General features: G+C 43.2%; 1 protein-coding gene across 2 annotated transcripts; it reads left to right on the forward strand.

Annotated features, from left to right (window-relative positions):
- Positions 1–32333: 32333 nt before the first annotated feature.
- Positions 32334–55718, forward strand: LOC147637592 (heat stress transcription factor A-1b-like). 2 transcript variants are annotated; one of them, XM_086799408.1, is made up of 3 exons: positions 32462–33089; positions 33281–33492; positions 53554–55718. In XM_086799408.1, the coding sequence occupies exons 2-3, from the start codon at positions 33337–33339 to the stop codon at positions 54592–54594; spliced, it is 1197 nt and encodes a 398-aa protein (XP_086655534.1). In that variant the 5' UTR covers positions 32462–33089; positions 33281–33336; the 3' UTR covers positions 54595–55718. The 2 variants fall into 2 exon arrangements, with proteins under 2 accessions (XP_086655533.1, XP_086655534.1); XM_086799407.1 differs by having other exon boundaries at positions 32334–33492.
- The last annotated feature ends 16371 nt before the right edge of the window (positions 55719–72089 follow it).

Below are 72089 nucleotides of genomic sequence, written 5' to 3' on the forward strand. Positions count from 1 at the left end.
CTATTAAGTTTATGCAATTTGAGAAGAAGCCTCACATGCATCTTTCTTATGCTACTGCTACACTTGAAACTATAGATCCGTAAAAGATATTATGAAAAGTAAAGAAGAAGTAATGTATGTCTATGATTTACCAAGATATAGCAAAGAATCAAAAGAGTACCTTCCAAGACTCGTCCATCTTGGGTTGATTGACACCAGGCAAAGGTTTACTTCTAGGATGACCGTTTGCATGATGCCATTGTGCTCGAGCTTGTAGAAGTTGATCGAGGAATGGCTCCTTTTGCATTGACTTTGCAACAAATAAATTTGCATCCTTGGAAATGTCACGAGAAATCTTGGACGGGCAATTTACAATTATCTTTGATCTCCTGAACCTAGATTGCTGACGCAGTTGAGGGGTCACTTTAGCCATATTTAAAGCCTGCAAGCTTTTTGCAGCACTAATGGAGTGTTGACCAAAGATAATCCAATATTTAAGTTTATGAATATCTTCTTTTGCGAGTTTATCAAGGGGTTGTTTCGTAGCACGATTACAGGGCATCAAAATTGCAAGTACCTCCTCTTGCTTTGGGTCCTCAATAAAGTCTTGGGTCAAAATACGAACCCAATCCTTATTTAACCTTCTATACACAGTTTGAAGGATCAGGATAACATTTCATCACATCAATGCTAAAGACCTCATTTAGACCAAAGGGATAATATCCATTCTTTATTTCTAATGAGATCATTGCTTTGCTGCCCTTGTTTGGAGTCTCAACCTCCATTAGCTCGTCATCGGACACATCTATCTCCTTTGAACCACTTGCTGGTTTTGTCCTTTGCCTCTTTGAAGAGATTTCTTGAACCTTTGTAGAGTACTTTGCCTTTCTCTTCTTTGTTGCAAGTGCTTGCTCCTCTTCTTGCACCTGAGAGCGTGCGATGTCTTCAGCTGCTATTGTGCTTACATCAAGGACTTTTGTTTTGTCACCCTCCTTTTTATGTTTTGAAGAAGTTGCACCAACATTTCTAGATGCTTCAAGTGCACTCTTCACTATGGCCCTACCTTTTTTCTCCACAATTTTCCTAACTTGAGTGGTGGTTGTCTTCTTTTTAGGCATGGAATTTTTTTGTGAATCCAAAGCCTTCTTTGCATGCCTCACCACTTTCACCAGGTCCTCCACATTATCCACCCTTGAGTCTTCTTGATTGGAAAAGTCAATGATCTTCAATCCTAGCTTTACAATAGAATTGTCCTTTCCTAGTATACACTAGCATCGAGAGCAAAGGCTCCAACTCAAGTTCGAGCCTTAAGGCCAGTGTACACTAGCATGGAGAACAAAGGCTCAATCTGAAGGTCAAGCCTTAATACCGGGGTGTACTAGCATGGAGAGCAAAGGCTTAAACTCAAGTTCGAGCCTTAAGGCCGGGGTACACTAGCATGGAGAACGAGAGAAAAGGCTCAAACTCAAGTTCGAGCCTTAAGGCCGGGGTACACTAGCATGGAGAACGAAGTCTCCATCTGAAGTTTGAACCTTAAGGCTGGGGTGCACTAGCATGGAGAGCAAAGGCTCAAACTTAAGTTCAAGCCTTAAGACTGGGGTACACTAGCATGGAGAACGAAGGCTCAATCTGAAGTTTGAGCCTTAAGGCCGGGGTGCACTAGCATGGAGAGCAAAGGCTCAAACTCAAGCTCGAGCCTTAAGATCGAGGTGCACTAGCATGGAGAGCAAAGGCTCAAACTCAAGTTCGAGCCTTAAGGCCGGGGTACACTGGCATGGAGAATGAAGGCTCAATCTCAAGTTTGAGCCTTAAGACCAGGGCGCACTAGCATGGAGAGAAAAGGCTCAAACTCAAGTTCGAGCCTTAAGGCCGGGGTGCACTAGCATGGAGAACGAAGGCTCAATCTGAAGTTCGAGCGTTTTAAGGCCGTCGGGGTGCACTAGCATGGAGAGCAAAGGAGCAAAGGCTTAAACTCAAGTTCGAGCCTTAAGGCCGGGGTGCACTAGCATGGAGAGCAAAGGAGCAAAGGCTCAAACTCAAGTTCGAGCCTTAAGGCTGGGGTGCACTAGCATGGAGAACAAAGACTCAATTTAGGTCAAGCGTTAACACATAAGTTCTATGTAGGGGAGGCTCGAACTTAAGGTGGAGTCTATATCCAAGTTGTGCACTCAAATATGTGACACATATACCATGTTTATATAGGGAACCCTTGTCATTTAGATTATATAATGTGCACAAAGATCAGTTTTACAGGTTCTCGACATATGTGAAGATACAAAAGAGAGCAGCAAGAAGTGCAAACAATCTACGACGAGCAACGATTGACAAATGGCACACTTAGCGTGCAATCAAGTAAGCGTTTATATTGATATAGACAATCAATTAAAGAAGGACTTACTTGTTGCGTAAAGTATTCAATTAGATGAGGGAACACACGAAACGCAGATGGGCGCACAAAAGTCTCCGATGTCGTACAGACATGACGAATGCTTGAAGTCTTCGATGGCGTGTGTGCGTGATGGTTTTGCAAGAAACAGAGGTCGGAACCAACGCAGACGTGTCGATTGTTACAAGAGGAAAAGAAACTGTTTGAAACGCAGGAGGACGTAGGGCTGAGCGAGTACTTCAGAGACAGGAAACAGAGATGATTATTGCATACGATGGCGATTACGAGCACTATACGCTCACCACACAGAATCGCGTTTGCTCACCACACAGAATCACTTTGGGTGCAGAATCGCGTTAATCGCGTTTAGGGTTTGCAGGTCCTTTGGGTTGGTTCAAACGCGAGGTCAATTTTTTACATGGAAGGGATGTGTGAGGTCGGTCATTCTTTTTTTTAACATGGAAGGGATGTGTGAGGTCGGTTATTCTTTTTTTTAACATGGATGGGAAATTTGAATTTCAAAGTCGGCAGGTAGTTGGGGAAAATTTAGAAATTTGAATTTGGGGCGCAGGTGCCGAGCAGGTAGTTGGGGAGGAAATTTGAAATTTGAATTTCAAATGAAAGTTGGAGAGGGGCGCGGCGCGCGGCACTACACGAGAGGGAGAGGAGAGGGGCGGGGCGGGGCGGGCGCTGCACGAGAGGACAAGAAGAGGGGCAGGCGCTGCTGCACAAGAGGGAGAGGAGAGGGGGGCAGGGGACTAGAGGGGGCAGGGACGGGGACGGGGACGGGGACGGGGACGGGGCGCTGCACGAGAGGGAGAGGAGAGGGGGCAGGGGCGCTGCATGAGAGAGAGAGGAGAGGGGCGGGGACGGGGGCACTGCTGCACGAGAGGAGAGGGGCGGGGCGGGCGCTGCACGAGAGGGAGAGGAAGAGGAGAGGGGGGTGGGCGTGCTGCACGAGAGGGAGAGGAGAGGGGCGGGGACAGGGGTGCTACTGCACGAGAGGGAGAGGAGAGGGGGGCGGGGGCACTGCACGAGAGGGAGAGGGGCGGGGAGGGCGCTGCACGAGAGGGAGAGGAGAGGGGGGCGGGGGCGCTGCATGAGAGGGAGAGGAGAGGGGGGCAGTCGTGCGACGAGCACGAGAGGGAGAGGGGCGCGGACGATTGGCCAAGGAGAGTCATCCCTCCTGTGCAGAAAGAAGATTTCGATTTTGATTTCGATTTCTTCCCCAAGCCCAAGCCCAGGCCCAGGTCCCAGGTCTTTTGATTATAGTTAGTTTTACTTTTGTTTATATACCCTTCTTCATCCACACCCCACTTATTCTCTTCTGGGATTATCCTAGCTTCCCATGCGTGTTTATATACCCTTCTTCATCCACACCCCACTTGTTCTCTTCTGGGATTATCCTAGCTTCCCATGCGTGTTGCCTCCTTGTCCCTCTAGAATTCCCCCCTCGCTACTTGCTTACTAACCCCATTATTTTACTAACTCCTCTTTAATCATACCACCTACCACTGGGATACTCGTCATTAAGTATTCCATGCTAGTCTACTCATTCAAGTACTCTGACTCCTCTAATGAGGATGTCCCGCTGCAAAGGGAAAATAAACACAAGAAACACAAAAAACAAAATAAAGAGTACTACTAGGCATATATAAAAAAGCAAACTCATAAGAGTCCATATGACTAGCTGGATACTTAATCACCAGTACTCCACTAACTTCTTTCCATCTTACTAACTCCCCCACCTCCTCTCATTTCCGGAGAGATAGGAGAACCAACCAAGTGTGACCTTCCCCGCATGCCTCACCAACCTCTCACTGATCATGAGGACGTGATTGACTTTAGGAAGGGGAGTATGTTAAACCACATATTAGTTAACACATTCCTATGACAACTATGTTCGCACATTTATGTAATGGGTGCCCATACTATATTGTAAATCTCGTCATTTGATGAGGGGAAACCCTAAAGATGCTCCCAAGTATTGAGCTTCAAAGGACATACAAGAGGATCTTGGTCAGTTTGCCAAACCATAGAGAAAAGCCTTATAACTATGTTTTGGGCACCCCGGGTCACTTACCCCCGAGCGGCCTAGTAGGAAAAGGCTTGGAACTATAAAAGCCAATTTCTCTTGTTTGTTAATCATTATCCCATTTATGCAATGGAAGTGGAGTGTTTTGTCTCTCCCTCTCTCTTGCAACTCTAATCCAGCATGTGTGCTGTGCTTAGAGTTAGGGTTTGGGAGTGATTGCTAATCACTTGTTCCCTCTTGCTTCCTCTCTCTCTCTCTCTCTCTCTCTTTCTCTCTCTCTCTCTCTCTCTCTCTCTCTCTCTCTCTCTCTCTCGTGATTAGGCTAACCAACACGATCCTCTTTTGCGGAGATTCCACACGATCTTTACGAGAGAGCTTGCATCACCCGTTGGATTAGAGCAACTACCTTGGTGTGACAACAAGTGTGGGAGAGGACAGCGGTGGCAAGCGGCTACAGTGGAGCTCTTGAGCCATGCTCGAGCTCGGCGGATAGGCAACTTCTTATGAGACGGTTAGGGTAGGGTTTCCTTAACAGACGTGGAGGGAAAATTGATGGTGCCATCCCATAAAAGGGTGCATGGATGGAAAGGGAAAGGTGTCACATCAATTCCACCCCACCACTCCATGGTCATAAATAACCTCATGGCCTATGCAATAGGCACTGAGAAATAATATCTTAAAATAATTGTGGAAAATCATGAAAACACGAGGCAATTATGGCCGTACCAAGGGGAGGCATACACCATGACAATGATTAGGAGAGGCACTACACTTTCTCACTCAAACGCTTGGTTTGCATGTTTCTATTATGCAAAAGTTGTGTTCCTCGCTCTCTGCTTTGTTGCACTACCTGCCCTCTCCTTTTGCTAAACTTTTTTGTGATCCTTGCCTTCTCTCACCCTACTCTAGCTATCTATTGCCTGGTAGGATGGTGGAGTTCGAGTACTTGTCATTCACCCTGTATCCTTCAAGGCAAGAGAATAGCTGGAACAGCTTTAGCATTCCAACATCATCACATTGCCCTCAGGAGAGAAGAAGGAGTTCAATCCCTTGTATGTGGTTGAGCTGTTCCACATGCCGACAGAAGGTGAAGTGGAAATCAAGCCTACATAAGAGGATGACCTCATTGTAGAATTCGGCCCACGCTAGAAGGAAAAGCCAAGGAGTACACGATAGCTGGAAGAATTGTTGATGAGGACAAGCAAAAATAGATGAGGTTTGTGGTGGAGATGATAAACCTCACTCACAAACCCTACTACATATCCAGAAAAACATTTGGCATGGTGAAAGCTATAGAAGCGTGCACAAGGGTGGCATGGGTGGAAGTGCTCTATCATAATCTCAAAGAGCAGATTGGGAAGCTCACCAAGCCAAACACAAAAACAAAAATCAGGCCGTACCTTGACACTCTTTTCAAAGGAAAGGCTCAACTAGAAACAAAGAAGGAAAAGGAGGAGGGCTCAAAGAAAAATGCCCCGGGAAAATCTGAAAGCTCAAAGCCCTCTGGAAGGACTCAAGAACCAAACACCTTGGGTCAGGGCAAGAAGAGGTTGTTTAAATTTGGGTAGAAGAAGTCCCCCACAATCGGAATTCTCGATGCCCAAATCAGCCCCAATTATGTGGAGTCAGCTAAGTTGAGATGGACTAGGTGTAGGGATCCTTGAAATATTTGCAAAGATGCATGAATGATGGGGTCAAGGAAATGACCAAGCTATAAACTATCATCAAGGAGAAGGATGCTCCAAGTGCTCAAAGCACAAAAGCACTGTAGGACCTGAAGAGCCAACAAGAGACATTGCAACAGGAAGAGCTACGCAAAAAAAGAATAGAAGCTAGCCAAGTAGACAACTTGTGAAGGCAGCTAAAGGAGCTTCAACAAGCCAACAAAGAGGTGGGGAAGGAAGTGGAAGAGATGAAAAGAAATATGGCCAAAAGGGACTAGGAAGCCCTGCAGATGCAAGATGATCCATAGAAAGGCAAATAAGCATGGAAGCACATGTCGCCCTGATTAGGGAGGAGAACTTGAGAATCATAACGGATGTCCAGAGGAGAACTTGAGAATCATAACGGATGACCAGAGGAGAGCAGACAAAGATAAAGTCGACTTGGTGAAGGAAGAGGCACGCTTGCAGTGCTAAATGCTGAGGAATATCTAGAAGTGTATGGGATGGAGGTAGAGAAGATAGAGCAATGGGAAAATGTTGTGGTGGAAGACCTTAAGAAGTGTGGGGGCATACTTGGAAAAGTTGAAATCAGTAAAATAGAAGCACCATACATGCCTATAAGAAAATAACTCCTCATTAGCCAGGAGACAAGAATCTAGATGGAGGCTCAAGATATTTGAATCCAGCTCCATCCTTTAGCCTAGAATTAGGAAAGGCTTCGGATGCCCCAACCTTGAGTGGAGCTGGACAAGAAGTAGGAGGCAGCAAAGGAGTCGATGGCGGTGGCCGCGGATCTGAAGAGCTGCAAAAGGAAAATGAGGAGGTGCGACAAGAATTGGAAGCATGAAAGAAGAAGTTTGCTATCCTAAAAGGAGAAGGAAAGAAGCTAGCAATAGAAATAGATGGAAAAGGAAAGGACATAGTGTTGTGGACTAGCTCTACATTGGACCATACCCTGGCAAATGAGCTAAAGGAACATGCATGGGTAGCCACGAAGAAACCTAAAGAGAAAGAAAATGATGAAGCAACGCTACGTGTCCTGGTAAAGGAGCTGGAAGAGCTCATAGAGGAGTATAAGGAACAACAAACGATAGATGGCAAGACCAGGCAAAACATTAATGAAGGAAGTAGATACAACTATGCCCACAAGGATAACAAGGAGCAAGGCAGGAAAAATGAGCTCAATGTGGCACACTAACAATTGCCAATGTTAACATTAAAAAAGAGAGCAAAATAGCTGGATGCCATGAGGAAGGCCCATGCCAAGGAACTACATTCCAAAAATAAAATGATTCAGGATTTCCAAGGCTGGGCCCAAATCCCATGTTTATGCATGGCTACACATGTACGTGTAGTAACCAAGATATGAAAACTACACATGTATGTGTAGTAACCAAGATATGAAAACTAAATGGTAGCTAATGCCACCTATTTTCATGCACACCCCTACTAATGCAGTAATAATGGACACTCATTGGGTGTAGTACCTCGCTCCCCAGCTCCATTACTCTTAAATCCATTACTCTTGACTGCGGAAGCACAAATGCAACTCTACTCCCACTGAATGTGATAAAACCACCAAAATCTGGTTGCCCGCTGCTTTGATTGTTTGTGTACCTGTGGGAGAGAAGAGAACTCCTTTCTTGGCTTGGCTTGTAGCTCCTTCATCACACAGGCTTAACATCCTCCACAAATTTTTGGACCTTCTCAACAAGATGCTTCGAGTTGTCGAGAACGGTTCCAATTTGGTCTGTGGTTTTGAACACTTTGTTTAAATATGAGCCTTTTGTCTTTCTGGCATCAAATCGTCCATGCCATCATTTCAGACCTTGCATACATCATTGTCATTTAGACCTGCCCAGAAAGAAAGGAGAAACACCACTTAGTGAGATGTATAATATAACGCCTGTAGTAACTCATGAGATGCATGCACAACCACATACCTAGTACCTACTCGTACTAAATGATGCACAACATCAACAGCTACACGAGCACTGGCTGAAGCGTTAGAGAGTTGGTCATGGCACGGCTTCTCTACACTCCTCAAATCAACGGCGGCTGCGAACCCCATCAACACCATGGCTTTTCTTGTGTACGAGCAAACTTCTGCACCTCGCCAGCCCAAACCCAAGCTGTTCATAAACAAGGTAATAATGGCAATACCAAATACCTGCACACTACCTCTCTATCACAAATATCCTCATAGTGCGCACTGTTGTGCACTGTTTCCTTGTGCTCTTTGCCCTCTTTTCCTCCCTCCCGCTCACTTTAAAATCAGTGTCGCTTCTTCTTTAGAAATCCTTCCCTTTCATGAGTCCCCACATCCAAAATTCTCGACGAAGGAGAAGGAATATTTCCAACCGTTCAAATTAAAAATCAAGAAAATCTTATCTCTTCAGCGGCGGCCGCTTCACGTGCGAAAGAATGCAGGAGAGTGTCTGGTCCGGAACTAGGCTCTGATGCCAATGTTACGTCACTGTGTACGCTGCCATATCTAAGGAGGGTTCCAAGCTCATGGTCACTACCTAACCATAGAGGAATGTGGATAAGTGTCCACACTGCTGGCTTATATAGTGGTGTGCCTACCCACACTAGCCCGGCCGCCCATGGTACTCCGACCCAAGCGCCTCACCTTGCACCCCGAACACACTTGCCACACGTGTGTGGACTCGATGTCCAGTCGAGCTCTACTACCACTCACGCATGCCGTGATAGGATTACCTAAAGAAGAGGCTTCATGGCAACCTGCTTCTTTGATGGAGCATCACACCAAGGGTTGTTGGATGATTTTGATTGGATGATTTTGATGAAGCAAATGGGGAGGTATAATAGTGAATAGGCTTGCTTCTTGAAAATGCATTGTTTCTAGCCCAAATGTCTATGTGGCAAGCTCAATGGTTAGAATGAGCTTTGGGAGAGGCATGTACCTTCATGGAACAAAGACAAGGGGCTGATTTGGGGGTGTCTTATGCAGAATTAGAGGAATGCAAGAGTTTCATACTCTTTAGGAAGATTCTACCTCAACATGCTACATTCGCATTTGGAATTGAGGAGATGTTATGTTCTCCATAATGTTGTACCCAACCCTTATAATTGTGTGATTCTCATCGAAGGTTTCGAGGATGAAACCATTCGGGTGGGGATGGTTTGTAATGAAGGGGAACACATTTATTGGGTAATTAGCCATGGGAACTTGGACACGTAAATAAATAATGGAGCCCAAGGCCATGTGAACACAACATGGGCCATATAAGTGAGTTAGGGGAGATGGACACTTATCTTTTATAATCATTAATACAAATCTTGAGCCCAAGCTCTTGGCTATGGTGGTACTCCCTTGTGTGGTACTCCACTTGAGTGCATTTCTAACCCCAACTCTAATCTCTCTTTGTTTCACGAATGCTCATTTTTACATAAAAACCTAAAAAACAATCTCGATATTAGAATATAAAAAGCGGTAATAGAAAATGCTCATATGTTCCTCACATTTCATAAACTCTACATTCTCTACTAGGTTTTGCCATTTCACAAACTCTACATTCTAGTTTTGCCATTGAACAAAAATATATATATAATTGCTAGCAAACCCTTGACACACTTGGACAAAACTAAGAAGAGTTATAGTTTAATTTGTTCATAAATTAATATTCACCTATACTAATTTTTCCTACATAAAGCCTTGTGTCCTTATCATAAGTGATTTTAATAATGTTTATCTCATCTATGACTTTTCTTGCTTGACAAATAAGAAGGATGACTCTCATTTTGGCATTTGAAAAAAACTACTAGATGTAATAACTTGCCTCTCTAGATTTCATTCTTCTTGAAGATTACATATCCTCTTCCATTATAGTGATTTATCTAAAATAAAGTTTTCTTGAAACGTGTCAATAAGAAAGTCTTATGTTGGTTGATGCACAAGAGGGAAGTGGCCATCAACTTTGTATCATTCACTAGTTCCTTTAGTTAGTAGCTTTTGAAAAGGAGCACTTGGGATACACAACTTGACACATCTCTTAGCTTTTTTTAGGTCTCCAAGGGCTTTTCCTTTTTGTTAAACTCTTATAACTTAGTGTGAAGTATGGATTTCTTCTTAGAATCTTGACAACTATGTTCACAAACCCTAGACCTTCTCTTGTTGACTCTAGCAATCAAACAATTAGCATATGATCTTATGAAGGTGTTGTTGCTATCAAATTTACAAATTTCTTCATGAAGGTAACCTTGAATGCAAATACATTGGAAATCTATATATCTTTATAAAGGTGTTACTATGATCTCAAAATTCCTTTATAAAGATAACATCAAGAACATTACCTTTAAGATAACCTTGAATTTCTTCATAAAGATAACCTTGAAGGCAAAGGTGGTTTAATTTCTTAATCCTAAGAAAACTACTTACACATGATTTATTTAAAATTGGTTTTTCTTTTGTGATTCAATGTAAGTGTGTGTTCCACATGCAACACTACAATAACTAGATTGCTTGCACTTGTTGATACTTACACATAGTTTATTAAAAATGTTTTTCTTGTGATTAAATGTAAGTGTGAGTTCCATGAAACACTTCAATAACTAGATTACTGGCATCTGTTGATACATGATGATGCCAATATAATAGAAAAAGAAAAGATGTAACAATAAGAGTTTTTTTGATAAAATAGTTTTATAAGAATAATAGAAAAAGAGCCAATAAATTCCAATGAATTATAAAAAAATAATTAGGAGGCTATACTTTAACAGATTGCTAGCATGCGCAATGGTCTTATCCAATACATAGTGAACTATTGCATGTGCTTGTAAATATGCAAGAGTGAGATAAGAATTATTAGTATCCAATTATGATGACCTTGTAGAAGGGCATGAGAAGGGATGCTCTTAAGATTTAAGCATTTCTACTTTGAGCTTGTGCAAGCACAAAAAGTGTTGCACTTAGAAAGAAATTAAGATTTTTGGGGATGGTTATCACAAAACTAAGCTTAGAAAGGTGTAGAAGGGCATGAGAAGGGATGCTCTTAAGCTTTAAGCATTTCCACTTTGAGCTTGTGCGAGCACAAAATGTGTTGTACTTAGAAAGAAATTAAGATTTTTGGGGATGGTTATCACAAAACTAAGCTTAGAAAGGTGTGCCCACTAGACAGTGTGCCAAATATCATGATAAACCATGCATGCCATGTTCTTTTTTGAAATGTTGAAGAGAAATTGGGACTTCAAAATATATGAGATTTATTATAAGTTGGAGTCCTTATTTTTTAACCTTGAACTGCATTCTTTTTATATCTTCTTTTTTAAAGAACTGAAGTTCGCATATACCTTCTCTTTATATCTTCTTTTTGAAAGCACTAAAGTTCACATATTTTGTCAAGATTGCTTTGGGGGATATTTGTAAGAATAAATTTGGAGATGAGTCATGCTAGAGGATCAACCTGTGATATCAAATAACTATAAAGTATTTTCACAATATCCTTATAATATATTGAATTCACTTTGATTTATTGATGAGATTTTATGGTGTTAGGTTTCTTTCCGCCATGTGTGTACACTATTGCTAGGCCAACACATACCTTAAAAAGCAATTTGAGGTATAGAAAGCACATGGAAGGTAAAAATTGCTTTACAAAGATATATTGAGGGTTCAAACTAAAAGCATAATCATTTTAATTGTGGCTATACCTTTATAAAAAGAGGTGCTCAAAGAAAGGTCCAAATTGCCTTAAAGGGACATTTCATGTACTTTAGGTAAGTTTTTTAAATTAAAATGATGACATTTGACTTTAAAAAGAAATAACATGGCCTTTTAGTTCTCTGAAGCCTCAACTTACATTGTAAAACTCTCTCTCTCTCTCTCTCTCTCTCTCTGTGTCCATCTCTCACTCTCTCTCCTTCTATCTACATGTTTGTGTTTGTGGTTTCTCTCTCTCTCTCTCTCTCTCTCTCTCTCTCTCTCTCTCTCTCTCAGTCTCTCAATTGTCAAAGAATCCTTCTAAGTATTTATTGGCTCTTGATCAAACAAAAAAATAAATTTTACTATCAATATGGGTTATGAAGGATGAGAATGTTAAAGGTTATAAGCTTCTAATGGTCTTTCCAGCCTGAATTTCACATCATTAGCCAAGCTATTTTAAGGTCTTTTTCAGGTTGTGGGGTTGAATAAAACAACAAGAAAATCTTTTCTCAGATTTCTTTAGTTTTTTTTAATAACTTTACTGTCCAAACGAGACCCATGTTTGGGTGTTGATCTCCTAATAAATTATAAGCAATTGATATTTAATAATTATGTTCTAGTTATTAAAGCATCTCTCTCTCTCTCTCTCTCTCTCTCTCTCTCTCTCTCTCTCTCTCTCTCTCTCTCTCTCTCTCTCTCTCTCAAGTTCTTCATATTCATGAAATTAAAAGAAAAATACTAAAAAAAGTGCGCAGGATTGAACTTTCGCATAAATTCATTGCCATGAAAGGGATATATATTGTGTTATTTTTTTGTGTGATTTGAGAAGTTTTCATAGTGTATATTACCTTCTATAGATCTCAATTGCTAATACATTTTTATTGTAACCATGAAAAGTGCCTTGATTTTATAGCAACTTTAGGTGATATTATGGGGTTTTCAAGATTTATTGCTTTCTTAGAAATGAATTCTCCACCCTCATTATGTTATGCTTTAGATATGGATAGTTCATGTTTGTAAGCCCCCCCCTCCCCCCGTCGCCCTATGAGGAGTAGCCATGTCTATGTAATCTTGATATTTAGCATCTTGATTTGGATATTGGAAGAGATGGTGTGGAAATTGGTGGTAGAATGATAGCTTTTGAAAGGTCCAATGTTCAAGTTAGATAGATAAAGATGGAGTGTTCATGCACTAGAATCATTGTGGTGGTAATGGATTATGATTTTTGCAAAAACCATGGAGAAAGCTTAGGCTTTGGACATACAATGAGACCAGCTAATATCTACCTAGTTTGGGCATGTTTGGCGTCCATGGTCATGGGATGGTGCCCATGTTTGTGGACACATTATGAGAGCTAATATCTACCTAGTTTGGGCATGTTTGGTGTCCATGGAAAAAGCTTAGTTTTTGTACATATTATGAGAGCTAATGTCTACTTAATTTGGGCATATTTGGTGTCCATGGTTGCGGGGTGGTGCCCATGGTTTGTGGACACATTATGAGAGCTAATATCTACCTAGTTTGGGAATGTTTGGTTTCCATGGTCATGGAAGCATTCCCCCACATAAGTAGATTGAATAGGAGTTGGCCGTCATTCCATTCTCTTTGTAGTGGTTTCCCCACATGAGCCCTACTTATGCCCAGACTACCCTTATTACTTCTGAATGTAGTATTGTGGATGGTGCCCATGGTTTGTGGCCCTAAAGGGTTTAATGTGGCATATTTTTGAGCCATGACTTTGGGGCATTTATGTCCAATATGTGGGCACCCAAATAGGGAGCTATATAAGATCCCTTTGATTCTCTTATTTCATAGCTCATCCTTTTTTTGTTACCCTAAGACCTGACACAACTAATGTAGCCACTTAGGTGAATTTTTGAACACTAGTGGAAGAATTGGAAGTGGTAGAAGATTGCTTGAAAATTGGGCTCAAGAGTGAGTCAAGAGTGGTAGAAGATTGCTTGAAAATTGGGCTCAAGAGTGAGTCAAGAGTGTATCACTGTTGGAACCAGCAAGTTGTAGCACAAATGTTTAAGATGTTTGGTTACCAAAAAATTAAAATAAGTGGGATAACAATGAAGGATATTATAAAAACATTGTATATTTGAGCTAAAATAAAGCATTAGCTTACACTTCTCTACCATGGTTATGAAATTTATAGATCTTTTCACCCCAACTACTTTGTAAAAGAAGAATTTTTTAAGATGAAAGGATGTATATATGAAACTATAGATAATTAACTTGCTTTATCTTGTGGAACTTCTTGATTACTTTGCAAAAGGAGAACAACCTTTTCATCTCATCATTGTACATTGTTTACATTTTTAAAGTGTAGCTTTGAGCATAACACAAATCACAATAGATCACATATTAAAATTCATTAGAAGGGAAGCTTTTTAACAAAGCATGATAGATCACGTATTATAATTCATTAGAAGCGAAGCTTCCCAACAAAGTGATGATAGGGTCATGGGTGAGGGGGGCACTTGGCCTTATTAACAAAATGAGATGTCTTTCATGTGTGGATGTTTTCCTTGCCAAAGAACAAGCAATGCCTTTAAAAGATTTAAGGGGAACTTGAGCTTCAAGGGAAAGTAAAGGTAGAGAGGTAGGGTCTTGTGTGACAAAGGTAATATATTTCGAGTGTATATGTCGAGGGTTTATGTTGAGGGTATATGTTAAGGGTCTATGTTGAGGGTCTTATACATGGGATAACACCCTCGTCTCTCTAAATTGAACTTTCCATTGGTTGATGTCCACACATTGTCTCGTATTAGCTATAATATCTTCATATTGTTGAAAGGTGCTATGGAACAAGGGCTAATATAAGTGGTGCCTTGAGCTTATCATGGTTAATTTTGTAACATTACTAGGGAGGGGGCATCATGGTGCCTTGTTTTACAAGCCGCCTCATATCTTTAGAGTTTTAGGCTATGTTTACACATATAGGCTATGCCCTATCACATTTGCCTTTTGACTTTGGATGGGGACCTCCCTCTTGCACATTCATGATTTTTTAAGGGATTATATGCAAGGGGGTTTACACACGCAACGAAAACAAAAAGGAGATGGAATCATAAGTTTTCAAGCTACTCCCATATTGAGTCCGACAGCCACATTCAATTTATTAGTGCCCGCAACAAGTGGCCACTAATTAATTGAATATGGCTAAGCTTAACCTTAGTACACCTTTGAGAGTAACAAAAAATCATGTAGCATTCAGTGTACATCACACACACACACACACACACACTCTCTCTCTCTCTCTCTCTCTCTCTCTCTCTCTCTCTCTCTCTCTCTCTCGCGTTGTCGTGACGTGGGCGGTGTCGCTGGGAAAGCGCGGGGCTTCTGGCTGTGAGAGTAAGTGGTTGAACTTCAAAGGACTTCACCAGCAAAAGCTAGAACCATCATAAATATAAGACTCAACCATACATGGGTGGTCAAAGCAAACGAAAGCCTCATGATCCAAGCCAAAAACTGGCATTAATATAGCTTGATTTATAAAATTCAACACATCAAGCCCCAGAATAACATCTCATAGGTATATACATCCAAGATTTACGGCCAGCATTGGATCCATAGTTCATATCAAGACAAGGCTGACATCATCATAGCATGTCATAACATATGACCTCAAAACCTATAAACCACTTGCCTCATAAAACTCTGCAGCATAGCTCTTCAAGGGATTTGGCCACATGTCCTCTTTTATTATTTCATCTATCTTGTCATGGATACCATTTACAGAATCTTTCATCTGAATATCACCGAACCATTTTAAAAAAAACTCTCCTCTGGGAAAGCCCGCTTCAAACCCAGCTGGCATGTTATCTAGTCAGACTTTACATCTTAAAAATTCTCCACATCCAAAGATTGAAAGTGCGCTTTCATCTGCTGATCTCACACTTTCATCTGCTGATCCTCTTTACTCAAGGCTCACACAGAGCCGGAGGGCTTCTCGAGCTCGTTTCAAACATCCTGCAGCTTCTGAATGGAGAGGACAAGTTTGGTGTCGAGTTGCTCGGACCCCTTATTGATAAGCGCCATCCTCCGTGCCTACTAAAGCATGCTGCCTTAAAGCCAGTAGCTAGGTTCTCCACGCAGCCGTGTTACCAGAAACCCCCCTTTACACTTCAGAATGACCAGGGACTCTTCCCGTCTGTATTCGGCGCACCCTGCAGCACCTGGTGCATCACACACACAAAAACCCACAGCCGACTCCTTCGCTTTTTTTCTTCCCGCTGTTCCCTTCAGCTGCGCATCCCCTCCTAGACCTCAGTAGCCAGGTGATCCCCTCTCTACCCAAGCTGACGTGGCTGCAGGGTTTCCCAGTCACCTTTACATTCACCTGCACCCAAGGCTATACACTCCTCTGCTGCAGCAGCTGCCTATCACCAAAACACACCCGGGGCCTCTGTATCCCGTCAGCTCCCCGTCCCTGCAGCAAGTCTCCTTATTTTCCCAGGCGGCCCGTCCCTCCTATCTGCAGCAGCTGCCGCCTCGTTTTTGCTTCTCTTGTAGCTGCCCAGCTCCTCTGCGCATCATCGCAGCGCCTCTCTCCAGAACACACACACCCTCATTCTTTTTTTGCCCCCCTGTACCAAGCCTCCCACGCCTCTGCTCCAGAGAATTCCCAAGCGGGCTTTCTTCCGCACCAGTGGCTGCTTCACGTGCATCGCCAAACCTCCAGAACTGTGCGCTGGCACTCCTTCCAATCTCCACGTAGCTGCTTTTTGGGCCACGTTTTTTTTATTTATTTATTTCTTGCATTTGTTTTAAAACCTAATGAATGGCCACCATCCCTCTTATCCTTTTGCACACCAAATGTTCAAAGCAACCTTGGCCCCTCTAATCATTAATTGCTCCCCATACCATACCTCTTCAAGACGCAGCATACAAGTGCCCGCTCATTTCTTTGGGGACGCGTACACACTGAGACGGCCATCAAGCAGCTAAAGTCACCCCTACTGACCTTACTCCAGACAGGCTTGTAACAAGCTCAACACTAAGCCATTTCACCTGTACACCTAGCGACGCCCTCAAAAGCAAAACTCTCCACACACCATACATCCCGTATGTACACAGACACTTAATCCCATGCATCTGGATTTGCATTTGATGGCCTCACATGCATGGTTTCACACCATAGACGTGCTGTGGCACGACATCCACCCCCTCTAAACCTGCACATCCTCTGGTATGTGCCACACAGGTCCTGTATCTTAGCAATCACATCTGAATGGTTCTGCTTTCCCACCTGGATCAAATACCAATCGCTTTTGGCATATGTGGCATATTCTTTGCTCATATGAAGCCCTATCCTCACTTAGATTCTCTGCATATGCATAATTATCCTCATCATTCAAAGTGGGATGTTCTTCAAAATGATTTGCTTCAAAAATTTCCTCAGGCCATGTTTGAAGCCTTTGCACCACATATTGTATGGCCACACCAAGTAACAACTGCATTAATAGCATGGAACACACACTTTGTAACATTCCATCCAAATCTACCTTGCTCGGATCCAACTCACCCACTGACAAACATTCATTCTTCTCTTCCAAAGACGGAAAAGCATCAACACATACAAAATCCAACAAGGCATCATCGAGAATAGCCTCCAGATCTGAATCAATCTCATCACAATCATTTGGCTTACATAACACCTGCACATCCTCACTTGCAACCGACAGTTGACTAGCATCAAGCATAGAAGAGTCCAAAGCTGATGGGGATCTATCATATACCATGAAATCATCCAATGCATCATCTAAGATAGCATCCAATCCAAGATCAATCACATTGAAGCCATTATTATCTTGCAATCCCACATGTTGATTATCATGAACATTCATATCCCCATAACTATATCCATTTGGTTGCTCATATGCAGCCTCATGAGGCTCTGTGACCACACTTTGCATATCTTGCATGTTATCTCCTAGTATTTCTTGATACATGTCTGCAGATGGGCTTAGAACTATGGGTCCCTCACCCAAATACCCTTGAATCTGTATATCATTGAACCCTGCATGATCCAAAAAGACAGATTCAATTTCCCTCTCCAAATCATCATCATAAACAGGCTTCCAAGCTCGAGATTGCTGCTCACAAATGTGGTTGCAAGGTAACCCTGACACTGATGACATAGCATCACCCTGTTTATTGTTGGAACACCCTGTTAGCATTCCAGAATAACCCAAATCCAAAGAACCTTGGCAACCAGCTTCAGAAACAACATCACTGTTGGAATCACCCATATCACTCACCCCCTCTAAATCAATCACACATACTTGTGGCCCGTCTGCATATTCATGTACATCATCCTGCTTATAAGCATCATAACCAGATAAGAATGCAGTAATGATAGCATCTTCTTCTTGTCTTAGACCTTCAAACTCTGCAATCATGCTTTCAACAAGAAGCATTGGTTCCTGCTCTTCTTCACACATATGATACGACACCTGAGGAATACCCTTCGAAACACCTGTCCTGAAGCTCTCTGAATCAAGTGTCTCCTCAAGCATAGGCATACATACATCATGTGGTATGATCATAGGACCCTGTATGTCTGCACCCTCAAACAAGGAAGACAGATTATGCTTGCAGAGTTCACCCATTGCATCTTTATGAGTCTGTAGCAAAGCATCACTTTTGGCACTGTGAAGGCCTTGTTGCTCACTAATGGCTTTTTGCAGTCCCAATTTAGCATAAACAGCCTCCACAATCTCTGTATCAGCCTTGAATAGCAATTGATTGTCCTCCATAAGACATGCATCGACAACTGCTTCTAAACTGGCTCGGATTGTTGCTGGAACACTATCACAGCTCACATTATACCTGGAACTCGCATAAATAAGTGCATCTGCAAAATCACTCCATCGTTTGGAGTGATACTCTGCTAGCTCCAGCACTTCATCTTTTAAATCAGGACTTACAAGGTATGCAAAAGATGCAATCATCATGTCACGTAGGCTGTAACGGCTGTGACCGACGGCAGACCGGATGGCTATATCCGGGGTTCAGTGGGAGAGGACGCCCATGCGGAGTCATGGGCGGCCAGGCTAGTGTGGACGGCAGGCCACACACTATATAGCCTGGGGGATGAGGGGCAATCCTCATTCTTCCTCTATGGCTGGGTGGTGAGCCAGAGGCCGTCCCCTCTTGTGGTAGTGCCCGTAGCGGCGTTACGGGAATGTAACACTGGTATCAGAGCGTGGTTCGAGGGAATCGTGAGAGTCCGCGCGTGAACGGGGGACCGGAGCCCACTCGATGGTTTTCATCCACAATCTTCTCACCCTTATCTCGAATGGAGGGTGTGGAGGGAGGCAGCCATGGAAGAATGGAGAGAAAGAAGAACTCTCTCTCTCTCTCTCTCCCCGTCACACATAGCAGGCAGCATCGCAGGTAAGCAAAGCATCTCGTTTTCTTTTGTTTTGTTGTTTTTTTTTTCTCTGCGTTGAATGGCTGCTGCGAAGGAATCGTTGAATTTGTTCAAAGAAAGAAGTCCCCTTTCTCTAAACTGTGTGCGGGGGAGGTGGAAGGGGCGAAGAGCAGCCCCAATGTCTGTGAAAGAAGCTTCAACGATGGGCGACTTCCGTTGTGTGGACCTGCTGATGAAGGCAGCGAAAACCACTATTAGCAGTGCACGCATTGTTGAGGTGGGGCGAAAACCAGCGAATGGCGTTGAAGAAATGCGTTGAATGCTGCAAAAGGCTAATGGCTGCGAAAGACGTTGCAGCCCCAGGCGAATAGCAGCCCACCGATGTGCGAAGAGCACGTCTGAGTAGAGCCCAGGCGAATAACAGCCCACCAGTGTGCGAAGACCTCGTTTGAAAGGGGGGGGGGGCGTAGAGCCCAGGCGCTCTGAAGGCTGCGCTGTGCTGCGTAGCCAGCCAGGCCGGCCAGCCAGCCAGCCAGGCGGCGGCGACCACGGCGGCCAGCCCCGGTGGCCAGCCAGGCCAGCCTTGGGCGGCCTGCCCAAGCGGCCAACCCTTAGGCGGCCAGCCCAAGCGGCCCAGCCTTGGGCGGCATGCCCAGGCGGCCAACCCTTAGGCGGCCAGCCCAGGCGGCCATGCCAGCGGGCGGCCAGCCAAACATAGGTGGAAAAACGGGCGGGCGGGCAACCACGCCCAAGCGGCCCATTATTTTTTTTATTTTTTTTTATTTTTTAAAAAAAGAGGCTTCCCAAGGGCGGGCGGGCGGGCGGCCACGCCCGAAGCGGCGAGGGCCGGCCCAACCCGTTTATTTTTTTTAATTTTATTTTAAAAAAAACATATATTTTAATTGTTCATTTTTAATTTATTAAAAATGAAGCGGGCGGCCAGCCTAGCAGGCGGTCAGCCAGCGACGACGGCGGCCAGACTCGGCCCTAAGGACACTCCCCACGGGCGGGCGGCCACGCCCGAAGCGGCGAGGGCCGGCCCGGCCCGTTACTTTATTTTATTTTATTTATTTTTTTTAAACAAAAAAAAAACAACGGCACACCCCACGAAACAAACCCAACACGGCCGTCGCGCCGTGTGGCCGTAGTGCCTGTTTTCAACGAGAGAGACCCGCCGCACACGGCCGTAGCGCCGCGTGCTAAGAGAGAGACAAATCCCACGGCCGTAGTGCCGAGTCCTTCGAGACAAAGCCGTTCTATGGCCGTTGTGCCTAGTGAACACGTCTATGACCGTAGCCCGCGAGAATATGCGCAATGCCTGCATCCTCCAATGTTTGGTACCAGTTGTGGACGCATTGGTAGAGTCCAACCCAGTCGTGCCGTAGTGCACCCTGGCCATTTGTGGCGTAACGCACTTGCTCGTGCGGTGCACGTACGTCTAAGGGTGCCATAGCGTGCCCATGTCTGCTGAACCATTGACAGTCTTGCACACACGTCATGTCATGGCGTGCACATGTTGGTGTCACGTCGTAAGTGCACTCATACCCACATTGTGCCGTAGTGCACTAGATTTTTTTTTTTTTAAGGTGGCAAGAGGAAAATCGATGGTAATGTTCTCGCGTAGTTCGAGAAGTATTCGTTGACAATACATAAATACATGATATAAATTCTCTCTGTTAGTGGTTTAACCATGTGGTTTACCACAAAGTAATATGAGAGCAGATCAGACACATTGTTCTTGTTGAAAGTCCACAAGAAGAAGTTCGTGGCTCCAATGTGCTTAGACCCAATGAAAAATGTCTACTTGGACATGGTCTATTGTGACGAACAAATGTAGTCCGTAGAGACACTTTTGCAAGCGCAATCTTGCCATGGTCATGACTTCTAAAATTGGTCAATGGCATTTAAGATAGCTGGAATTGAGGTCGCGTTTGTCGATTACCTGCTAATAGCCTTGATCACATGACCCCATTAGCAACGTACTCTCTAGACATAACTAGTGTTAAACTCTGGGAGCGTAGCCTCGCCAGATTTCAATTTCCACTTTTGCGAGCGTTGTCTTGCTAGAGTTAAAGTTTTGTTCGGACAAATTTATGTTTGTTTTGTAGTGACAAACAAATCTGAAGGGGTATAGTCTTGAGCTGTAATGCTCAATGCCCTTATACAATTTGATCGAAGGGAACTGTTCTACTAGCATGGTTTTCTCTTCTTTTTATTGCCATGCGTTGACATCCCACTGCTCGAGAGTTTGTGGTGATCTTTCGAGGGGGGAAAGAGCCTTTTTATATGTCACATCAATTGGTTTGGCGGTAATTTGATGGTATGGGACATCAAGTTCTCACGGAATCGATTGTAGTCTTGGTGGAATGGGACGCCAAGGCTTTCAATGTAAATTGACTCTTTGGCAGGTTGTATGTACACTTGTCCGTAGTGATAAAGTGTGCAAGATAAAATTTGAACTTTGACAATTACAAATATAGCCATGAGTTGGGATAAAACCCAGTTATAGAGTTCGGAGAAGCTCTAGGTAGCAAGACCATGATGGTGTACTAGTGCTAACAGAGTGATTTAGTTCCGGAGTGATCTAAATCTAGAGGTTAGCAGTAAGACTAGTTTGGTTGGACAGTTTCATGCATGGGGGACGCCCTATAGCATTTTGCAAGCGTAGTCTTGCCTATGTTCAACATAAGTGTGCAATTGTGATCACATTTTAAATGCTACCATATGAATTTGGGAAATATATTACTTTCCTACATAAGCAATTGTAATATTGCATGACAGGCTATTTTGCTTACAAAGTTCATGTGCGTGTAAACCCTATAAGTCGTATGACCCCTGGGAAATGAGTGGAGCATTTCTAGGATTTAATAAGGTTTTACATGGCAATAGTGAGTAGTATCTCACTCCAGATGAGCCTGGTTGTTGTTAGTATCGGATCCGACATATGAAGTGTACATAAACTTGGGCTGAGTTAGGATAGAAGGCTAAGCCGGAGAGCTTAGTGGTAAATCCTACTGTATCTGGTGAGTTTTGACTTAACCGGAGTGTTAAGAAGTAAACTCAAAGTCTGGGGCTGAACCGGAGTGTTCGGAGGCAGACATATCTTTGTTAAATCGGAGAATTTAGCAAAAGATGAGCTTGGGGTGAACCATGGTACCCAGAAAAAAAGCTCTTCACACTAAAATAGTGCACAATGATTTTAGGGTGATAAATATCCATCGCAGGAATGTTTTACAACTTTCCATAGATGATAGATGAAGACCATGTACTTTACGGAGTTAAAGTACATAGGTGGTGACTTCGGCGCCACATTTTTTGTAGAAAGTCACTAGTGGTGTGGTTAGGTCAGCCGAGACTCCACAAGACCTATGCACTAGTTTTTAAGTTGACCTCTATGATAAGGACGTCCAAAATTTCGTGTTGTAATACCAGAAATTGTACTGCAATGTGCAATGGAGGGGTCAATTTGTGTAGTCACTTTTTAGCAGCAAGTGACTTAAGCATCTTGTTATAGATGGTTGTATATGGTACTCCCACTCGGGGGAGGTACGCCATTGAGTACGGAGTTACTCGCAGACTAGTATGGAGCTACTAGTGTGATGATAGTGGGTACGTAGTTACTCACTACTAATACATAGCTGCTAATAACATTAAGATCCTCGAGTGAAAGATACTCTAGATCAACATTTTAAATTACCGAACCACAATCCATGAGTATCGAGGTACTCATAAATATGTTGATGTTGCTCAAATCGAGGGACCGATTTGTTCGATGGTATGGAATTAGCAAGAGAGTAAGGTAACTTAAAAGTTACACATCACTAGTCCTAGTGAGTTGTCGAGGTCATCCGTAGTTTGATGATCCCCTCTACCTATCAGATAACATTCAATTTTGCAAGCCCTGGCATTTAATCCGTAGTGATTATGAGTTGGGTGTGCGATAGGGTTATGAAGTTCTTACAAGAGTACTCGTTTATTTGCTAGTCATTGGTTATAGCTTGGTAGAGATTGCCACCTGTGATGGGTAGGTAGCTTTGCCGCTATGATGAGGAGGCAGCAAATAATGTTCTCATAGTTATACTTCATACCAACACCAAACAGGGATAGAATGAAATTCCTAAGTTCATCATCACGAAGTACTGTGATGTTTGCATTTATATTGAATGTATGATGTAATGAGACATTGGGCTTGTGTAATTACCATCAATTATCTAGCAACCTATGGCTTCGCAGAGCAGGCTTAGTCATTATCTGTGGATTGATATGTGGTTATTAGTAGTTTGGAATTTTTCTTGATAGATGGTACAACCCACCCAAATGATTCATAAGTGTGTAACCGCTTATGAAGGGTAATAATATGCAACAATGAAGCACTTTGTTACAAGTGTGAAACCACTGATCTGTTGCAAAGCAATTTATCAATAGTACCACCATATGTGCGTAGACACTATACCACATCTTCGTTGCAAGATGTTTAAAAGTTTCTTGGAAGGACTCAAGAATATAACATATGATATTAAACACGGTCTAGATTTGTTCTTGGACCTATGACACTAGCGCGTAGTCTGCCTGAGAGTAGAGTTTTTGAGGACAAAAACCTTTCTTGAGGGAAAGGAGGGATATCCTCAAATATCACATAAACTGGAATAGTTGTGTGAGTCCAGACAATACTGAAAGGGATGTGTCTGGTAATAGCAACACAGAGTTGTAAGTGATTGGATGTAACTCCAGACACCCGTAGTGGTGCAAGAATCTTTATCAAACATCTCCACCTACTATACGATCTGCCTCCGCAGATATAGTATGGCATAAGAGATAGGAAGTTTGATTGTTATATTTGAAAGGAAATTTTCAAAAGTTACATTTACTCTGGGCTAGAGTGGAGTTTAACCATCCGTAGATTGATGGTAGTTAGAAACTCAAAAAAATTCTAGAGCATATGCTTGTGCCAAGATGTTACTCTAAGAGAGGAAGTATCTCTCAGCTTTGGAACTAATCCTTGTGATGCATGATTAGATTGGCCGTAGAGCTTTCCAACGAGAAGTTTTAACAAGTTGGTGATGCAACATGGTAGCGTAGTCTACAAATATCTAGTAGCATTTGCGCTACTAGAGTGCTCTCCAGTACATTAGCTTCTGTGCTAATGACATGATGCAAAATCAAGGCATGAAATTTGCCTTGGGGTTTTGGTTGAAATACCAAATCATGGCTTGTGTGAGTATGATCCTGTCTTTACAGAGGTCTGGCGTGCTGTACGCGTACGCACTTTGTCACAGCCTCGCCCACCTTCCTCGCCGGCACGTAATGCTAGTCCGGAGAGACTGGCCGTAGGTGCGACGGTAGCGAGGCGAGAGTTAGTCCGGAGAGGCTAGCCGAGCCTTCGGGGAAGTTTTAATAGTCCAAGTGCGGGTCACCCTGGGATTCAGAAGACCTATGCACTAGTAAAGGACAGTGTTATTGGCCTAGTTTGTTTAAGAACGTCCAGACTTATTTCATTACCGGTTTACCCAAGACGAGTCGAGGGAATGACTCGGTGTGGGTAGTAGTGGACAACTAAACTGGCAAAGTTTATTACCACACGAAGAAAACTGTAAAAACGCCTGAGTTGGTAAAACTCTTTATTGAACATCTCTACAAGCTATATGGCCTGCCCGCAGATATAGTGTCGGATAGAGAAAAGTTCAACAGTCATTTTTGGAGGGAAGTCTTCAAAAAGTTGGATACTACTCTGAGAATGAGTACGGCAGATCATCCGGAGTCTGATGGTCAAACTGAAAGAGTTAACCAAATTCTAGAGGATATATTGCGTTCTTATGTAAGTAAGAAGCAATCAAATTGGGAAGAATATTTGCCCATATTGGAGTTTGCTTATAAAAGCTCCAAGCATTCAACAACTGGCTTTACACCATTCATGTTGATGTATGGTTTTCAGCCGAGATCTCCGATGGGCTGTAGGCCTAGAAAAGGAGAAGATTCAATCTGTCAAGGATTTCCTTGAAGATATGAATGATATGCTCAAAGCTGCACGCGAGGGCATCCGTAGCGCACAGGATCGCGCTAACAAATTTGCCGATAAAGGACGCAGACAAGTGACCCTTGCAGAAGGTGACTTTGTATTTTTAAAGGTTCCTGCGCAGTCAGCAACCATGAAAACGGGAAAGTGTGATAAACTTTCTCCTAGATATTGCGGTCCTTTCAAGGTCCTTAAGAAGATTGGGGACGTAGCATACAAACTTGAGTTACCGGAGAGTTCTCAAGTTCATCCTGTCTTCCATGATGTTAGTAAACTGAAGAATCAGTTCGCGGGTTAGAGAACGTAGTTTCTCTAGATATTTTGGTGGAATGATACCACATGAACCGGAAAGGATTCTTGGGTATCGAGACAGACAAACCCGACATAAAGTGTACCACAAGGTACTTGTTAAATGGACAGATAGGGATGAGGAGGTGGCAACCTGGGAACGCCGTAGTGCAATTTCCAAAAGGTTTCCCCAGTTTGTTTTCGAGGACGAAAACTCTTCTTAAGGGGGGGGTAATGTCACGTAGGCTGTAACGGCTGTGACCGACGGCAGACCGGATGGCTATATCCGGGGTTCAGTGGGAGAGGACGCCCATGCGGAGTCATGGGCGGCCAGGCTAGTGTGGACGGCAGGCCACACACTATATAGCCTGGGGGATGAGGGGCAATCCTCATTCTTCCTCTATGGCTGGGTGGTGAGCCAGAGGCCGTCCCCTCTTGTGGTAGTGCCCGTAGCGGCGTTACGGGAATGTAACACATCATGTTTTCTGGAACCCCTTGATCCTTCATCTCAGTCTCGTAACACCTTAGATAGCTTTCTGGATCGTAACCATCAAATATATTGACCCTGTCATATACCAATTGCATCACAATTTCCACGGCTTCCTGAATTCGCTTTTCTTCTTCAATCTTCCTGAACCGCTCTTCAAGCTCTTTCATCTCTGCATATAAATGCTCCATTTTGCTAGCCATCTCTACGTACTCTCACCCCAGCGGATTCACGTCGGGTTCACCAAAGCTGTCGTGACGTGGGCGGTGTCGCTGGGAAAGCGCGGGGCTTCTGGCTGTGAGAGTAAGTGGTTGAACTTCAAAGGACTTCACCAGCAAAAGCTAGAACCATCATAAATATAAGACTCAACCATACATGGGTGGTCAAAGCAAACGAAAGCCTCATGATCCAAGCCAAAAACTGGCATTAATATAGCTTGATTTATAAAATTCAACACATCAAGCCCCAGAATAACATCTCATAGGTATATACATCCAAGATTTACGGCCAGCATTGGATCCATAGTTCATATCAAGACAAGGCTGACATCATCATAGCATGTCATAACATATGACCTCAAAACCTATAAACCACTTGCCTCATAAAACTCTGCAGCATAGCTCTTCAAGGGATTTGGCCACATGTCCTCTTTTATTATTTCATCTATCTTGTCATGGATACCATTTACAGAATCTTTCATCTGAATATCACCGAACCATTTTAAAAAAAACTCTCCTCTGGGAAAGCCCGCTTCAAACCCAGCTGGCGTGTTATCTAGTCAGACTTTACATCTTAAAAATTCTCCACATCCAAAGATTGAAAGTGCGCTTTCATCTGCTGATCTCACACTTTCATCTGCTGATCCTCTTTACTCAAGGCTCACACAGAGCCGGAGGGCTTCTCGAGCTCGTTTCAAACATCCTGCAGCTTCTGAATGGAGAGGACAAGTTTGGTGTCGAGTTGCTCGGACCCCTTATTGATAAGCGCCATCCTCCGTGCCTACTAAAGCATGCTGCCTTAAAGCCAGTAGCTAGGTTCTCCACGCAGCCGTGTTACCAGAAACCCCCCTTTACACTTCAGAATGACCAGGGACTCTTCCCGTCTGTATTCGGCGCACCCTGCAGCACCTGGTGCATCACACACACAAAAACCCACAGCCGACTCCTTCGCTTTTTTTCTTCCCGCTGTTCCCTTCAGCTGCGCATCCCCTCCTAGACCTCAGTAGCCAGGTGATCCCCTCTCTACCCAAGCTGACGTGGCTGCAGGGTTTCCCAGTCACCTTTACATTCACCTGCACCCAAGGCTATACACTCCTCTGCTGCAGCAGCTGCCTATCACCAAAACACACCCGGGGCCTCTGTATCCCGTCAGCTCCCCGTCCCTGCAGCAAGTCTCCTTATTTTCCCAGGCGGCCCGTCCCTCCTATCTGCAGCAGCTGCCGCCTCGTTTTTGCTTCTCTTGTAGCTGCCCAGCTCCTCTGCGCATCATCGCAGCGCCTCTCTCCAGAACACACACACCCTCATTCTTTTTCTGCCCCCCTGTACCAAGCCTCCCACGCCTCTGCTCCAGAGAATTCCCAAGCGGGCTTTCTTCCGCACCAGTGGCTGCTTCACGTGCATCGCCAAACCTCCAGAACTGTGCGCTGGCACTCCTTCCAATCTCCACGTAGCTGCTTTTTGGGCCACGTTTTTTTTATTTATTTATTTCTTGCATTTGTTTTAAAACCTAATGAATGGCCACCATCCCTCTTATCCTTTTGCACACCAAATGTTCAAAGCAACCTTGGCCCCTCTAATCATTAATTGCTCCCCATACCATACCTCTTCAAGACGCAGCATACAAGTGCCCGCTCATTTCTTTGGGGACGCGTACACACTGAGACGGCCATCAAGCAGCTAAAGTCACCCCTACTGACCTTACTCCAGACAGGCTTGTAACAAGCTCAACACTAAGCCATTTCACCTGTACACCTAGCGACGCCCTCAAAAGCAAAACTCTCCACACACCATACATCCCGTATGTACACAGACACTTAATCCCATGCATCTGGATTTGCATTTGATGGCCTCACATGCATGGTTTCACACCATAGACGTGCTGTGGCACGACATCCACCCCCTCTAAACCTGCACATCCTCTGGTATGTGCCACACAGGTCCTGTATCTTAGCAATCACATCTGAATGGTTCTGCTTTCCCACCTGGATCAAATACCAATCGCTTTTGGCATATGTGGCATATTCTTTGCTCATATGAAGCCCTATCCTCACTTAGATTCTCTGCATATGCATAATTATCCTCATCATTCAAAGTGGGATGTTCTTCAAAATGATTTGCTTCAAAAATTTCCTCAGGCCATGTTTGAAGCCTTTGCACCACATATTGTATGGCCACACCAAGTAACAACTGCATTAATAGCATGGAACACACACTTTGTAACATTCCATCCAAATCTACCTTGCTCGGATCCAACTCACCCACTGACAAACATTCATTCTTCTCTTCCAAAGACGGAAAAGCATCAACACATACAAAATCCAACAAGGCATCATCGAGAATAGCCTCCAGATCTGAATCAATCTCATCACAATCATTTGGCTTACATAACACCTGCACATCCTCACTTGCAACCGACAGTTGACTAGCATCAAGCATAGAAGAGTCCAAAGCTGATGGGGATCTATCATATACCATGAAATCATCCAATGCATCATCTAAGATAGCATCCAATCCAAGATCAATCACATTGAAGCCATTATTATCTTGCAATCCCACATGTTGATTATCATGAACATTCATATCCCCATAACTATATCCATTTGGTTGCTCATATGCAGCCTCATGAGGCTCTGTGACCACACTTTGCATATCTTGCATGTTATCTCCTAGTATTTCTTGATACATGTCTGCAGATGGGCTTAGAACTATGGGTCCCTCACCCAAATACCCTTGAATCTGTATATCATTGAACCCTGCATGATCCAAAAAGACAGATTCAATTTCCCTCTCCAAATCATCATCATAAACAGGCTTCCAAGCTCGAGATTGCTGCTCACAAATGTGGTTGCAAGGTAACCCTGACACTGATGACATAGCATCACCCTGTTTATTGTTGGAACACCCTGTTAGCATTCCAGAATAACCCAAATCCAAAGAACCTTGGCAACCAGCTTCAGAAACAACATCACTGTTGGAATCACCCATATCACTCACCCCCTCTAAATCAATCACACATACTTGTGGCCCGTCTGCATATTCATGTACATCATCCTGCTTATAAGCATCATAACCAGATAAGAATGCAGTAATGATAGCATCTTCTTCTTGTCTTAGACCTTCAAACTCTGCAATCATGCTTTCAACAAGAAGCATTGGTTCCTGCTCTTCTTCACACATATGATACGACACCTGAGGAATACCCTTCGAAACACCTGTCCTGAAGCTCTCTGAATCAAGTGTCTCCTCAAGCATAGGCATACATACATCATGTGGTATGATCATAGGACCCTGTATGTCTGCACCCTCAAACAAGGAAGACAGATTATGCTTGCAGAGTTCACCCATTGCATCTTTATGAGTCTGTAGCAAAGCATCACTTTTGGCACTGTGAAGGCCTTGTTGCTCACTAATGGCTTTTTGCAGTCCCAATTTAGCATAAACAGCCTCCACAATCTCTGTATCAGCCTTGAATAGCAATTGATTGTCCTCCATAAGACATGCATCGACAACTGCTTCTAAACTGGCTCGGATTGTTGCTGGAACACTATCACAGCTCACATTATACCTGGAACTCGCATAAATAAGTGCATCTGCAAAATCACTCCATCGTTTGGAGTGATACTCTGCTAGCTCCAGCACTTCATCTTTTAAATCAGGACTTACAAGGTATGCAAAAGATGCAATCATCATGTTTTCTGGAACCCCTTGATCCTTCATCTCAGTCTCGTAACACCTTAGATAGCTTTCTGGATCGTAACCATCAAATATATTGACCCTGTCATATACCAATTGCATCACAATTTCCACGGCTTCCTGAATTCGCTTTTCTTCTTCAATCTTCCTGAACCGCTCTTCAAGCTCTTTCATCTCTGCATATAAATGCTCCATTTTGCTAGCCATCTCTACGTACTCTCACCCCAGCGGATTCACGTCGGGTTCACCAAAGCTGTCGTGACGTGGGCGGTGTCGCTGGGAAAGCGCGGGGCTTCTGGCTGTGAGAGTAAGTGGTTGAACTTCAAAGGACTTCACCAGCAAAAGCTAGAACCATCATAAATATAAGACTCAACCATACATGGGTGGTCAAAGCAAACGAAAGCCTCATGATCCAAGCCAAAAACTGGCATTAATATAGCTTGATTTATAAAATTCAACACATCAAGCCCCAGAATAACATCTCATAGGTATATACATCCAAGATTTACGGCCAGCATTGGATCCATAGTTCATATCAAGACAAGGCTGACATCATCATAGCATGTCATAACATATGACCTCAAAACCTATAAACCACTTGCCTCATAAAACTCTGCAGCATAGCTCTTCAAGGGATTTGGCCACATGTCCTCTTTTATTATTTCATCTATCTTGTCATGGATACCATTTACAGAATCTTTCATCTGAATATCACCGAACCATTTTAAAAAAAACTCTCCTCTGGGAAAGCCCGCTTCAAACCCAGCTGGCGTGTTATCTAGTCAGACTTTACATCTTAAAAATTCTCCACATCCAAAGATTGAAAGTGCGCTTTCATCTGCTGATCTCACACTTTCATCTGCTGATCCTCTTTACTCAAGGCTCACACAGAGCCGGAGGGCTTCTCGAGCTCGTTTCAAACATCCTGCAGCTTCTGAATGGAGAGGACAAGTTTGGTGTCGAGTTGCTCGGACCCCTTATTGATAAGCGCCATCCTCCGTGCCTACTAAAGCATGCTGCCTTAAAGCCAGTAGCTAGGTTCTCCACGCAGCCGTGTTACCAGAAACCCCCCTTTACACTTCAGAATGACCAGGGACTCTTCCCGTCTGTATTCGGCGCACCCTGCAACACCTGGTGCATCACACACACAAAAACCCACAGCCGACTCCTTCGCTTTTTTTCTTCCCGCTGTTCCCTTCAGCTGCGCATCCCCTCCTAGACCTCAGTAGCCAGGTGATCCCCTCTCTACCCAAGCTGACGTGGCTGCAGGGTTTCCCAGTCACCTTTACATTCACCTGCACCCAAGGCTATACACTCCTCTGCTGCAGCAGCTGCCTATCACCAAAACACACCCGGGGCCTCTGTATCCCGTCAGCTCCCCGTCCCTGCAGCAAGTCTCCTTATTTTCCCAGGCGGCCCGTCCCTCCTATCTGCAGCAGCTGCCACCTCGTTTTTGCTTCTCTTGTAGCTGCCCAGCTCCTCTGCGCATCATCGCAGCGCCTCTCTCCAGAACACACACACCCTCATTCTTTTTCTGCCCCCCTGTACCAAGCCTCCCACGCCTCTGCTCCAGAGAATTCCCAAGCGGGCTTTCTTCCGCACCAGTGGCTGCTTCACGTGCATCGCCAAACCTCCAGAACTGTGCGCTGGCACTCCTTCCAATCTCCACGTAGCTGCTTTTTGGGCCACGTTTTTTTTATTTATTTATTTCTTGCATTTGTTTTAAAACCTAATGAATGGCCACCATCCCTCTTATCCTTTTGCACACCAAATGTTCAAAGCAACCTTGGCCCCTCTAATCATTAATTGCTCCCCATACCATACCTCTTCAAGACGCAGCATACAAGTGCCCGCTCATTTCTTTGGGGACGCGTACACACTGAGACGGCCATCAAGCAGCTAAAGTCACCCCTACTGACCTTACTCCAGACAGGCTTGTAACAAGCTCAACACTAAGCCATTTCACCTGTACACCTAGCGACGCCCTCAAAAGCAAAACTCTCCACACACCATACATCCCGTATGTACACAGACACTTAATCCCATGCATCTGGATTTGCATTTGATGGCCTCACATGCATGGTTTCACACCATAGACGTGCTGTGGCACGACAGCATTGTCTTGCTTGCGAACGGCAGAGTTTTATTTTAGACAACTGTCTCTCTCGCACACGTTTTCATCAATCTCTCACATTCTCTCCTCTTGTATGGATGCGCAAGGCCTCGAGCAACTAGGAGGCCACTCCTAGCAATGTTCGAAAAAAACCCGAGTTTAGTGTAGTCTCGGCACCTGCATATTTTGAAAAATACCTTCCAATTTAAAACTTGAAGGTACAAATACTTCTAGATTTTGAGAACTTACAAAAAAAAACCTTTTAATTTCAAAATTTTCTTTTGTAAATACTTTGGTTTTCCACTTTTTGAGAAAATACTTTTTTTTTTCGAACACATCCAAGCGCCATTAAGAGAACTTTCCAGATCCAACGGCCATATTTAATGTTTTTGTTCTAAGGTTCCGTTTGGGACCATATTTATTATTGAGACAAAATGAACAAGAGATATTTGTCATGCTAATGGGCGGTGGCCGGAGACCTTCGCTGAGAGGCTAGAGCCTTTTCTTCTCGATGTCCCTAATCTCTCGTGGACGAGTTAGTGAGATTTAAACTAATCACATTTTAGAGCTAGATTAGGCTGGCTGCAGGATTAGAACTAAATGAGGAGGACAAGTTTGTGTTTAGAGCTAATCCCTGCATTGAAGAGCAGCGGAGCACAAGCAGAATGAAGGATCATAGCTACACATGACCAACATAAGAGAAACCGTTGCAGAATTGCTACATCAGGTTAAACAGAAGTGGGTTTTCAGAGCTAAGCCATTCTTAATGGAAGGCTTAACAAAGTTAAATTTGAAGTTGCGATGCTAGAGATGATCAATTGCAGGGGCTAGCCAGGGTGTTTAAGGGCAGAAAAGCTGACAATTAGTTGCTAATCAGGTCAAAGCAGAAGTGGATTCAAGGGGAAAAGGTTTTATTTAAGCTGTTTTGCTTCTTCATGGGTACTGGACCAGATATCCTAAGAAAAGGATTAGAATTTCGAGCTACAGAGGGAAAGACAGGAGTTCAGAGCTAATCAGGGTGTTTTAAGCTGAACAAAAAAAGTGGGTTAAAGGATTACAGGGCAGCAAAACAGGAGTTTAGATGCAGGATTGGTGCTAATTAATCATGGTTTTCAGGTGGATGGGTAACAAAGGAAACATCAATTTAATGGTGGTAACCAGGATGTAAGCTTAATGAGCACCCTAAAAGAAACAAATTATGTTTTAGTCTCAGTAGGTAACTTGACTAGATGACCCAGTAAGGGAAAGGAGGTGAAGGCTATGGAAAGGAGCACGTAGAGAAGTATTTTTTTGCTGCAAAGAGCATTTTTCTTTACTATGTTTTTTTTTGTGAACAAATGATTCCATGGCCCCAGATGGTGGATCTCGGAACAGCAATGCAAACCCCCCTTTCATCACAAAGACCTATGACATGGTGGACGACCCTGCCACAGATGAGATTGTATCATGGAGCAGTGACGGTGCCAGCTTCGTGGTGTGGAACGCAGCCGATTTCTCTCAAGACTTACTCCCGCAGTACTTCAAACACAACAATTTCTCCAGCTTTGTCAGGCAGCTCAACACATATGTAAGGCCTCAACTTTTTCGCTTATCTCTCTAGCTTAATATATGTATAAGATATGTTAAATCTTTCTAGCTTAACACATACAGACCTATGGCCAATCTCTCTAGCTTATCTCATTTTAGGTCTGAGAGGGAGGGTGTAAGTTTTGAACCCCCTCCCCTCACATATACATACATGATTACATGCATATATATGTATATATGTGTGTGTTTACACGTAAACATGTATTTTGTGAATAATTACACTCCTTAAGGGCTTAGAGGGAGGGTGTGAGTTTTGAACCCCCTTCCATTGCAAGATACGGGGAGCATAGCCATGTAAAGAGGAGAGAGAGTAGAGACAAGGGACTCGAATAGGTGCATAAGGTGTGTATAGTTCTAGTGCGCCACATATATAGCTGCATACTGGGGAAAATATCTAGACATTCCAGGGAGCATTCCAGAGAGCTCAAAATATCCTAATATCACAAAAGAAGAAGCACTAAATCTATAGTAATATAATCAAATATGGACTAAATCAAGACTGTCAATATGAGAAATGGTTTAATGAATTAGGGGGAGCTTGCCCCAACATCTATTTCATCTTCCATAAAATCTATACATGCTAATTGGTATATCTCAAGATCCATATGTTCCATTTCAAGATCAATAGAAAGATCTATCGCATTACTAGTGGACTCATCATCATCATCATCATTATGCTCGGATTGAATTCCTTGCTCATCATCTTGGATAGGGATACCTTCATCTTTATTAGTTGGTGGTATCTTGCATTCTTTATCTTTGGACAATCTCTCTAGCTTAACACATACAGAAGCTATGGCCAAACTCTCTAGTAGATGTGTAAGTTATGGCCAATCTCTCTAGCTCAGCACATGTATAAGCTATGGTCCATTTATCTAGCTTAACACGTGTATAACCTATGGTCATTCTCTCTATATTAACAACATATAAGAGCCATGGTTAATCTCTCTGCTTAACACATATATAAGCCATGATCAATTTCTCTCGCTTAACACATGTTAGCTATGGTCAATCTCTCTAGCGTAGCAGCATATACAAGCTGTAGTTAATCTCTCTGCTTAAACACATGTAAGCTATGATGAATCTTTTTTCCCAACATATCTGTAAGCTATAGTCAAATCTGTCTAGCTTAACACATATATAAGCTATGTTTAATCTCTGTTCAACACACATAAGATATCTTTTAAGCCCTCTATCTTAACATATTTAAGCTATGGTTAATCTCTCTAGGTTAACATATACATAGGTTCATATACATAGGTTATCGTCAATCTCTCTAGCTTTGTGAATAGACTCTCATGGACTCAAGATCACACACTGTTTTTTTCAAGTTTGGGAAATAATCTGAACTTTCCATTTTATATTTTCCTGCCGGATTAGCAGACATGCATATTTCTTTTGAAGTCTTTGTTCAAATTGTGGACAATCTTTCTAAAGTGGTGCAATTTTTCCAACCTGCTATCCTGTGTGTGCGTGCGCCGGTGCGTGAATGGGAGCAGCAGCTTAAAGCTTTAGGTGTAGGGGCAACGAGGTTGAAGTTTTGGCGCTGTTTCTATTTGACCCAAGACTGATCAATCTAGTCACGAGTAGGTTGAATCGGCACAACGAGGTTGAATAATTGGTGTTATTTCTATTTGACCTGAAATGGCTGATCTAGCCTTGAGCAAGTCACATAACGCTCTTCACAAAGAGTGTGTGTGTGTGTGCGCGCGCGCTTTAGTGCTAGCCTTCATCATGTCCGAGTCTCTGGCAGACTTGTGTGACGTGTCTAATATGCAAGTGAATAACAAAGAAGATAGACACTTGCACAACACACAACTACGTAAAATACTGTTAATTTATGTACAAGAAATTGTGGTACAACAAGACTCCCCAAGTGCAAAATGAATCCAAAAATGTCGATCCCCGATCTTAGTCCAAACACAGCTGGAGATCAGTGCTCTATCATCCCTAGACTGGAGAAATGCTCTACAGAAGGCTCAATTGTGTTACAAGCCCACGGATCTCTTGAACACGAGACGCAAGTGAGTAGTACAACCCCCCCGAGAGTGGTATAGGCTAGCTCACCTCCCAACCGTAGGTTCTATGCTTCGAACAACCGTCGAGCTAGGGACTAAGGTCTGACTCCCATAGATCCATGCCAGTCTGCCCACAGAGGCCTTCGGCATCCGATCTATGCTGCCACATGCGTGGCCGAAATCTTAGTCGAAGTCTGACCAACAGTGAGGTTATGACAATAAGGCATTACGAGTGCATGCGAATCAAGAAGCAAACTTATGCATTAATGGGAGTATAAGAAGTAAACTTTAATGATACGGACGAAAAGTAGTTAAGGTAAGATGCCACATTCTCACCAACTTTCTACTTTACTACATCCCATTCCTTTTGCACATCTGCTTCAAAGTTTGCGGGTAGAAACTTTTTGTTGAACATAACCTTGAAGTCTTTCCACGTCTTCCGACTTCAGCTCGGTCCCTTCTTGTACTACTTTTAGCCACCAATTGAAGGCGGCGGCATCTTTCAAGTGCATGTGAACCATGCGAAGCTTTGACTTTTTGGAGTAGTCGTCTCCTCCAAAAGCAGCATCGAATTGCTTAACAAAAGATAATGCTTTTTGTGTATCTCACTTTCCATGAAAAGCATCAAACTTGACGCTCCTCTCTCCCGGCTTGAAGTCCATCTTGCCTTTTCTCCACGAGAAATACCGTGGGTAGCTCTAGATTCTTCTGCAATGGTGACTCCTTTGATCCAAAGATAGGCTTTAGCAACTTCAACTTCTTCGGCTTTGGGGGATCGATCCTTGATGAAATCTTCAAACATTCGAGCCCTTCTTTGGTCCTGTTCCTTCTTGGCTCTCCAAGCAAGGAATTCTTCATCTTGGAGAAACTGTCTAAACTACTGAAAATCTCAGTACTCTGTTGCTGTCATGGCCGCGATTTCATGAGAAATAGATTGACGGCCTTGGTTCCCATCTTGAAGTCTTATATTGGCCTCGTTGGTGTTCCCTTCGTTAGGCCCTTGGTCTCCTTCTACACTTGACATGGCTTTGTCCTGCTCTGATACCACTGTAAGCCCAGCGGGCGTGCTGTGACAGATTCACCCACTTGTCCAAGAGATAAAGACAGAGAGAGGGGGGGAGAGAGAAGGGAATAGGGATCTTGCACAGTACACCACACTGAGCGGGGAATAGGCTTTGCCCCCTTTCAGGAATTTATTCAAGAACAATCAACGGGCACGTTGGGGCAGGATCAATACAACAAGGAATACAAAAGCAAACAAATATGCCGATGTAGAACATCCAAGTCAATGTCGATGTTGAGGCACGAGATCTCTGATGTCGAGCACACCATGGGGATGATCCATAATAATCTCTCACCGGGCTAGTACCAGATCCAATATCCAAATCCAAATCCAAGTCCAAGTCCAAGTCCAAGTGCAGATACAAGTCCAAGTCCAAGTCCAAGTCCAAGTCCAAAGATCTCTAGGCGTGTAGTAATACTCAGAGTAGATATCTGTAGTTGACCAGTGTTTGATGTCCAGTCGAAAGAATGGATACCCAATCCTGGACTAGATACGACCTCCTGGGTGAGTCAATTCCACAAATAGCAGTAATCCAAAAGAGTGCTGCTGCGGTGGCGGCACAGGGTGCTGGGTGGCGGCGGCACTGGTGCGGCCAGCTGATCTGGGCGGCACAGGCGGCGATCTATGGCGAGGAGATGATGAAGACGATGGTGATGATAACCTTGCTCTTCACAACCTTGATGCCAAAAGAGAGGCTCAAGGTTCCTTTTATACTTGGGGAGAGCCCCACTTTTTGCCAGAAACGCTCTAGCTAAGCTTTTTGCTTTGTTTTGGTCTTTTTGCTTTTATATTTTAATAATAAAATATTACTCATCTTTTGCCAAAGTTCTTGAATTATTGCTTTTCTAGCTTCAAGGCCTTGCTTTTTGGAAAAAGCGACTTTTAGCTTTTTGATCCAGCTCAGTCTTCTCTTTCCAATGGTGCCCTTAGCTCATGGTCAGTTTAGTTTGACTTTTTGCGTTTTCTTGCTTTTTGTCCATAATTGGTGCTTTTTCCCGAGTCAACTTCATGATCTCTGTTCCCATGCTTTCATCAACCTGTCCATGTGTCTGGGCATGTGTTCCATCATGTGAAAGAGCTAGGAGGGCCAAATAGTTACACAGCCGGAGCTCAAAGATAGGAAGAAGGGCAACCATAACGAGGAGTATGAGTATAATGAATTGCTCAAGACCTTTGGCTACATAGGTGGCTAGAGGGTCGTCGTCTTGTTTGATGGCAGCAATATAGAGGACGTAGTCACGGAACATGCCGCTCGATGAGCCCGGGTCGTCGTCTTGTTTGATGGCAGCAGTATAGAGGACGTAGTCACGGAACATGCTGCTCGATGAGCCCGGTTTTTGTTTGAAGGCACTCAAGGGTTAGGGTTAGGGTTTACACAGGTTCAAGCAAGCAAGCGTGGAAAACTAGGATGAGAGAACACGACTTCCAATATGCTTCAATTATTAAAATCAAGTACAATAGCCACATGATAGTGACCCTAAAGGATAAGTGTTCACATGTCCGGCCATAAATGTGCCGGGTGGACCAAAACACTTATAAACTGCATATAAGTGAAACTAAACTAAACTGGGGGAAAAAACCTCCACTAACTGAAGTAAAAAGTGCCCCAGTAACCTACTGATGATCACTAGCACTCCTCTGGGTGCATACACAGCATAAAACCCAACAAACCCCCCTGGAGTGATATGTGATCACTGTACATCATCCACCAAAAGGAAACAAATTCAAAGCATTGCGGAATGCTTCAAATTTCGGACGTGGTAATGCCTTGGTGAAGATGTCTGCCACATTCTGATCTGTAGGACAGTAGATCAGACTGATATCTCCTGCCTGGAGTCTCTCCTGAACAAAATGATAGTGAATCTCAATGTGTTTCGTGCGAGCATGAAACACAGGATTCCTGGCCACAGCAATGGCACTCTGACTATCAGTATAGATAGGTGTAGGCTCCTCCACTGAAATATCCATATCAGTCATAAGTCGACGCAGCCAAACACACTCAACAGTAGTAGTGTAGGCTGCTCTGTACTCTGCCTCACAAGACGAAGTGGCCACTGTGGTCTGTTTCTTGCTTAGCCAAGAAATGCATGAAGCGCCAAGGAAGAAACAATTTCCATTAGTGGAATGTCTGGTATCAAAGTCACCAACCCAATCTGAATCACTGTAAGCATGTAACTGCATGTCACCCCCCTCAGGATAAAGCAAACCAAGAGACGAGGTACCCTGCAAATAACGGAATACACGCTTCACAGCTTGCCAATGTGACAACCGTGGGCTGTGCATGAATCTGCTCAACTGAGAGACTGCATACTGAATATCTGGCCTTGTATTACACAAGTAAATGAGGCACCCAACAGCCTGAGCATATGTAGTGGCATCAAAGGAAACACTGTCATCTTGTAGTGACAGTTTCATCCCAGGCTCCATAGGAGTACTAATAGGCTTGCAATCCTGAAATTTAAACTTCTCCAGAAGTTTAGCAACATAACGTGATTGCAACAACCCAATGCCTCTGTTATCCTGCACAAACTGTATGCCCAAATAGTAATGTACAAGGCCCAAGTCAGACATGTCAAATGTCTGTTGCAGGATCTCTTTAAAAGCTGCAATTTTGTCATCATTTGATCCCATGAGCAAGAGATCATCCACATAAAGACTGATGACCAGCAGATCTGTCTCTTCTTTCTTCACATACAAAGTGGCCTCTGATGGACTGTTCACAAATCCCTGAGTGAGTAGAAAAGCATCTATTTTTGCATACCAAGCTCGTGGAGCTTGTTTCAAACCATACAAGGCCTTTTTCAGCCTGCATACTTTCCCCTCATGACCATGTTCTGCAAATCCCATGGGCTGAAATACATAAACTTCCTCCTCGAGGTCCCCATGTAGGAATGCAGTCTTTATGTCCAACTGGTGAACAACCCAACCACGATGTGCAGCCAATGCACTGACACACCTAAGTGTCGACATACGGGATGTAGGAGCAAATGTCTCCTCATAATCAATGCCCTTCTTCTGTGCATAGCCCTTTGCAACTAGACGGGCTTTGTACCTGTCAATGGATCCATCTGCATGTCTTTTCAACTTATAGACCCATTTAGTACCAATGGCTTTCTTGCCTTTGGGCAGATCAACCAAATCCCATGTTTGATTCTTTTTAATAGAATCAATCTCATCCTGCATGGCTTTGTTCCAATGCACATTATCTCGTGCATCCACAAATGAATCAGGCTCATCATCATCCTGTAAACTGGCTGCCATAACCAGATTCAAATCCATGATGTGTGCATGCTCATTGGTCCTTGTCTCCCTACGAGTACGACCAGCAAGAGGACCCTCTAAATGGCTGTCCTGTAATGTCCTCAAATACCATCTAGGTATATGTCTGACCTGTGGTGCCTGCTGTCCCATATTTGGTTCAGCTTCTGGCTCATTTGGCTGCTGAATTTCTGCACCACCTACATCATTTGCTGGCTGTCCAGTACCCTCATGAGTTGGATCACCAACTGTGGAATGAAACTCCATGGGTAGTAGACCTTCAAACACATCATTTTCAGCCTGATTTGCCTCATAACCAGCCATGGATATTTCTGATTTTTCATAAAAAATCACATCCCGACTGATGAATATCTTCCTGGATAGTGGGTCATATAACCTGTAGCCCTTGCTCTCACGGCTATACCCAACAAAAATGCATTTTGTGGCTTTATCATCAAGCTTCCTCCTCAACTCTTTGGGTATGTGTGCATATGCAAGACACCCAAAGATACGAAAATGCGATACAGAAGGCTTGCGGCCATGCCAAGCCTCAAAAGGAGTAATAGAAACCAATGCCTTTGTGGGACATCGATTCAAAATATGACAAGCACACATTACTGCTTCCACCCAAAAGATATGTGGTAGTCTTTTTGCCTTTAGCATACATCTGGCCATCTCCATGAGTGACCGATTTTTCCTTTCTGCAACCCCATTCTGCTGTGGAGTGTAAGGAGTAGTATACTGATGTTTTATACCTCTACTTCCAAGAAAGGAATTCAACACATGTGACATATATTCCCCCCCTCGGTCAGAACGGAGAGTCTTCACCTTGCATCCTGACTCTGTCTCAGCAAGTGCTACAAAGGCCAAAAATGCATCATATACCTGTGATTTCTGTGTCAAAGGATAGACCCAGCATATACGAGAGAAGTCATCAATAAATGTTGCAAAATAAAAGCAACCACCTAACGACTTCGTCTGCATGGGACCACAAAGATCACTGTGTATAAGTTGCAACTTTGCAGTTGCTCTTAGAGCCTGATCACGTGGGAAGGAAAACCTGTGCATTTTTCCCAAAATACATCCTTCACAAATGTGATTTGGAGGCTTCTCCATGAGAGGTAGATCTGTAAACATATTATGTCGCTGCATAAGCATAAGACTACCAAAATTTACATGCCTCATGCGAGCATGCCATAACTCCGCATCAACCATAGCTGGAGTAAGAGTGAATGCATGATAGGCAGACTGATCCACTGGCTGAAATGCATCCAACTCATAAAGTCCATGACATAATGTACCAGTAAGCATCAAGGTCAAGGCATTTGCTTTGTCTCTGACCATGCATTTATCATCATCAAAGTAGACCTGCATTCCACAATGTGCTGAAGAAGAAATGGACAACAAATTCTTCTTTATCCCTGGTACATATAAGGCATCTGTAAGGCGGAGAATGGAGCCGTCAATGGCTGTAAGCTGAATCTCCCCAATGCCACAAACTGGATATGAAGCATTGTTGGCACACTGAACAGTTTTGCCAACAGGGGCAGGGCCAACATGACTAAACAAATCCCTGCGAGATGTGATATGCTTTGAGGCACCACTATCAAAATACCAAGTACATGCATGCTCTGTCAAACTGAGTGCCTGTGAAGACCAAGAGGCATCATAGCTGCATGTATAAAAACAGTAATCCCTGTCCTCAACAAAAGAAGCAGTCTCTGGAGGAGCTTTAGGAGCATCATTAACAAACATCCCAGCTTCCTTTGCCTTCTCTTTGGCAATCCTCTTCCTACATTCCGTGATGTAGTGACCTGGCTTCTTACAGTAATGACATTTGCCCTTCTTCTTGGGCTGTCCATCACCTTTCTTGGTATCCTGTGAAGAACCACCATCACCTGAGTTTTGATTTGCACTCTTTGGCTGAGATTTCCCTTTCCCCTTTTGACCTGTAGTAAATGCTTGTTCAGCATTTGTGTTCATATTCATATTCTTCCTCATTTGCTCCTCTTGTAGTAAGAGAGCAACAAGTTCCTGATACTTGAGGGGTTCAACAGCATTCCTCATGCTGAGGTTCAAAGAGGTATGGAAAGCCAAGTAAGATCTTGGCAAAGAGTGCAAGATGGTGGACACAAGCTGTGTCTCAGGAATAATCTCATCCACTTGATGAGTTGCTCTCTCAAATCCTGCAGCTTGTTTAAGTGGCTAGACATATCATCTCCTTCATTCATTTTCTGATTTTCAAGCTCTCTTTTCAAAAATGAGATCCTAGCCTCATTACGAGCAGCATACATCTGCTCCAAAGTCACCCATGCATTCTGTGAAGAGCCAGCTGAACGAATATGAGGTATAATGGACCTCTGAACTGACAATGCAATGAGTGACAAAGCTTGTGCATCCCTGGCATCCCATGTCTTTTGAGCATTTGTTCTCTGAACAGGCAATGGCTGTCCTGGAGCCTGTACCTGTTGTCCTCGTCCACGAGCACCCCCTTGGGGAGGAGTCTCTGGAGCCAATGGACCTGGACGTGGTTCATCACCACTAACAAAATCCCAAAGACCTTTTGCCACAAGCACATTTTTCAGCATAAAACTCCACAAGGAGTAGTTCGTGCCATCCAATTTGTCTTCCTTAGACAAATATGTGAATACATCGCTTTGCTGTTGATTTGCCATTATGCTTTACGCACAATGTTGTACCTGTTTACCAAAAAACCCAATAGCAAAAATCCTGATAGCAATTGTACTCCACTGAATACAGTTCACCCAAATCTGCCTGCACTCTCAATCCTCTGAATGTGCAGCTCAATGCACCAATGACTGAGTAGAGCAGCAAATGGCGTACACAATGCCAAAATGCCTCAAAAATGCCCAAATTTGCTGCACCCAAACTGTGCAAAAAACCTGTATATTTTCTTGCTAGAAAATCTGCCTGTTGTGCCTGTATATTTTCACAGAGAAAATAAAAATGCCCAATATTCAAAACTTGTAATGCTTACCAGCTGAGATTTCAACAGGTACAAGTTGACTGTAGTGTGCAGATACGTAGACTGTTGTACTGTGCAGGTAAAGATGACTGTACGGAGCAGACTGCAGGTACGATGACTGTACGGCGGATGTACTCAGCTGGTACTGGTTGTAGGTAGTTGCAGGTACTCGTAGCAAGTACAGTCGACTGTATGCAGGTACAGTACGAAAGCAGTCCTCTGTAAGCAAGCAGGTACAGTATGGGTACTGAGGCGACTGTGATACAACGCATACGGGTACTGAGGCGATTGTGATACAGATATGCGTTGCAGGTACTGAGCTTGGTACGTTGACTGTGCTGAGCACAGTACGGAGCAGGGCGACGCCTTTTGCAACACACGACTGAGTCAGCGTTGACAAGTACAGTCGACGCTGACTGTACGGAGCAGGTAGTACGGGTGCTGACAGCAACGAAAGGTACGGCAGCTGCTTCAGGCAACGATTTGCAGGCGGCGCACAGTTGTACGGGCTGCAACAAAAAAACGTACGGGAGTTGTACGATCAGCAGCAAGAGAAGCCTGGCAGTGTTAAGCAGTACGGGCAGGTCAAGGGCAGGCCAACTTGGCTCTGATACCAATTGAAGGCACTCAAGGGTTAGGGTTAGGGTTTACACAGGTTCAAGCAAGCAAGCGTGGAAAACTAGGATGAGAGAACACAACTTCCAATATGCTTCAATTATTAAAATCAAGTACAATAGCCACATGATAGTGACCCTAAAGGATAAGTGTTCACATGTCCGGCCATAAATGTGCCGGGTGGACCAAAACACTTATAAACTGCATATAAGTGAAACTGAACTAAACTGGGGGAAAAAACCTCCACTAACTGAAGTAAAAAGTGCTCCAGTAACCTACTGATGATCACTAGCACTCCTCTGGGTGCATACACAGCATAAAACCCAACATTGTTGACCTCGGTACACAAGAAAGTGGAGGGATTTAGCACATGCATGACAACGAGCATCAAGTTCGAGACGACTCGCTGGGCCAAAATAGTCATACAGGGTATAGAATTTGTGGGGGATTTCATAATTGCCGTTCTTGTAGACGCATGCATAATCTTAGTGATCAAATGTTTTCACAAGTTTATCCCATACATTGATTGGGACAAGCACACTTTCCGGATTACCTGAAATGTGTCAAAGGTCCTAGTAATCATTAAGTGTGAACTTTGGATACCTAACTTTCTAGTCATTAGCCATCTACAAGCTAAAAGAGAGATTCAGAAAGGTGCAGTGTGCGAAAAACAGCACAAGAGAGGGAGAGAGATGGAGGCGTGTAACTCTGCTCTATATACACAAAGAAGATCCCGAATATGATACACCAATGGCAAGGGGATGCGGGGCCATTTTATATGGCCCCAATCATGGAGTCGGCCTGCATCAGGGACAGCCGACTGGACACCAAAGGAGCCCACGACCTGCACACAGCAGTCGGCCTGCATAAAAGGTCCACGACCTGTCCAGACCAGTCGGCCAGCTCCACTATGTGAACACAAGCATACTGATGCAGTCGGCCAGCAACTAGGTCCTCCTGCCATCATAGGGCAGCCTCCCATGCCAAGAAAAAATAGGGAAAAATGGGGAAAAAATACGGGGAGTGAGGAAAAATGAGAACAACACCTACAAGGGCAGGCACACCCACAACAAAGGCCCTGGTGTCTACAGAAAGACAGGAGATGACTTCTAATAGTCCTTTACTTCAATACCCAAAGAAGCTGCCATCTGTGTAGATATGAAGTTCTCAGTTGCATTATCATCAACGATGAACAAAGCGGACTGATTGCCTAAGCTGTCCCCAAGCTTTACATACAACCTTGTCTTTGCTATCATGTGAAGTGTTGCCCTGCATATCTGGGACCATATGTACATTGGGCTTTGATGCATTTGCATTATCACGCTTCTTCTTGTTTGGGCATGCATTTGCAATATGCTCGGGGCTACCACAAGTAAAGCGTTTTCCCTCACTCATATATTACTTTTTCTGCTTTGGAGTGAGATCATAGTCTCTCACTTTGAAGGGACGCTTCTTGGTAGTGTTATTTTCAGTCCTTGGACCATTTTTATCTTGGTTTTGGTCCTTTCTAGGTGGCTGTCCATTATTTTACAGGTTTTGGACAGCCCTCTCTTTGCCTTGAAATGAGGGTTTAGCCTTATTGGATCGACTCAATTTGAGTTCCAATTGCTCGGTGGCAGTGGCGGCTGCGATTGGTTGGTGTAAGGTGTGACCAGGATACATTTGTAGTCCCGCTTTGTACACGGGTTGCAATCCCGATTGAAACCTTCTCTTCCTTTCCGCCTTGGTGACATGCATAAATGGAGACACTTGCAAAAGCACTTTACAAAACTTTTGTACATATGCATTCACTGTTTTCCCCTCATTTTACTTCACCCAATCCCACTTCATTGTTATCTCATTCAATGCATTGGGAGGCAAGAATTGGGCATAGAACTGTCAGAATACGCAGCGGAGATGATGACCAGATTTGGGAACACAAGAGCAAAACGCAGTGCAGAAAATCACAGCACAAGAGAGAGAGAGATAGAGGTGTGTAACTCTGCTCTATATACACAAGAAGATCCCGAGAATACTACAAAAAATGACAAGGGGCTGGGGGCCTTTTTATATGGCCCCCCATCAGCAGCAGTCGGCCTGCTGTAGGGCAGCTGAGAGGACATCCACGACCTGCAACAGCAGTCGGCCAGCACTGAGGGTCCACTACCTGTCCAGTTCAGTCGGCCAGCTCCAAAATGGGAACATAAACATGCTGATGCAGTCGGCCGGCAACTGGATCCTCCTGCAAACTCAGGGCTGCCTCCCAAGCCACAGAAAAATGGAAAAAAATAGGGGAAAAATACGGAGAGTGGAGAAAAACGAGAAAACACCTAATAAGGGCGGGCACACCCACAACAAAGGCCCTGGTGTATAAAAATAGACAGGAGATGACTTCTAACACCCCCTCTCAGCTCCTGGCTGTGAAACCAACCAAAGGGAGTTGGGGTGCCGCCTGAGCAAATCCTGAGATAGCGACTTCGTGAAGAGGTCCACCGTATTGTCCTCCGTCGAACAGAACTCTAGCAAGATGTCATCAGCAACGATCTGTTCACGAACAAAGTGCCTCTGGATGACCATGGGTTCCTCCAGTGGAAGCCCAAACGTGCAATGCAACCTCTGCATCCTCACCACCTCACAAGTAGCATCACAAGCAGCCCGGTACTCTGCCTCTGTCCTTGACAATGCAAAAGATGACTGCCTCGTACTGCTCCGTAAAACTGCTCCTGGGCCTGAAGTAGATCTCTCGTGTCCGGATCTCCTCCCCAAACTGAGTCACTCCAACCGTGGAGTCACTCCATCCAACAATCCCCCTCCTGTGTACAAGAGTCCATGATCCTTCGCATGCCGCAGAAACCACAGGAAACGCAATCCTGCCTCCCAAAGAGTCATCCGCAACCATGAGCTCAACTGCCTCATCAGGAAGCTCCCGTCCAATTTGGTGTCCATCAACCAGATCAATGAACCATTCTGCTTCTGAGTCAAAGAGGCATCACACTGCTCACAAGGATCAACACCTGTTACAGTGCAAAAACAAGTCCTGGAAACCTGCTGAAGGCCACGCAAGGCCTTCTGAAACCTGTCAACCACCCCCTCTGAATCCGGAACCACAAAGCCTGGAGAAACCACCTCCTTCTACAAGTAATCAACTGCCACCTGCCTGGCTTTCCGAAAGGTCCCCGTGGAAAGAACATCCTCAGCTACAGGAGGTTCTTTGTCCCGAATACTACGAGACATCAGAGCATAAGTTACCTGTCCAGTTTCCTCTGACTGACGAACACAAGAACTACCAACATCAGTACTCGAGAGTTCCTGCCAACTGCTGCCATCTACTGGCAAGCTATCCACCATCTGGTCCCGGAAAGCCTACACTTGCAGCGTATCCACACTTAAGTGGCCATTACTAGACTGCCACTCATCACAAACCTGAGGACCTGGGAGAGAGAGTGTTGAAAGCTTGTAAACTCCATTCTCCACTCCGCCTTCCCAAACTACCTGGCCTGTTGCTTTGTCCCGGAGAGCAACAAAGTGCTCATCAAACTCCACCCGTACGCCAGTCTTGCAAACCTGATGCACTGACAACAGATGAAAATCAAGTGACGGAACATACAACACCTGGGAGGAATGCTTCCCCCCTCTGCCATCGGAAACTATCTCCATCCTACCCTCACTGTGAACTGGGATAGTGGATGTATCCCCAGTAAGAATGTGACCAGAAAACCTGCAGAGATCCTGTAAACCGGAACGGGAAGGAGTCATGTGCCTGGAAGCACCACTGTCTAGAATCCACTCCCGAGTATCCGTTGCGGAGAGTCCTCCAATCTCCTCCCTGCCTGAAGAAAATGAAACATCGGTGTCCACCACCTCCAGGTGCACAAAAGCCGGAGTCTTCATGATTGCTGCTGAGGAATCTTCACCCTTCTCGGTCTTCCTCTTGGGACACTGCCTCCAATAGTCGCCTTTCTTGCCACAATCATTACAGGTCATCTCTGCCTTTAGTTTCTCGCGGTCAGTAACGGACTTCTTCTCAGAAGACTTCTCCGACGAAGCCTTCCCTTTGCCCGTGTTACGCCTTTCGACCGTTGGCCAGTTAAGTCCTCCGAACCTCCATCCTAAGGAGGGTTCGTGAATCGTTCCTCCTGGTCCAGGACCATGGGCACAAGCTCCTCCCACGTGATGGTGCTGAGCCTGCCACTGGTAATCAAAGACGAGTAAAATGCTGAGTAAGTGCGACACCAACGTTATGGACATGTCCTCTGACGATATCTCCTTCCCAGCCTGAAGAACTTCCTGCTGAAGAGCCTGCAGCTTGTTAATATGCTCCCGCATCATCGACGACTTTGCAGGGCTCATACCCCGCATCTGTACTTCCAAGGAAATCCTCTTCATGGGCGATACCCCCCTGGCGTTGACACAATCCCACATCTGTGTCTGAGCCTCCGGGTCCTTTCGGATCGACGGTAACTCCCCTTCCTCTACTTCCGGCCGTGGAACCCCAGCAACGACGAAATCAGCGAGGTCATAAGACTCCAGAACAGATTCCATCATAACCTTCCATATGCCGTAGTTGTTCCCGTCCAACTGACGGTCCACCGGGAACGTGGGGAGTGTCGGAATCTTCACATGCCTCTCGGCCATCTCAAACAGATCTGCCATTGCGGGGATGTACTCTGAAAAGGGTGGGTGGGTGGGAACAAAGAAGAACTAACACCTGCAAGTGGCTGTCCAACAAATCAGCCCGCCGTCCTCTTGCTTCTTCTCTTCCCGAACAGTCCCGTACGGTCCACCAATCAGCAACACAGCAGTCCCCCTCTTGCTCACACAAATCCCAAGAACTATCTAGAGCCTAGGCTCTGATACCATGTCAGAATACGCAGCGGAGATGATGACCAAATCTGGGAACACGAGCAAAACGCAGTGCAGAAAATCACAGCACAAGAGAGAGAGAGATAGAGGTGTGTAACTCTGCTCTATATACACAAGAAGATCCCGAGAATACTACAAAAAATGACAAGCGGCTGGGGGCCTTTTTATATGGCCCCCCATCAGCAGTCGGCCTGCTGTAGGGCAGCCGACAGGACATCCACGACGTGCAACAGCAGTTGGTCAGCACTGAGGGTCCACGACCTGTCCAGTGCAGTCGGCCAGCTCCAAAATGGGAACATAAACATGCTCATGCAGTCGGCCAGCAACTGGATCCTCCTGCCAACTCAGGGCTGCCTCCCAAGCCACAGAAAAATGGGAAAAACTAGGGGAAAAATACGGAGAGTGGGGAAAAATGAGAAAACACCTAATAAGGGTGGGCACACCCACAACAAAGGCCCTGGTGTATAAAAATAGACAGGAGATGACTTCTAACAAGAACCTCTCCTTGAACTCTTCCCATGATCTAACAGGATTCGGTGAGAGCTTCTCCGTGAGCCACCAATGGGCAGCAGTATCAGAATACGCAGCGGATATGAGACAAACTGTTGAGAGCACAAAGGAGCAGGACACCAACATATAGATGAGCAAACACAAGAGAACCACCAGCAGGGAAAAGTGCTGAACTGTGTGTGGAAGAGAAAACGCAGAAGAGAGAGTGAGGCTGTGTGAACTCTGCACTATATACAAGATCCGGTACAACAATACCCAACAAAGAAAGTGTGGGGGGGCAAGGGGCCATTTTATATGGCCCCAGGTTGTTGGTTGGCCAGTCTAAAAGAGGCCGACAGTAGTCACTGCTCACGACCACCACCCAAGTGTGCACACGACCAGAAAACAGCTGGTCGGCCAGGTGCGAGCAGTCGGCTTGGTCACTAGAAGGAGTCGGGTAGCAGAATCAACAAGTTGTCCAGCAACAGAATCAGTCGACAACCCACCACACCTCAGGAAAAATGGAAAAAATACATGGAGAGTGAGGAAAAATGGGGAGACACCAAAACTGGGCGGGCACACCCACAGCAGAGGCCTTGGTATAATGTACAGACAAGAGATGACTGCTAAGAGCAGTGCCTTTCATGAACATGCTTACACGTCGGATCATGGATTTCTGAGTGAAATCCTCATCACTGAAAGCAATATCAAACTGGGCAATAAAAGCAAGTGCCTTTGATGCATCATATTCCCCATGATATGCATCAAACTTCACTGATTTGTCTCCGGCATTGAAGTCATGAGACTTGGATGTATGTGCCTGCATCTCAGCATGTTTTTTCCCATGTTTGTCCATTGGGATAGCCCTTGTGACTGGCATCATTTTAGGAGCAAAAGGTGATGTATAAGGCATAGATGCATGTGCCCTGTAAGCATGAGGCATGGCTGGCCCCTCAACATGCATTGGTGCATTTTCAGCCATAGCTTCTCCCTCACAAGCACACTCGAAGGCATGAGTAGCATGAGTGATACGTGGAATACCTGCACCAACAGAAAATTGGAGCCCATGTTGCATGTGTTGTGCATGCACATTTTCAACCTGCAATGGCATTTGACATACATTTTGACCACTGCCATAAACATTATATCCTTCACGAGCTACGTAAGGTACTCCTACATGGCGTGAAGTCGCCGATGGTTTCTCTTCCATAGCATGGATATTCATCCTCTTAGACATAAGTTCTTGTTCAGGTACATGTGAGGATTTCAAGACATGTGGGATGGTTGCATTTTTTGCATAGGCATCCTCGGTATGAGCCAAGTATGCACATGTTGTATCCCTCGGTTGCATGTGTAACTCTTGAGCAATCATTGCCATTGCGCGGTCCATATAAGATTCAGCTTTCTTGGCTTTCAAACGATCATGTATCAATGGATCCTCACGGCAGTAGACTTTCAATTCTTCTTGTTGTGCATAAAGAAGAGTCTGCATACGAGTAAGTTTATCCCTTAAGGCTATGGACTCTTCTTCTTGCATTTTCTCTTTGCTACGGGATGATTGTCCCACATGTTCTTGTTCCCTAATGTGCACCACATGAGTTTGCTCATTCTGTATAGCATTGGAAGCATGCATTTCATTGTCCCTGCCTCTTGTGTAAGCATCTCCAACATTCACTGTATGGCTGTCCATAGTGTTCTAAGTGTAGAGATAGCTAGTGTTCATGTGATCGTCTTTCACGGTAGAAGTGAAAGAGAACCGTATGCTCTGATACCAATGTGACTTGTTGAACACAATGCTAATCAATATACTTAAATACACGAAGATTTAGTGGACAACATGCTCTATACAAGAAGTAATTTGCTGAATTGACAAGAGACGCACAATGAGCCGGAACGGTTGGCCCCTCCTTCAAATAAAGTATATTGATCTTGGAAGAATCAAGTATATAGTGTCATGGGCATTTTTGACCAGATTTCCATACCAATGCATATGAAAAAAATATTGCAAACAATGTAGTTGTCGGTGTAGACTTGCAACTCACACTATCCTCTCAAGTGCCCATGTTCCCATCACAGAGGCCTGACATTCACTCCACCATCAGATCGGTTCTAGCCAAGACGGGTATCGATATTAGCTGATTACAGCAATCTCTCTCTACACAGGATCATCTGTTGATCACTAGTATTGTCATATGTTTTCATTTTACTTTTTCTTTCAGTTTTCCATGGCTCAGTATATCCATGGTACCATTGTATTACTTTTGGTCTCATAGGTCCTTGGGGTCTTCCGTAGATGGTAATATAACTTTCTTTTTTTCTTTCTTTCTCTATTGTTCCACCAACACATGGTAGCAACAATTTGCAAGAGAGTACGTAGGACAAGAGAACAACAGGATATGTGAACATGGAGTTCGGTTCCTCCCTCCTGCTACTTGCTTCCATATTTAAACATCAAAGCTTACCAAATTGCAAGTAGAGTTGGTGACTATGGAAGTCTTCGCGATGGAAGCGTTTGGTGTGTTGAAATCTTCGATTTGTCGCGATCCTTCGCTACAAAAGTCTTCAAGAGGATGAAGGGAATCTTGGGAAAGCTTCCCCTTTGGTTCAACTTGAGCTGAAATTAGGGTTTTCAGTAAAAAGACCAGAAATTACAGCAAAAATAAGAGCTGTTTTACTGAATTTCAGTCATTGGGAGGGTGTGGAAGAGTGTACACCTCCTAGAGACACTCTTGGAAGCTTGGAAAACACACTAGCAAGCTTTGATATGGAATTGGGAAGGAGAAAGTGCAGAAAATACAGCCAAAGAGGCCTCATGAAGGGGACACCTACTTCTAGAGAGAGAGAGAGAAGAGAGATAGTGAGTTGTCCATTCTAGGTGTCAGGTAGAGAGGACAAGTGCCTTGTGGTACAAGCTAGTGCGGACACATTCGCACACAGGGCTGGTCATAACTTATAAGTGAGTTCTGGTCGCCCAAAACTTAATGAAGTGTGTATACACTCACTTATAAATTAGTGCTATTTCCTAAAGCTAGGTTTATGAACAATATATACCACCTGTCACATGCTACATAACGATGTTAGCAAACAGTTACACGCACGGTTTACGGGCGGGCGTCCCCTTACCCGGAACTACACATTGGTCAGGCAAGCATGAAATGAGCATGCAATTTCAATTGCAAGCACATAAAGATGCTATGCAATGCAACATTGGTATGGACAATCCATGTTCATGAGACTATACCAAAATAGACGTGCTCCACGCAAGTACACAAGGTACCAAACCCAATGGAACACCAATCCTCAAGGCATTTCCGGATGTGTACACACAGGCACAAGTCCCAGCGGAAAGCCAAGTCCACAATATCACATGAGGGGCATCAATCCCCGGCATATGCAACTGCCATGGATGTTAGTCCAATGTACATACATAATGAGAAAACCCGGGTGGACTGCAAATGGTGACAATCATCTATTCTAGTGGTGTTGATTTGGTTGGTTTTAGAGATTCTGATTGGGCAAGTTGCATTGATACTCGAAGGTCTACGTCTAGATATTGCTTCATGCTTGATACTGATTGGTTTCTTGGAAGTCTCAAAAGCAGTTTAGGATGTTTCTACCATTTTTTAGGCTTTTTATAGCATTTTTATGCTACATGATAGCTGTCGGCCTGGCCAACCAGCTCTCAGGAGGGATATATAAGGGTGCTCACCCTTCCCCTCAGTTATCATCTCATTCTTGCATATTTGCTGGAGGTCATTGGCTGTAGAGACAGTCTCTTATGCTTGCAAGCACCTATGGGCTTCCCTCATGCTCATTTTCAGCAATAATCAACTGTTTCCAGCCTTCTACAGTTTGTGGTTTGGGCCTACAACTTGTGTTTGCTCTTTCTTTCATATGCTTTTTAGCTTAACACATATATAAACTATGGTTGGTCTTTTGAGCATAATATTCAATACAGGCTATGGTTCTGGTTACTGCACGTGTGAGCTTTGACCTTAATATGTGTTTGGTGGAATTCTCTAGCTATACAGATCAATAAGCTATGCTATTGTTGCTACACACATGTGCAAGCTTTAACATTCTTATGTATAAGGTTGAATTCTCTAGCTAAACAATAGTTGCCTACATAGCAAGCACCCAGCCTTTTCTCCCCCACATCACATTCTGTACTATATGGAATGTTCTGTGAACGGAAAAAACAATAGCTCAAATTTCTTCTTCTTCTTCTTTTGTTCTTGCTGCTGAGCCAGGTTTCTTCTTCTTGCTCCAATGAATTGAATACTCTAGCTTATGCATATGTAGTTGAGTATATTTTCCCAACAATTTGTACAAATATGCAGCAACGTATCTACGTACTTTATCTGGATCTGTATTATCTGTACTCGTTCAAAACATGTGCATTTTGTGCTCTATCAAATGTTTCTAACCACCTTGAGGTGAACATATTAGAAAGCCTTAATTTTGGTAAACTTCTCATGGCAAACCCATGTGAAAGCTTCAACCTTCTCTTAGGTTTTGGTTTCAGAATCTAGCTAAACACATTCTTAAGCCATGGTTTTGGCTAATTTTTCCTGCCACATGAATGCATTAACTTTAATTATGTTTTACTGTCTTTGATCTCTAGTGAATTCCATGTTAAGGCATCGTTTTGGTCAAGTTCTTTAGTTAAACACGATTAAGATTCACCCTGCTTATAGTTTGGGTGGATACCTCAAGCTGAAAGACATTTTTTCTTTTGGGCAATCTTATGGTTTGGTAACACACATGCAGGGCTTTCGAAAAATCAATCCTGATCAATGGGAGTTTGCAACTGAAGGATTCTCCAGAGGCAACAAGGATGCCTTGAAAAATATTCGTAGGCGGAAACCGTCGGCATCATCTCACCCCAGCAGTCAAGCACACCATTCGGAACATCCACAGTTGCTACAGCTGCAGCTGGAATTGGTCAGGTGCACCAACCCAGCACATTCTGAACTCGAAGAGGTGGTCAAAAAGCTGCAGCAGGAGAAGAATGTTCTTCTTGTCGAGTTGATGAAGTTGCAGCAAGAGCAGCAAACCACAGAAACAGATTTACAGGATCTGGGGCAGCGTCTCCAGGCACTGGAGGAACGCCAGCAACAGATACTGTCGTTTTTAGCACAAGCTGTGCGAAACCCGAGGTTTTTGGGTCATCTCATACAGCAGCAAACAGAGAGCAAGATGCTCTACACATTTAACAAGAAACGAAGGTTGCCACCCAACCAGGAAGTTCTCGCCAAAACCGGAGAGTCTGGAGATGATGAGCTTGTTGGTAATGTAACGGCAGAGAAAGATGTTTCAGGTGTCCTGTCAAACCATCCCGAGACACGACACAGGGCAGAGTTATCATGTGAGGGCGTTTTGAGACAGCTTACTCTCTCTCCTCTCAGTCAGTTGGATGGTAACAGTCCTATAAGCCGCAGCTCTGGTGTTACTTTGAGAGAAATAAATACTCCTACGGATACACCGGCCAATGATGTATCTGGCCAGTCGGCCCTGGAGGTGGTTACCATTCCACAAGTTAGAAATGCCAGATATAGTGGTGAACTAACTGGCCATTCAAACCAAAAGGGGGAGTCTGTAGATGATTCATTGGCATTGGATATCAATGTGAGCAATGAATTCGAACCTCTACAACCACCGGTTCGACAGTCTTCATGTAAGAAAGCTAGCGAAAAGGTAGGCAAAGGATGCCGATCTAATGATAGGTTCTGGGAAAAGTATCTTACTGAAAGTCCCTGCTCCACAGATACAGAATCTGATGTCGAAACAGATAATACTGAAGATGCTTGAAAGACAGTTTTTGTTAGTCTATATGGGCTTCATATCTTGCTTATGAATCATGAAGCCCCAGATGCTACCAAAGGAGTTGGCATGACGCATTTAGGAATGGCTTCTCATTGCAGTGTGCTATAGAGATAAAAATGCAGAGTTGGCTGACACTGTAAAAACTATCACTGTTTCATATAGCAAGATTTAACCGATGTATATAACATAAAAAGTTGGAAGTACATGAGCTTCTGTAGTATATTGGCTAATACAGAGCTTCTATGTAGACTGAAATGCAAAAACGGAGCCTGAAACGACCTCAGATGCAATTTCTGGACAAGGACAAGAAATTGAGGGATGTGCAGTGCTTGTGGCCTTGGTGCAGTTTATTCTTAGTTTCGACATCTGCTTTGCAGCCTACTCAAGGAGTCCCTTTTGGCCCAATGGCCAACTTTTCTTGGAGTTCACTTTCCAAGCTTGATAGTTGCTTGTTAAAGAAATAACTCTTCCTGTGGAGTGTCAGCCTTGTTGTATGCTTATGTCAAGTGTTCTGCAGATCCCGGTGACTGGCTTGGTTGTTGGGCATGATGCATTGAGAGGGTCCGTCAGCTTCTTTCAGTGATCTTTGTATGGCTTCAGTATCTGACTCATGTTCTCTGCTGTAGCTCATGCTGTTATTGTATCGGCAAAGGGGGCTTGCTTTATTTAATTTGTGTGCTTCTTACCTTCTATGACATGGGAGCTGTAGCTTAAATATCTGTACGACTGCTATAGGATTAGTGCTTATTGACCAAGTTGGCCTCATCAAATATGTCATTCAGGGCACCCTTAGCCTGTTATCTTTTAAGCCCCTTATTGTATATCCACATGTTGGTTGGTGCCCTCATGTGAGAACATGTTTGAAGATGGCGACAGAAAGGTAGAACCTCTAATCACAACCTTGATCCCTTAGCGCCGTGCAAAGTGATAAGTGCTTTGGAAAATGATGTGAGATTTGTGGTGCTTCTGGAATAGGTCTGGATATCAAATTTTACTAATAGTAGAAACATTACACATAGACCTTATGTTACTGTGAAACAGGGCTGGTGGTGATCCTCAAAAATCACCTTATTTCCATTACAAGATGCAATCGAGTCATGATCTTCAAAGATCATCTTATTTACATTATGAGTGGCTTATGGTATGGATTGCAGGCACCTGTAATTGAAGGCTTGCTTAGTAATGTTTTGTTGTTTTGATTGCATCTGCACCATGGGTCCTAGGTTGACTCTGAACACTTATCAATGATGGTGTCCGATCAAATTGGGAAAGGTCTTTGTTATTTATCAGGGAATTATGGGCACACAAGTGGATTACAAACCAGCTGCCCACCTGATGAAGCTGCTTGACGTGTGGCAAGTTGCACAAAAAGTGCCCACATGCTGTAAAGGCCATAGAGAGGAGTCTGATGAATAGTCCCAGAAGCTGAGGTTCACGGATCAAACACATTTGTACAGTACTGAAGTGCTTTTGCCGGAGTTGATCTGTGTTTGCTTTGAGTTTTTGGTGAAACAAGAGCTTTGAAAAGTGAGCTTCAACAGTGTACTGCTATGGAGAAGAATCGGTTCATGGGCCTCTTGTGTTAGTAGTGGGTTAATGGCTCTGTTTGAACTTATGGGGTTTTAATGCTTAATCCTCTCATGTCTCTTGAAGATTTTTCTCTCATTGGATGTTTCCAAGTTTGATTTTGCATGGTCATTAGCTAATTGCAACCATTACTTCTACCCTGGGAAAGCCATGTTAGCCTCATGCCATCTCCTGAAGCAATGAAAATTATGTGTGGATTTTGCTTGCAAAATGTGGAGATGCAGAGCATCCTTTGTACCGTCGTACTTGTTCATGAGTCTCTGAACTTGCTAGGCCTTGGATCGAAATTGTGGATGGTCCTTGGATATGTGACAAGCGCATTGCTATGAAAACCTGAAACTTGAGTTAACCACCTCTAGAGCCCACATCCTACAACTACAATCAATGACACTGATGAAGGGGGTATAAATCACAAGGAACTCTAGAAACTAAGAAAGCCAAGGATTGATTACATCATGATCAAAAACAAGGTTTAGGAAGCTCAAAAGGTATTGATGTTATACAAAGACAACATGTGCAATAACCACAAGAAATTATTTAGGTCTTGCACCAAAGCCAAGAAAATTAAGCAATTCAAGGTTACACAAAAACACATAAGATTGAGACCCACAAGAAGAAACATGTCACACTGGGAGGCATGAGAGGTTCCACTATAATTTCTTCTTTCTAAAACTAACCCACTTTCTTCTTCTAAATCAATAGAATTTGAGCATGTATGCACACATGGATTTGAGGGGTCACACCAATCTATAGGCCTCATAGGCTTACCTCTCTTAGATGTAAAGCAACTATAGTACATTGAATGAATCCACATTTTTCCACATCTATATTGCTCCTTCTTGCATCAACATGACTTTATTTTATCCTTTCTATGCAAGTATAGAATTTGTAGATACTCTTACTATTGTTTTGGACCCTAGAAAATATTGTTTGCTTATAGGTACACATGAGGCTATCATCTTGTCAACTCCTATCACAAGGGAGTACATGAAGGTGATCTTTAAGGTGTTGAGGACTAGGACATGCTACCTTCAACATATGTTGATTCTTTTGTGGTTTTCTACAAGGGAGTGGGAGTCTATAAAGGTAAGTTACATTATCATGAGTCACACATTTCACTCTTATCAAAAGAGCAAACAAATAACAAAGCTTTAATAGTCGAGTGATATTTGAAATTTCTTTGAAATGTAATCTTATTCGTCTGTCATAGAAGTCAAAATACTCTTGTGTTTGAATTAACAAACTCCTCGTAAATAATATTTTTCTATTTTTAAAAATTGACAATTACTTCATGTGTGCCCTCAAGGTTCTTTATCCTTGGGTGTTTGATTGTGCTCCTCCTCCTCCTTGTACCAAATATTGTAACACTTCACTTAATTTTCTTGTAGCAAAACAACTTTGCTTTTGTTTTCCTTTGTGTGTGCATGACTTTTCTTTCACCATCCTTTTGACTACACCCTTTTGACCATTTGAGAAGTTTAGTCTCTTAATCCTTATCAAATGTAGATATTTTCTAGAAGCATCTTTTGCTAATTGGTATTTTTGAGCAGACTTTTCTAAGTCATGATTTTGCTCAATCATGCGGATTACTTGGACTTTTGAATGCTCGTATAGATTCTTGAGGTCGTGTACATGTGAATTTGAATGTACTCTTCATTTGATGAAATTTAAACTATAAACATATTTAGAATCTTTATCCCAATAGCTAATAGGACTCACAAGCCTTTTCTAAGTCATGATTTTGCTCAATCATGCGGATTACTTGGACTTTTGAATGCTCTTATAGATTCTTGAGGTCGTGTACATGTGAATTTGAATGTACTCTTCATTTGACGAAATTTAAACTATAAACATATTTAGAATCTTTATCCCAATAGCTAATAGGACTCAGAAGCCTAAAATTTGAAGGCCTACACTATAGTACCTTCAATTTGAAGGCCATAAACTAGGTTGACCTTAAAAATATATACGTTCATGTATAAAATTTAGAGAGAATTTCAAAATAGCGGCCTTATTTGGCTTTCTTTTGCAACCCTATTTTCTAAGAGGCTGTCTTTGGATTTTTTAAGAGCTTTGACGCCCTATTAAGGCTTCAAATTTCAGCATTGAATAGGAGTCATGGGAATATCTTGGACTTTTGAATAGTGTTATTTAGGTCGTACATGTGAATTTGAATGTACTTTGCATCTCATGTAATTAAAATGTAAATATTTTTTCATGATTAAATGTCAATCATTTTGACACCCTACTATCTTATTATGTTCATGCACAATGAAGTCATTATTTTAGAATTTTTAGGTGTGTCTGTGCTGGTTTACTTTCCACTAAGTCAACGAAGAATTTACTGTTCGTGATGAACAACCTAACTATAGATTCTTCAGCCACTAGTAAATTTATTCCCTTTTGTTAACATCATTTCTTAGTGAATTGTTGGTTCGTGGTCTCGGCGGACAGTCCTGATAAGAAGAATACCTATCCGAGGCCAAAGGATTTGAGAACATTCCTAAAGAAATAGAACCATAGAATGAAAGAGAGAAAGCACAAGAATCACATGAGGAAGACACTCCAACAGATTCAAGCTTGCGAACAAGGACCCACCAGAGATTTCTAAGGCTGCATAAGAGTTGCCCAAATGTTAAAGAATGACTAAGGAGGAAAGAGAGAGAAAAACTTGAAGGAAGCCATGAAAGAAAGTGTCGGTATCAAAAGAGCACTAAACTGAAAGACTAGCAAGAAAGTCAAGAGACAAATAACACGAGCAGGAAAATCTTGGAAAGAAAAAATTGGCTGAAGGTTCCATGGTGAACTTCTCTCTCTTGAGATGTTAGGATGGTGACCCACACCTATGTTGTCACTCCATGCTTGGAGTGGCCAACCCTAGTTTCTTGCACCGAATTTTCCCTAATGTCATATGTCTATGCATATCCCTTGGCAACAAATCTTGGCTTGTACTTGCTAACTGAACCATTTGAATTATACGTCACTTTGTAGACCCACTTATATCTGATTGCCTTCTTTTCCTTAGGCAAAGGCACCAAATCCCATGTCTCATTAGCATCACCATGAGTCCTATGTGTAATATAGCCCAAGGCCCCCAAAAGTACACATGTAAATGACCCTAAGCCCAAGTGCCTAGGCCCCATCCCCCATGTGCATGTGCAACCAAATCTATTTCATTATAAACCATCCCCTCCTACAATGATTTCATCCTTGAAATCGAAGGGTGGTCATGCATACACACACACAAGACTAGACACAAGACTAGACAAGCACACAAGAGAGAGATAGATGGTTAAAGTTTCCTCTTTCTTCTTACTTCTCAACAACCATAACATAAAGATAATAGTACATACTATAAGGAAAATTCCTAAAATTTATGAGGTCCATAAAGTGAAGCTAAGTGAACCGGACTATATGAACTGGCACGCTATAACTATGCCATAACTGTACTAAACCAAAATGGCTATCATACAACTTGTAAACTAGTGGCATATATAATCTAACCAACCATGCTAATGGTATAAGTGTAGTGGTGTCACCCTAGCATGTCATCCATATTTGTACTAGTTAATATTGATATCTCAACATATCACACACCCATCAAAGCCACAATTGGGAATGTAGCAATCCACACAAGGACATCGGGGCGGAGAAGACAAACCACAAGTAACCTTAGCTGCTCTGGAACCACACAAAGAATAATTCGATGTGAACAACCCCCTAATGCTTGCAAAGAGGACCCAGGCACAAGTCCAAGTAAGAGGCCGTGAATCTAAGAAGAAAGAGCCCAGGCTAGAACCAAAAAAAGAACAACCCCAGAAGACAAACACCAAGTGGTAACACAACCCAATGGTAGTCTCCACACCATTAGGATCATGGTACAACCTATCCCTTGGAACCTCCTCAAATCAATAGGAACCTTGAGTGGCCTCTTCTTCGACCACACAAACTATTGATCCACAATGACTTCCTAGCTCCATTGGAACTTTGAACAAAGTCCACTGCCATACATCAACATCTAATGATGATCTTGACTCCTTAAGAAAAGGGATGTCGAGTAAATGTTAAGAAAGCATTTAAAAAAAGGAGATGTCAAGTAAATGTCAAGGATGCATTAAAAAAAAAGGTCAAAGAAAGCATTTGAGTTAAAGAAATTATCAAGTTTGTAGGAGTCCACACATAGGACACACCTTCCATCCATTGTAGCCATGCACGTCGTCCGTATATTTCACCATGAGCATCACATTTTTTTTCACATCTCACACCTTATGGCATGCATAGACACATGTCTTGTATAGACACATGCTCCTCCAACTAACCTTATCAATGCCAACCTTCAGGTACATCTTTGGATGGGGGGACCATGGCAACATATCATGCCAAGAATATCTAGACCACCATCTACCCATGCACATCATTCCTTGGTGGTCCTGATGTATATTTTGCCAAACAAAGGGCACATACTACTTCTATCTTGAAGAGCCCACCATATTTTCACAAAAGAAGGAGGCCTCACATATGAACAAATTCTACATTGCACGTGCCTTCCATTTAGTCTCGACAAGCCACCTACCACCAAGGCTATCCAAAGCTTATCACAAAATATGCCTTTTATGTAGCCCCGACAAGCTACATACCACCAAGGCTACTCAAATTCTACATTGCACATGTCTTCCATGTAGACTAGGCTACCCAAAGCTTATCCACAAAATATGCCCTACATCTGTGTGCGGGGGATTGGTCCCATATCTATCACTTAATCTCCTATGCCAACCAACTTCATGACTTATCTTGGACCATATATACCTTTACGACCAAGAATTATCTTGGGTGACATGAGCATGTAGGAAGGGGGGTATGTTAGGTTAACATGGTTTCACCCACCCGACCTACCATGATATGCTTTACCATCTTACATGCTTTTAAATGGGCACTTAAATTTTATAAGACTGTGCTAGAACATATAAAGTGGCCTTAATATGAGCTTAATATCAAATAGGGAAAGTCTAAAGACTTTGTGTACATTCTTGCTTAAGACTAGTAATAGTGGTCAGACCATTTTTACGTTTGGCCAGCTTAGTATAAAAATTGGTCACTTGTATATAAGTCAATTTTGACACTAATAAGCAATACACATTCCATCCCTTATAATATAATTCTTGTGAGATCTTATCTTTTGTGTTCTTGCTTATATTTATGCTATTGGATTCTTGCATGCTAGATGGTTGCTTGTTTGAATAGGTTTGTAGGTTTCTCCCTCTCACTAGCTTCTTCTTCCCCACCTTTTGTGAGAGAGAACCATAGTAAAGGACATTCTCTTTTTATCTCTACCTTCACCCCCTTAACAAAGGAGCATCCTGGGTGTGACAAGGAGTGAGGACATGACATAATATGAGCTAGCATATCCACATCAAGGAGTTGCAGTGTGGCTCGAACACAAACACATGATTCGGCAAGGCTAAGGTAAGCTCTACCTTCACCCCCTTAACAAAGGAGCATCCTGGGTGTGATGAGGAGTGAGGACATGACATAATATGAGCTAGCATATCCACATCAAGGAGTTGTAGTGTGGCTCGAACACAAACTTGACTTGCACACCCACTTTTCCAATGATAACATGGTTTCACCTACCCGTCTTACCATAAGGTGCTTTATCACATACCCTGAGCTTAATGCTAAATAGGGAATTCAAAAATAGAGGTAGAATACCTTGATCTTAATGCTAAAGAGGGAATTCAAAAACTTTGTGTACATACTTACTTAAAATAGAGGTAGAATACCTTGAGCTTAATGCTAAAGAGAGAATTCAAAAACTTTGTGTACATATTTACTTAAAGAAGACTAGAACTAGTGGCCATTGTAGCCATATTTGGTAGTGATGTGTGTTAACGCACTAGCACCAGTCGGGGAACTTTTTCCCTCTTTAGGAGGTTTTTCCCCGTGCTAGTATACACCCATTTTGGGGTCACTTATCATCTTTGTATCACACACATTCATTATCTATCTACCATCTCATTGTGTGCTCCCTTGAGCTTCTCCACTATGTGTGTGCATTCCTGCAACCCTATTTCCAACATTTGGTATCAGAGCATACACTCTTCGCCCCTGTGCTACTACCTACCCTTCACTCCGAGTTGCTTGTCTTCTTAAATCGGATCAAGGATACGTTTTGGGAGAAGAAAGAGGACTATGAAGTGTGCAAGGTTTTCGTTCTGGGTGTATTTTGGGGGCCGTTCGCACAATTTTTATTTTTCTATGGAGACATCTTCGGGGACGAGATTTGCACTGTTCTTTATCAAGTTCTAGAGTAGTATTGTTATATCTAATAGATGGGTGTGCAGACACATGAGAAAAGCATCAACAGATACTCACCATGACGGATCTTATCTACGAGCTACACTTTAGCGACATTGATCTCTACATCTTATAAGTAAAATTTCTCCTCACTTTACATTTCTTTCATACACCTTGTAGGTTTCCATTGTTAGCGGTCTTATTAGCAGCCATCTTGGTTGCATCAATGTAGAACTTAGCACTTGCAGGTTGCATGATTATTTGCATAGGTATTATAAAAAATGGCAAGATAGTGATGTATTTCAGATCCGCTGAGGATAAGCTTGATGGGACCAACTACCCATTATGGTCCTATATGATGCGGCATGTATTGGCAGAGCCAAAGGTCTATGGAATGTTTGTTAAAATTTCGTGGTGCTCATGCTAGATTAAAGATGTGGAGGAGAGAGACTCACAAAATACAAGGAAATATCTTGCTTATTAAGTTGCTCAAAATACAACTAGGCTTCTTGCTCAATACAATGCCTTCTAGCTCCATCTTTAAATAGGTGAGCTAGTGGACCATAAGTCCATTCAAACACACACCCTTCTCCTCCCCTTTTACATAACCTTAGTCTCTTAATACCCCCCTCAATACCAACTATGAAAGAAAATTGGAATAGGTGGTATTGGACATAGGTTGCCTTTATAACATTAGGCGTACAAGGTTAGGAATATAGGTGTAGTTGCATTGAGATTTAAAACAATTTCTTAGTGGAGTTACAAAGGGAACAAGCAGCCAACTCTGCACCTAGACAGCAAGTTGTGAACCATGAGAGAACCTTAGTTGCTCAAGAGCAAGCACGGCCGGTGCTAGGAGCTCAACCTCCTCCACCTGTCACAGCTTCCTTTAGATATGTGGAATATGAGAATCTTGAATTAGGTATGGAGATGGTTAGCTCTCAACCATGCTACATCGAAGTGGAGCATCCTCTTGTCGAACCCTACTTTGAGAACCCAACCGGACCAAGCCTAGTTCATGACTTTAATGGAGACCCAAGCTCTTTGATGCTTATAGGATCTCAGCCAATCAAGACTTAAGGTTATCCAGGACCATATCCTACAAAGAGACTATACCCCACGCAACAAACAGGACCATGCTACGAATGTGATTTTCGGGCTACAACCAGGTATCTATTGATCCCAAGGATCAACACAAAATCGCATTTGCTACAGAATGGGGAGTGTTTGCATATAGAGTCATGCCTTTTGGTTTGACTAACGCTCCAGCCACCTTTCAGAGGTTGATGAGCCATGCGTTCAAAGAATACCTGCGATTATTTCTTGAAATATTCATGGATGACTTGTGTGTGCATTTCATAAACAGAGAAGAACACATAGAGCATCTCAAAAAAATCTTTGAGAAATGCAGAGTGTATCACATATGCCTTAACCCTGATAAATGCAAGTTTATGGTTAGGCAAGGGAAGATTCTAGGCCACATTGTGTCTAGGAATGGTATATCCATGGATGCAGAAAAAATAGCTGTTATTGTTGAGCTACCTAGACCTTACAATGCAAAAGGGGTACAAGTTTTCATGGGTCATTGCGGCTACTATCGTAGATTTATCTACATGTACACTGAAATAGCACAGCCATTGTACGCACTCCTTGTTGTATTTGAATGGACAGAGAATTGTGAAGAAGCCTTTGAGAAGCTGAAGAAAGCATTAGTGACGGCACCTATTCTCAGGTCGTCGGATTGGGATAATTTATTCCACGTACATATAGATGCTTCGGCTTTTGCAATTGGCTGTATTTTAGCTCAACCAGGCGAGAACAAAATGGACTTTCCAATCTCATATGCTAGCCGCCAGTTGAATAGTGCTGAAAAGAATTACACCACCACGGAAAGAGAAGGCTTAGCTATAATCTATGCTGTGAAGAAGTTTCGGCATTACCTTTTGGCCAACAAATTTACATTCTTCGTAGATCATCAAGCTTTGCTTTACCTTGTGTGAACAAGCCATGTGCAATCGGAAGGATTGTACGCTGGTTTGTTATTCTACTTGAATTTGAATTTGAAGTAGCGGTAAAGAAGGGAAAAATGCATCAGCGGCCTGATCATCTTTCCAGGATGACTTCAGGAGAAACACCCATTGGTATAGATGATAATATTCCTGACGCTACTCTATTCTTGGTTGAGACAGCACCAAGATGGGCAGAACCCATCATTCAAGTTTTAACGACAGGATTTGTTAACTCCATTAGTCCCACCAATGAAAAAATAATGACCTTAGAGCATTGTGCTCCTTATAAGCTTCTTTTTGGACGATTGTATAAATTAGGAAAAGATGGAATACTTCGTCTATGCCCTGACCCTGATCAATATGATGAGATTATCTCATATGTCCACGTGAGCTTAGGAGGTAGACATGTCTCTGGAAAGGATACGGTTAAAAGAGTTTTGTGGGAAGGATATTGGTGGCCAACACTTCATGCTGATACAGAAGAGTACGTACGAAATTGTAAAATTTGTCAACAAAGGAAACCCATTCCTCATGTGACTCTATTTTATATTTCAACAACACCCAATTGGACTTCGTACATTGTGAAGTATTTGACGCAGGGTCATACAGACGATAAGATGCCTAGGCATAGAGAGCCATAGAGGTAGAAGCAGCGAGTTTTCAGATAATTGAAGGCCAGCTGTACAAAAAGGACAAAGATGGAAACCTACGGACTTGTGTTTGTGAGAGTGACTACCTTAGCGTATTGACTCATGCACATTCAGGAGTTGGAGGTGGACATTTCTGTGGAGAAACAACTGCCAAACTTATACTATGGTCAAGATTATGGTGGCCTACGCTTTTTCATGATGCAACAGAGTATGTCAAACGATGTGATCAATGTCAAAGAGCCAAACCTCCTACCAAGTATGAGGACATGCCATTGAGACCAATTATGGGGGTTAGAGCTTTTTCCAAATGGGGAATTGGTTTTGTGGGGCCGATTAAACCACCAGCACACAATACACATGCTGAGTATATCATTGTAGCCACAGATTATCTTACGAAGTGTGGGTAGAAGCAAAAGCCACAGTAAAAAACGATGCTAGGACCACTGCAAAGTTTTTATACGAACATGTGTTTACACGCTACGGTTTACCTATTGAGATTGTGAGTGACCACGGATTATCTTACGAAGTGTGGGTAGAAGCAAAAGCCACAGTAAAAAACGATTGCTGAGTATATCATTGTAGCCACAGATTATCTTACGAAGTGTGGGTAGAAGCAAAAGCCACAGTAAAAAACGATGCTAGGACCACTGCAAAGTTTTTATACGAACATGTGTTTACACGCTACGGTTTACCTATTGAGATTGTGAGTGACCAAGGTGTGCATTTTATCAATGAAGTCATTACCTTTCTTTTGGAAGACTTTATGGTCATCCATAAGAGGTCAGCGCCTTATCACCCGCAAGCAAATGGTCAAGCTGAGAGCACAAACAAGACTCTTTGCACTGCGCTTACAAAGATTGTTGAGGGACATAGAACAGATTGGGAACAGAAACTTCACTCAGTTCTATGGTCTTACCGAATTGCTTACAAAACATCCATAGGCACGACACCTTTCAATCTAGTTTTTGGATTGGACGCTATCCTTCCGATAGAATTTATTGTACCTACACTTCGAGTTGCAAAACAACTTGAGTGGACGGATCATGAATTCTCTACACGGATCGATGAATTGGAGAGGCTAGATGAAGACAGGCTATTGGCAGTCATTGGCATGTATGCTGAAAAACGACGCCAAAAGCGTTGGCATGATACGCATGTAAAGAAAGGTCGCTTCTGGAGAGGTGATCTAGTGTTGCTTTACACATTGAAGAAACAAAAACGCAAGCTGAAAATGCGAGGACTTGGTCCATTTGTGATCAACGAGCTTAGTGCGAGTGGTGCAGTAAGGTTGGAAACCTTAGATGGAGAGCCAATGACTAATTTCATCAATGGTAGCCGCTTGAAGCGCTATGAAGAACCTCTAACAGATGATATGCTGATACGTATACATGCTAGTCAGACACGTAAAAAAGCTTAAGCTTTGTTACAAAGTCAAGCAAAAGAAGAAGCTAGGGCTAGAGTAGCACTAGCACGAGAGCGCCGCAAGGCAACTATCATGGCCATCCACTTGAATGATGATGAAGACATTGTAGATCCCTTTCATATTGAAGTAAGGATCCCTACTCAAAGAGCAATCTTTGCAGCGTCTGCACTTATAGATTCAGGAGCCGACTGCAATGTTTTGTCTTATGAAGCGTGGACATCATTAGGCCAACCATTGCTCACCAATGTATCATTGAACTTCCAGAGTTTCTCTGGTGATGAAACCCCAGCCCTAGGCAAGTGCTGTATTAATATGTCCATTCAGGATCAATCTATGCACGTGACTTTTTATGTTGCTAACAAGAGCCAAGCAGTGGTGGATGTTGTTCTAGGCAGATCATGGATTAGAACCACCAGATGCGGTATGGACTGGAACTCCCGACAATACACCTTGTTGGTAAATTCTACTCACCTTATAGGATCAAGTGCTTCGGCACTCCCATCTTTTCAAAAGGTGGAGACCATCACCACTGTGATAGAGACAACCTCAAAAGAACCAATGATTTGGGTGAATAATGACAATGACAATACACAAGGATGGCATGTGCCAACATCTCTCTTATATGCACAAGGCTACGGAAGGGGGGAAGCACTTAGAATTCAAATCTGGTTACCTAAAGCAGTTTGCAAGGCAAGACCCAATGCTGCCAAGGAACATCCAAGGAATACAAAGCTAAAGAGGAGGTTCACCAAAACCAATAGTTCCACCTCCAACAAGACCACTCAACAACGGTGGATCCCAAAGAAGGTTCTGCAAGCACAAGGGTACTACGAGGGTGCTACTACCTTGTGGCTACCAAAAAAGAATGCAAGGACTACTGTAGTAAAACAAAATTATGTTCCTGAATCTACTGAGGAACAAAAGCAGTCAATACCACCTCACTTACAGAAACCAAATCAATATTGAAAACCAAGCCTTACCAAGCTTGAAAGAGTTCAGGTGGAAACACAAGCTGATGCGTCAATCGGACATCATCAGAAGGTCTCAAACAGGAAGGGATACTCCAAACTGACATGGGAAGAAAAAGGCAAGTGGGTACCATTACTCACTTCTATCTCAGAGGCAACACATCAGAAGGAGGATATTGCAACCAAATCAAGTTCAGAGTCTATTCCTCAAAACACAAGCAATGTCAAAGTTTGTCTTACAAAGCCGACAACTTTCAATCAAGCTCCTACACAAGTAGACTCCCTGACTATCAAGGAAAGAGCGTTCTTCCTACAACTCCAACTATTTGGAATGTCGTCGGTATTCTACTCTTTCCCTGATCAAATTACATTACCAACCATAAGTCTACAGGCATAGGTGTTAGAGTTGGGCACTCTGAAGACCAAAGAAAATTTTGAAAGCCCAATGGGATGGCAAGAACACAGCTGCCATATGGCTGCCAAAGCTCAGAAGTGTTCAAACATCTCCATTCACACCTCCTCCTATTTGTCCCAATGCATTTCCGATGCCTATCGCTAAAATCTCACCTCCGACTAAACTTCAATCTCTTGCACATACTCTGAAATGGGTACCAAAAAGAGTCCAACAAAAAGGAACCTGTGCCATACGTCAACACCCCACAAACAGTTTGCATAATGTTACATCCAAAAAACAAACTCATTCTTGAAAGAGCTATCATGCTACAGAAGCTACTTTTTGGCAATTCATCTATCGAATCTATTAGCTCTATTTCCATCATGCCTGTACATACTAGCATTCTTTGTTCAACTTGCATTAAATAAAAAAATATGAACACTTCCTTACGTGTTGTGTAGAATAACCAAGTGGAGACTTGGTTGGACACATGCAGTCCATCTTTGGACCTAGATGGCACTCACCCTGACCATCAAGGGGGCTATAGCATTGCACCTTTTCAGACGCACTCCCGATATTTTTATGCCCCAGTGGGTGAGGGTTGCTGTGGAAGACAATTTGTGGAGTTATACTACCAGCAACATCATCCGTTTCCACACTGCCGCGACTGTGCTCATATGGTATTGGGAAATGCTTCCCATATATGTTGGCAGTGTCGTACATACTTCCGTCGCTATGGCACTGGTATGATGCAGCAGATCATGGGGGTCACACCTCAACGACATAATCTCTGGGCAATTATGACGCCACAACGTGGACCCAACCAACAAAGACTCCCGGAAGAGGAAAGAGCTCAAACATGGCGCGAGGACACCCTTCTTTTGCCAACCCCTCCCCTTTTGCAGGTTCTTCTTCCCCATGAATCTACATGTCAGTTTTGGCTCAATGTGAGTGAGTCTTTAGAACGGTTTCAAAACCATAGGTGCCTCTTTAGCCTTCCTACTGTGCCCATACCATATGTTAGTGAAGATGCACTTCTTCCCTTGCCATCTTCTCCATGGGTAGGATTACGTTCTGGGTTATTTTTACATCCTGAAGCTATTGATGTCCACCCACCTGAGAATGCAAACATACATCCACCCCCAGTACAAGAATGCAGACATACATCCACCCCCAGTACAAGACTAGCACTTGTACTCTCTTATTTTTTGTCTTTTTAATTTTCTTTCTGTTTAGTTTGTTTTGTCAGAATAAAACAGATACAAGCACCAAACTACATCTTCTGCTTCAGTACCGTAACTGACAGTCATACAATCAAGTGTAAACAATTCTTCACCAACCAGCGCTTTAAAAGAAACAAGTGAACTCATGCCAATCTCTAGTGTTTTCTATATTTTTCCTGTTGCTTGATTGTTTATAAATTTCACTTTACTAAGCATGGCAATATGCATCTCCTTTGGTCTAGAGTAGGGATAGCATTTTAGCAGCTTTAGACTTGATAGTGTAAGTTTGACCGTAATTGTTTTTACCCGTTTAGCAATACAAAGTAATTAGTGTTTTGTGCTAAAGGTAGAGTTCCAGACCTAGGACAAAGAAACTAAATTAATCATAGGACCGTCAGTGGATATCTTGCCCTTACTAGGACATTGCTTAGGGACAATCTAATAAACATTCCATAACAAAAATTGGCATGACAAAAATAAAAGAAAAGTGTATATGTTTGTGGCCTATTGCCTTGTTATTCATGGTAGGCGAGGAAGGTCTATACCTTTCCCAGACCAATGCCTTGTGTAGCAAGGAATAGCCATACCGCGGGTGCGCAAACATACTCTTGAAGAGAGCCCTGTTCCCAAAAAAAAAAAGGACAGAAAGGCACCAAGAGAAATGCTTGTCTAATCTAGGATGGTCGCTGTTGTGCTTAAAATATTAAACCTTAACACTAAGCAATATCAAGAGTCTGCCACTACATAATTATGTTAAATTTATTAGTGTTGAACCGACATCTTTGACTTAGCATAGGCTAGGTATACTACTTGATAGTCCCTTCATTAACTGTTGTGCTTCAATGTTTCCTTCCTCTAGCTAATTGGACGTTTATTGCCATGTCTTATTCAGTAAAATTGCTTGTTTTGTTATTGTCTGTCAGTACTTTTGCTTTCAAAAAAAAAAAAAGAACACACAAACCACCTATCGTTTTGCTTGCAGGTACACACTGGAGATGCTACTCTTCCTTGGCATCTACGCGCTCGAGGACGTGCGCAAAATAGAAAGGGAGGAATGTTGCATGACGAGTGGTGATCAATGCAAGGATGCAACACAAAGATAGAAGCAGGAAAACAAGAGACTTGACATTCTTATTTAGGGCTCTTGTAGAGAGTTCCAAGTTGTAGGTGAGTGTGGGAGTGGGCTTGAGAATAATCCCACATGGGAAGTTTTGGGAGTTTTAGGAGTTTTAGTATAAAAAGTGTTTCATTTGAGAGCTTATGGACACATTGAACTTATGCTTGAGCTCTCTTGAGACTAGCTCTCCCTCTTGTTCATAGAGGTGCAAGCTCTTCTCTCTTCCCATCTACACTATTGTATGAGCAATGCTGTCTTGAGACTAGCTCTCCCTCTTGTTCATAGAGGTGCAAGCTCTTCTCTCTTCCTATCTACACTATTGTATGGGCAATGCTCTTCTAATTCAATGCAATGAGATGATGTTTTTCTCTCTTCTCATCTCTATTCTCTAGTGTGCATGCTTCTTTGTTGATGCTTGTGGATTCTCTATTAGGCTTTGTGTGGTAGTGGATTCAAGCTTAAGCTTCTCCATAGCTTGTAGCTTATCCATGGGCAAGGCATTGCTTGAGTAGTGAATGAGAATGTGTGTTTATTTCAAGTTCCATTAAGCTTCAAGGTTTGTGTGCATGCTAGGGAAGTAAGTGCTTGAGAATGAAGTATGCTTTGAGCTTGTGTATGCATTAGCTTATCCATGGGCAAGGCATTGCTTGAGTAGTGAATGAGAATGTATGTTTATTTCAAGTTCCATCAAGCTTCAAGGTTTGTGTGCATGCTAGGGAAGTAAGTGCTTGAGAATGAAGTATGCTTTGAGCTTGTGTATGCATTAGCTTAGCTTTCTTCTTGTATTGGATGCATGAATGAGTGGGATGATGAGTGAATGAGTTATGGCAAGATTGAGCTTGTGTGTGTAAAGTCTATGTCAAGGTAGTGGTGTTCACAGCATTCTCTCCAATCGTGGATAAGCTTCCGTGCACCGGTACGGGTTGAATCCCTAGCTCCGAAAGGGATGCAAATCCCATTGGATTAAGCTACACACGGATCATGCTACTCTTGCTACAAGTGTAGAGAGTCTTCCGTCTCTCCAACACCCTTCTCCTCCCCTTTTACATAACCTTAGTCTTTTGATAATGTTGTGGTTGGTACTACTGAGAAACATCATGGTTCCTCTGATGAACAAGTTACAGAAAGCACATCTACAGATATGGACTCAGTTTCACATGGTGCATTACCACAGTGGTGCTAGTAAGAACCTTACTTCTCATCGCAGTTTGTTCTCATCACTTGAATCTTCTCCATAGGGGAACACTATTAACTCCTCATATCATGTAAAATGAGTTGGTTAAAGTATTCTCATTGCTACAAATGGTGGAACAATGAATTTTTTAGATGTATTATATTAACAGGGATCAAGAAGAACTTGTTATGTGTCTTTGCCATTACTAAGGCTGGCTTAGTTGTTCAATTTGTGGATGATAGATGTATTGTTCATGATCACAGTGATGGAAATACAATTACTACTTTTGGTACTTTTTCTCATGGTCTTTATTATAGGCTAGATACATATGAAAGATAAAAGCATGCTATATGTACAGTCTCTGCCACAAAGGCAATGGGTGATGCTAAGCTGTGGCATGCATGCTTTGGTCACTTGAACTTTGGTAGTTTGCTACATTTGCATGAGCATGACATGGTGTCTGAGCTGCCACATCTTGAAGCCCCTATCAAACATGTCTGTGAGGGTTGTATTCTTGGAAAAATGCAGCGGGCATCATTTCCCAAAGATGGTTCAACTAGAAATGTCCAAAAATTGTAACTTATACACAATGATGTATGTGGTCCTATGAGGATACCATCTATTGCCGCGAGGGGCTACAT

This window comes from Cibotium barometz, chromosome 6 (assembly GCF_041138505.1).
Source record: "Cibotium barometz isolate CiBa-2024 chromosome 6, ASM4113850v1, whole genome shotgun sequence".
NCBI classification, from domain to species: Eukaryota; Viridiplantae; Streptophyta; class Polypodiopsida; order Cyatheales; family Cibotiaceae; genus Cibotium; species Cibotium barometz.

Excerpts from the sequence above, each read along its gene's own strand:
- LOC147637592 (XM_086799407.1), top strand. The coding sequence starts at position 33,271 with ATGGCCCCAGATGGTGGATCTCGGAACAGCAATGCAAACCCCCCTTTC. Across the intron at positions 33,493-53,553 it reads TCAGGCAGCTCAACACATAT|GGCTTTCGAAAAATCAATCC; the intron begins GTAAGGCCTCAA and ends ACACACATGCAG.